The sequence below is a fragment of the Oncorhynchus kisutch genome, linkage group LG16 (genome assembly GCF_002021735.2).
Source record: "Oncorhynchus kisutch isolate 150728-3 linkage group LG16, Okis_V2, whole genome shotgun sequence".
Lineage (NCBI taxonomy): Eukaryota > Metazoa > Chordata > Actinopteri > Salmoniformes > Salmonidae > Oncorhynchus > Oncorhynchus kisutch.
Window position 1 is genome coordinate 13,293,801 of NC_034189.2, and position 72,089 is coordinate 13,365,889.

The 72,089-nt window shown below is 44.1% G+C and overlaps 1 protein-coding gene and 1 non-coding gene across 10 annotated transcripts; one reads left to right on the plus strand and one right to left on the minus strand.

The window, feature by feature from the left end:
- Window positions 1-16,260: 16,260 nt before the first annotated feature.
- LOC116353951 (serine-rich adhesin for platelets-like) lies at window positions 16,261-41,509 on the plus strand. 9 transcript variants are annotated; one of them, XM_031791826.1, is made up of 12 exons: window positions 16,261-26,520; window positions 27,667-32,688; window positions 32,870-32,985; window positions 33,089-33,150; window positions 33,298-33,428; window positions 34,704-34,775; window positions 35,222-35,387; window positions 36,354-36,509; window positions 39,477-39,595; window positions 40,026-40,144; window positions 40,364-40,501; window positions 40,700-41,509. In XM_031791826.1, exons 1-12 carry the CDS (start codon window positions 16,317-16,319, stop codon window positions 40,742-40,744), a joined length of 16,350 nt encoding a protein of 5,449 aa, XP_031647686.1. In that variant the 5' UTR covers window positions 16,261-16,316; the 3' UTR covers window positions 40,745-41,509. The 9 variants fall into 9 exon arrangements, with proteins under 9 accessions (XP_031647686.1, XP_031647685.1, XP_031647683.1 ...); XM_031791825.1 differs by having other exon boundaries at window positions 16,261-24,228; window positions 24,802-32,688; XM_031791823.1 differs by having other exon boundaries at window positions 16,262-28,239; window positions 28,813-32,688.
- Window positions 41,510-67,214: 25,705 nt separating this feature from the next.
- On the minus strand, window positions 67,215-67,296 carry trnal-aag (transfer RNA leucine (anticodon AAG)). The gene has a single exon. It is a non-coding gene; the product is annotated as a tRNA-Leu (tRNA).
- Between the last annotated feature and the right edge of the window lie 4,793 nt (window positions 67,297-72,089).

Genomic DNA, 72,089 nt, shown 5'->3' on the forward strand with positions numbered 1-72,089 from the left:
TTATCATGACAGCCTCTTTATGAAAGGCCTTTACTTATGGCTAAACAGCTTCTACACAGCTTATTAATTAATGCTGTGGGATGATGAAATTAGGTGTTTCTAGGAGGGCTTAAACAAATCTACAGTGAAACAAACATGTACCCTTTACACACATATTTATTGACATTTAAAAAGACCACAGTAACATGACAGAATTTGTGCAAATGCGCCGAAATCTGCTAGTGGATATTAAATATACAACAGTAGTATTCGGTAACAAGCAATACGTGTTAAACATGTGGCACAGGCAATCATGACAGCCTCTTTATGAAAGGCCTTTAACTATGGCTAAACAGTTTTCTACACATCTTTTTAATTAATGATGTGGGCATACCCAGGATTTACATGCAGGACGGTTGATCTACACATGGAGGGAAAACTTACGGAGTTATGATGGAGCGGGCGTCTTTGCTATGGTGAATTGGAAACGGATAATGGTCAGGGCTAACCAGCCCCTTTATCTGTAAGAAATAGTCAACATTTTGAATTATAACATGTTAAAATGTAGGTACTAAATATTTTGAATTAAATCACTGGTTTTAAAAATGTATCTCACGCTTTAACGATAGGGGAAGAGGTAATTTCATATTTCGGTTTAGGGGAAGAGGTCATTTCATATTTCGGTTTAGGGGGGTTATTAACTTTATGGAAAACAATATTCACACTATGTGAATTATAAACATGTACATACATAGAGAGCCAACTAATCAAGATCTAACAGGGATGAGGGGGGATTCATAGTACAACAGGAGTCTTCTGTAACCTGCAATACGTGTTAAATATGTTTTACATACATCCACGACTGAATGGTTTCACAAACTCCCTTTAAAGGTTTTGTAAGAAAGTTGTAACAGGCCTCATTCAACAGTCTAGAGATGAACCTAGAGACACCAAAACATCACCGCTTAGATCAGCTTGGAGATTATTACCTATGTAAGGGGAGAGCAAAGAGCTGATTTACCTCTATGGTCAAATGCATCTATAGTTTTTAATGAAGTGGTCGCTGCATTAATTTAGATTATTTCAACATAGTCTAGAACCAGTAAGAACATAGATTGAATGATCTGCTTTGTGCTATTGAGGAAGAGGCCTGACCCATTTCTATGTAAGAAGCCACACTTTTTATATTCAGCTTCTTAATTAACTAACTCATAAATATGTTTTTTAAGTCAGCTTAACGTATATACTAGTACAACATACTAGGTACATACACTTCAATCATTAGAATCATTTTCGTACACTCGAGAAAACAACATATACATCGTTTTTACACGTATTCTATAATAATTTAATGTCCATAAATATTTGATGCAAAATAATGAAAGCATAATGTAGTTCAGATAAAGCACGATCAGCAGGGCGGGCGATAGAGTACACAACTGTATCAACGGCTTGAATTTCTGACAAAATAATATTATCAATGTATACAATATATTTGTTTATTAGACCTACCAACATATAACACAGTAGTGTTCCATTCTGTGGACTGAGAATCCAAAATACTTTGCACAACACATACATTTAGATTATAAAAGAGTTGTAAAAACTATGTATATGTTGTTTTCTCGAGTGTACGAAAATTGCCTGGTTATTCTTTAAAAGTGCTTTCCTCACCATCTTAAATAAGCATGCCCATTCATAAAAAAACAAAAACAGGAACAGATATAGCCCTTGGGTCACTCCAGACCTAACTGCCCTTGACCAGCACAAAAACATCCTGTGGCGTACTGCATTAGCATCGAATAGCCCCCACGATATGCAACTTTTCAGGAAAGTTAGGAGTTAGGAAAGGAAAGTTAGGCAGTTAGGAAAGCAAAGACTAGATTTTTCAAACAGAAATTTGCATCCTGTAGCTCCAAAAAGTTCTGGGACACTGTAAAGTAAATGGAGAATGAGAGCACATCCTCCCAGCTGCCCATTGCACTGAGGTTAGGAAACACTGTCACCACCGATAAATCCGCAATAATTGATCATTTCAAAAAGCATTTTTCTACGGCTGGCCATTCTTTCCGCCTGTCTACCCCTACCCTGGTCAACAGCCCTGCAGCCCTCACTGCAATTTTCCCAGGGCTCCCCATTTCTCCTTCACTCAAATCCAGATAGCCAATGTTCTGAAAGAGCTGCAAAATCTGGTCCCCTACAAATAAGCAGGGCTAGACAATCTGGACACTCTCTTCCTAAAATTATCCGCCAAAATTGTTGCAACCCCTATTACTAGCTTGTTCAACCTCTCTTTCGTATCGTCTGAGATCCCAAAGATTGGAAAGCTGCCCCCATCATCCCCCTCTTCAAAAGGGGGAGACACTCTAGACCCAAACTGCTACAGACCTATATCTACCCTACCCTGCCTTTCTAAAGTCTATTAACAAATAGATCACCGACCATTTTGAATCCCACCGTACCTTCTCCGCTATGCAATCTGGTTTCTAAACTGGTCATGGGTGCACCTCAGCCACACTCAAGTTCCTAAGCGACATCATAACCGCCATCGATAAGAGACAATACTGTGCAGCTGTATTCATCGACGTGGCCAAGGCTTTCGACTCTGTCAATCACCACATTCTTATCGGCAGACTCGACAGCCTTGGTTTCTCAAATGACAGCCTTGCCTGGTTCACCAACTACTTCTCTGACAGAGTTCAGTGTGTCAAATCGGAGGGCCTGTTGTCCGGACCTCTGGCAGTTTCTATGGGAGTGCCACAGGGTTCAATCCTTGGGCTGACTCTTTTCTCTGTATATATATCAATGATGTCGCTCTTGCTGCTGATGATTCTCTGATCCACCTCTACGCAGACAACACCATTCTGTAAACATCAACACCATTATCCCAGAAACCCTAGACCCACTCCAATTTGCATACCACCCAAACAGATCCACAGATGATGCAATCTCTATTGCACTCCACACTGCCCTGTCCCACCTGGACAAAAGGAACACTTATGTGAGAATACTATTCATTGACTACAGCTCAGCGGTCAACACCATAGTACCCTCAAAGGTCATCACTAAGCTAAGCATCCTGTGACTAAACACCTCCTTCTGTAAATGGATCCTGGACTTCCTGACGGGCTGCCCCCAGGTGGTGAGGGTAGGTAGCAACACATCTGCCACGCTTATCCTCAACACTGGAGCTCCCCAGGGGTGCGTGCTCAGTCCCCTCCTGTACTCCCTGTTCTCCCACAACTGCATGGCCACGCACGACTCCAACACCATCATTAAGTTTGCAGACGACACAATGACGAGAAAGCCTATAGGGAGGAGGTCAGAGTCCTGGCCGGGTGGTGCCAGAATAACAACCTATCCCTCAAACGTAACCAACACTAAGGAGATGATTGTAGACTACAGGAAAAGGAGGACCGAGCACGCCCCATTCTCATCGATGGGGCTGTAGTGGAGCATGTTGAGAGCCTCAAGTTCCTTGAATGGTCCAAACACACCATGATAGTTGTGAAGAGGGCACGACAAAGCCTATTCCCCCTCAGGAAACTAAAAAGGTTTGGCATGGGTCCTGAGATCCTCAAAAGGTTCTACAGCTGCAACATCGAGAGGCCCTAAAAATTGTCAAAGACCCCAGCCACCCCAGTCATAGACTGTTCTCCTACTACCACATGGCAAGTGGTACCGGAGCGCCATGTCTAGGACAAAAAGGCTTCTCAGCAGTTTTTACCCCCAAGCCATAAGACTCCTGAATAGGTAACCTAATGGCTACCCAGACTATTTGCATTGTGTGCCACCCCCCACTCCTCTTTTTACTCTTTTTACCCTCTTTTTACGCTGCTGCTACTCCCCCCCCCAAGGTGCGGACTCCCGGCCGCACACCTAAACCCATAGGGGAGGGTCCGGGTGGGCGTCTGTCCATGGTGGCGGCTCCGGCTCCGGCTCGGGACGTGGACCCCACTCCAACCAAGTCTTAGTCCCCTTGTAACGCGTCCTTTGATTGGCGACCCTCGCCGCCGACCTTGGCCTAGTAAACCTCACCAAGGACCCCACTGGACTGAGGGGCAGCTCGGGACTGAGGGGCAGCTCGGGACTGAGGGGCAGCTCGGGACTGAGGGGTAGCTCGGGACTGAGAGGAAGCTCAGGCAGGTAGTTGGCTCTGGCAGATCCTGGCTAGTTGGTGGTTCCGGCAGTTCCTGGCTGACTGGCGGATCCTGGCTGAATGGCAGATCCTGGCTGACTGGCGGATCTGGAAGATCCTGGCTGATTGGCGGATCCTGGCTGACTGGCGCATCTGGAAGATCCTGGCTGACTGGCGGATCCTGGCTGACTGGCGGCTCTAGCTGCTCTGGCTGCTCCATGCAGACTGGCATCTCTGGCTGCTCCATGCAGACTGGCAGCTCTGGCTGCTCCATGCAGACTGGCAGCTCTGGCTGCTCCATGCAGACTGGCTGCTCCATGCAGACTGGCAGCTCTGGCTGCTCCATGCAGACTGACAGCTCTGGCTGCTCCATGCAGACTGGCAGCTCTGGCTGCTCCATGCAGACTGACAGATCTGGCTGCTCCATGCAGACTGACAGATCTGGCTGCTCCATGCAGACTGGCAGATCTGGCTGCTCCATGCAGACTAGCAGCTCTGGCTGCGCTGAACAGGCAGGAGACTCCGGCAGCGCTGGAGAGCAGGAAGGCTCTGGCAGCGCTAAACAGGCGGAAGACTCCGACAGCACTAAACAGGCGGGAGACTCCTGACAGCGCTGGAGAGGAGAAAGGCTCTGGCAGCGCTGAACAGGCGAGGCGCACTGAAGGCCTGGTGCGTGGTGCTGGCACTGGTGGTACTGGGCCGAGAACACGCACAGGAAGCCTGGTGCAGGGAGCTGCCACCGGAGGACTGGTGTGTGGAGGTGGCACAGGATGGACCGGACCGTGAAGGCGTACTGGAGAGCTTGAGAGCAGGGCTGGCACAGGACGTGCAAGGCTAGGGAGGTGCACAGGAGGCCTGGTGCGTGAGGCCGGCACAATCTTCACCATCCGACTAACACGCACCTCAGGACGAGTATGGAGCGCTGACCCAGGTGCCATCAAATCCCTGACACGCTCCGTCGGGCGAATTCCGTACCTAAAGCACTAACTCAGCAACTCCCTCATAACTCTCTCCTCCAATTTCCCCATTAACTCCTTCACAGTCTCTGCTTCGCTCACCTCCAACACCGGCTCTGGTTCGGGTCTCCTCCTTGGCTCCTCACGATAAACAGGGGGAGTTGGCTCAGGTCTGAACCCTGACTCTGCCACACTCTCCCTGAGCCCCCCCCAATACATTTTTGGGGCTGACTCTCGGGCTTCCTTCCGCGCCGCCGTGCTTGTCTCTCCAACTCCATTCTCCTATAACCCTCTTCGCACTGCTCCCGTGAATCCCAGGCGGGCTCCGGCACTCTCCGGCACTCACGCCAAACGCCATCCACGTGATCCACGTTTGGATTTCCAACACTTCTTTTAAGAGATGTACTTGCGATTCTTCACCACCAGTGACGCAGAATGCTGAAATCAAATGTCTGTAGTCAGTCCACACTGGTTTAGTGCGGTAGGCCAACCGCAGAAGATCTATCCTTTAATTCCGAACCTTACTGGCTCTATGAATTAATATTGACTGACAGAAGTAGTACCGTTTGGCCTAACAGACTAAATGTGGAATTTATCACTCATTGCTCTGACGCTAACGACCACTACCGGAGGCGCTCTGTAGCGCACACAACCAATTTGAATGTATACAAAGCAGTCTGTTTGCACAATTCTGTTTGCACAATTGATATATAGAACTCCACAGCAAAGTCTATCTTAGATTCCTTACAGGGGGCATCATAAATGTTGTGTCTTTACTATCATTAAATTGAAGTCTTAGTTTGATCAAAGATTCTCTGTAATTAGTATTACGCGATTAGACTGATTAATCATGTAACCGTAATTAACTAGGAAGTCGGGGCACCAAGGAAAATATTCAGATTACAAGGTTATAATTAACCAATATAACCTTTCAGATATTTTCATATCTGATCCATAGTTTTCTGATTAATGAATTATTTACTTTACCTCACGTTAGTCTCATTCCAAACGTCGTAAATTGATGGTTATCTGCATGAACCCAGTCTTCACTATGAGTCATCCATACATACATCAATTGTCTTAAATCATTTATTTATTACTAAGTAATTCACAGAAATGCATAAACAAAACAACACAGTAAATATGGTTACAAGAAATTATAGGAAATGTGCCCTAGTGGGATAAACCGGCATCGCGGCTTGGTGGACAAAATGGGGAGTGGGGGTCAGCTGAGAAGTCACTACAGAGTTGATAATTATAACAATTGAAAAGCTAGTCCTTTGCACATGAACGCTCACTCATTCGGGAACAATTGCAATCAATATATAAGCGTCGGCTGGAGTGGTGTAAAGCTCGCCACCATTGGACTCTGGATCAGTGGAAACGTGTTCTCTGGAGTGATAAATCACGCTTCACCATCTGGCAGTCCGATAGATGAATCTGGGTTTGGCAGATGCCAGGAGAACTCTACCTGCCCCAATGCATAGTGTGAACTGTAAAGTTTGGTGGATGATGAATAATGGTCTGGGGTTGTTTTTCATGGTTCGGCCTAGGTCCCTCAGTTCCAGAAAAGGAACATCTTAAAGCTGCAGCATACCTTGACATTCTAGACCAGGCCTGGGCAACTCCAGTCCTTGTGTGGCTGATTGGTGTCACACTTTTTTCCAGACTCCAATAATCAATTAATTATGATATTCAGTTAAAATGCAATTAGTTTAAAATAAGGTGTGTTTGCTAGGGATGGGGCAAAAGTGTGACTCCAATCAGGCCCCCGAGGACTGGAATTGCCTAGGCCTGTTCTAGATGATACTGAGCTTCCAACTTTGTGGCAAGAGCTTGAAAAAGGCCCTTTCCTTTTTCAACATGACAATGCCCCTGTGCACAAAGTGAGGTCCATACAGAAACGGTTTGTCGAGATCGGCGTGGAAGAACTTGACTGGCCTGCACACAGCCCTGACCTCAACCTCATCAAACACGACTGCGAGCCAGGCCTAATGGCCCAACATCTGTGCCCCGACATCACAAATGCTCTTGTGGCTGAATGGAGGCCAGTCCCCGCAGCAATGTTCCAACATCTAGTGGAAAGCTTTCCCAGAAGAGTGGAGGCTGTTATAGCAGCAAAGGGGAGACCAACTCCATATTAATGCCCAAGATTTTGGAATGAGATGTTCGACCAACAGGTGTACACATACATGTAGTGCAGATTATCAAGCAATTCAAACATATTATCTAGATACTTTCTGTTAGCACTTGGTGGTTTATAGCAGGCTTCAGGTGAGACAGGTGAACCTCTAGCCATACTACTTCAACAGCATTTGACAAGAGATCCTCGCTAGGTTTTACAGGAATATGACTGAACAACAATGGCAACACCTCCACCATTGGCATTCCTGTATCTTCTGATGATATTGAAAAGATGTATTGCTACCACTGTATCATCAAAGGTATTATCTAAGTGAGTTTCAGAGATAGTCAGTATATGAGTGTTGTCTGTTACTAGCAAGTTATCGATTTCATGAACCTTCTTTCTTAGGCTACATAGTGTATGTTAATGTGGGCTATTTTTAGCACTTTTCTGGGAATATTTATTGTTTTTATTGCTTTACTGGAAGGCTTATCAGAGGTAGACATGACATGATATGTTTCAGCCGATGTGGACTAGGGCAAACAGCCTCAGTCCAAAGTATAACTCAGGTTCATAGTCGGATGATTACTGCTTAATCCCCTGTTTCCGCAGGAGGTTATATGCCTTTTGGTAGGCCGCCATTGAAAATAGGAATTTGTTCTTAACTGACTTGCCTAGTTAAATAAATGTAAATAAAATACAATAGCTGTATGACTGACAGAGGCATTCAGGGGAGTTAGAGGGACATACATTAGGTTACTTACTGCCATCACCCCTGGGATAATGTACATTTGTAGCACTACTACAACAACTCTGTGACACAATGGTAGGGATTATCTGAGCAGTGCTTGGGCCACTGATAAGTCATTGTCACAACGTAGCCGTGAAATGCTCAGAACGGATCCAGAATGTTTGCAGGGCATCATGTGAAAATGTGAATACACACGTGAAAATCCACATGTGAAATATCCGCACCTGCGAAGTTGTTCCAAAACCACATAATTTCACATGTGAAAGGCTGTGATCACATGAAAATCCCCTTGTGAGATGTGAAACTTCATGTGAAATATCATCACATGTGAAGTGTTCTAAAGCCACATGGTTTCACATGTGCAATATGTGAGAATTTCACATGTAAAAACATGGTGATTTACCACAAGTGGAATCATGTGTTTGTTTTTATAAGGGGGGTTGGCCATTTTGCTATTTTTTTCAATCGCAGAATGTATCTTAAAATGTGTAAATTAAATTATTATTTCATTTTTTATTACCGTCGCAAGAGAACAGCAAACACTAGGGATTGGTCCTGATCAAACATTGCACAACATGCTCAAATGTGACCATGGCAGTTGGTTGGTTGAAGATAGTAGCTGTAATGTTCTGGGTGTAGTGGGTGAGAAGTCAGGCGCAGGAAGCAGAGAGTTCAGGGTAGTGCTAATTTAATGCACAAAACAGTGAACATAAGCCAACCCCACGAAAACACAGGGCACACAACAAAACAATTGCCCCAAACACGGGGACTTCAACTGTCCAGCAAAACCCACGAAATAGGAAAACACGTAACTCACAGACGTGCACACAAGTTACACAAAACAATCCCGCACAAAGAACAGGCGGGCCGGCTGGCTAATAAAACCCAACTAATCACCAAAACACAACAGGTGTAACCAATAAACAGACAAGGAGGGGGAGGAAAGAATCAGTGGCAGCTAGTAGGCCAGTGACGACGACCACCGAGCGCCACCCGAACGGGAAGGGGAGCCACCTTCAGTAGGAGTCGTGACAATAGTATGATGCATCTAGTTACCAGCAAAACAAATGTCATATAGCCATCAACAATCCCTCCATCATAATCACTTACTTATGCAACAGGAGTTGGAATTCTAATAGGTTATCAATCAACTCTGTGGGGTAAGAGTCTGAAATAATCATTCAATGTTCAAACCTATCCATCGATATGATATCTACAACAAGTGGATACTGAAGATAGTGTTTTTATGGGATAATGATGGTGAAATGCTATATCTTTGAATTAGCAAAATAACAAATATCTCTATCTTGTGTACTTGTACACTACAGATGGATTCCACAGTTTGTGTTGGCTTGATCCTTCTGTTGCAAGAATACATTATCATTCATTGTAAGTTGGATAAAAAAATATAATATTTATTGCAGCCCCTGGAGTGTTAAACAGCGTTGATATTTACAATCCTGTCATCTTTTTACAGTGGGAGCTCCATCACAGCTACAGATCTCTTATCTCTGACTGTGATGCCTTTGCCTACATTCCAGTGCCCTCGTGAACTTACACAACGGCTATAATAAATGTTCTAGAGCTCATAGAGAGCTGATAGTTAAGTGGCTGAACATTGAAACACGTAACAGCCTGTTTGACCCGGATAACCTCCCTGTAGTCACTTTATCATTGAATATAAAGTATCATGTGTCTCAGCTCTTGTTGAACATCATTGAAACAGTGTTTGCTCCTTAGCAATCATGGGTTTCCTGGGTGACCATGCTATGGATATACTACAGAGTTTTCTAATATTGATGGCTCTTATAGGTAAGACTCCATTCAAATGTTTAGTATTATATTTTTTCAATGGCAGATGTGATTTTAAACTGCAGTTAACGGTTGGTAACTTAATAAGTTAGTATTAGTCATCAGCAATGCACACGCAATGGATATACAACTAAGTTCTCTCTTATGGATTGCTGTCAGACCCCGTACTTAACCGATAGGCTAATTGAGTTGCATGGAATATTTTGTTATCATAGGTGTGGTTATGAAATGCATTTTACTGCAGGATAAGTTATAGTCAGCAATATAATATATATATATATATATACACTGTGTAATATATGTATACTCTATAAAATACACTGTATAATATATATACTGTACCTCTGATTATTGTAATAGGTATTTCTGATACAATTACATGTGTATGTCTTTGTAATTGATGCATTGATGTTTTGTAATTAAGTAGTAATGTATTTATCAGTTGATGCTTGTAATCAATATCTTGTGAAAACAAATGTTTTATGTTTTCCAACTTTGTGCATTTTGACAAATGGTAGGCAGGGAGTATATGGAATGGTAAGGGGTTATCCTTTATACTTGGTGATAATTTGAGAAATATTAAAGCTGTTAAATGAGTAGGGTATTGTTATAGAATCATTTGTATTATACATTTTATGTAATGATAATAGATGAATGATATGAACATATAAAAGCTAATTTGCTTGTATGGATAGCACATTTGACTCTTAAAAACCTGTTGTGACTAGGGGGCAGTATTTTCATTTTTGGGAGAATTATTTTTTTCCCGTTGTAAACAGGATATTTTGTCAGGACAAGATGCTAGAATATGCATATAATTGACGGCTTAGGATAGAAAACACTCTAAAGTTTCCAAAATTGTAAAAATATTGTCTGTGAGTATAACAGAACTGATGTTGCAGGCGAAAGCCTGAGAAAAATCAAATCCGGAAGTGCCTCATGTTTTGAAAGCGCTGCGTTCCATCCAATGTGTCCCTATTGAGCAGTGAATGGGCTATCAACCAGATTACCCTTTCTCCGTATTCCCGAAGGTGTCTACAGCATTGTGACGTAGTTTTACGCATTTATGTTGAAGAATACCCGTAAGCGGCTACATTGCGCAAGTGGTCACCTGATACTCCCAGAGAGATTCTCGTGTAAAGTACAGAGGTAGCTAATCGGTCCTACTGAAAAACGAATTGTCCCGATGGATATATTATCGAATAGATATTTGAAAAACACCTTGAGGATTGATTATAAACAACGTTTGCCATGTTTCTGTCGATATTATAGAGCTAATTTGGAATATTTTTTGCCGTTTTCGTGACTGCAATTTCCGGGCGATTTCTCAGCCAAACGTGAATAACAAACGGGGAGCTATTTCGCCTACAAAAAAAATATTTTGGGAAAAAAGGAACATTTGCTATCTAACTGGGAGTCTCGTGAGTGAAAACATCCGAAGTTCTTCAAAGGTAAATTATTTAATTTGATTGCTTTTCTTATTTTCGTGAAAATGTTGCCTGTTGCTAGCAGAGCCTAGCATAGCATTATGCCATGATAAACTTACACAAATGCTTGACTAGCGTTGGCTGTAAAGCATATTTAGAAAATCTGAGATGATCATGTGATTAACAAAAGGCTAAGCTGTGTCTCAATATATTTTTAATTTGTGATTTTCATGAATAGGAAGATTTTCTATTAATATTTATGTCTGCTGCATTATGCTAATTTTGCTAATTAGTTTGAGGCGATGATTACGCTCCGGGAGAGTCACAAGAAGTTAACCTCTAATGACTCCCCATCCTGCAAGAGGGAGCGTAATCATCACCTGACACTAATTAGCATAACACAACGGACATGAAAATCACAAATTAAATATATTGAGACACAAATCAGAAAAGCAATCAAATGAAATAGTTTACTTTTGATGAACTTCGGATGTTTTCACTCACGAGACTCCCAGGTAGACAGCCAAAGTTCATTTTTTCCCAAAAGATTATTTTTGAAGGCGAAATAGCTCCGTTTGTTCTTCACGTTTGGCTGAGAAATCGCCCGGAAATTGCGGTCACCACAACGTCGAAAAATATTCCAAATTAGCTCCATAATATTGACAGAAACATGGCAAACGTTGTTTAGAATCCATCCTCAAGGTGTTTTTCTAATATCTATTCGATAATATATCCGTCGGGACAATTCCTTTTTCTCTAGGACCGATTGGAGTAATGGCTACCTCTGCACTTTACCCGAGATTCTCTCTCAGAGCCACCAAGTGACCACTTATGCAATGTGCCCCCATACGGCTATTCTTCAACAGAAATGCGTAAAACTACGTCACAATTATGTAGACACCTTGGGGAATACGTAGAAAGTGTAAGCTCGTTGATGGTACATTCACAGCCATATAGGGATTCATTGGAACGCAGCGCTTTCAAAACCTGGGACACTTCCGGATTGGATTTTTCTCAGGCTTTCACCTGCAACATCAGTTCTGTTAAACTCACAGACAATATCTTTACAGTTTTGGAAACGTTAGAGTGTTTTCTATCCAAAGCTGTCAATTATATGCATATTCTAGCATCTTTTCCTGACAAAATATCCCGTTTAAAACGGAAACGTTTTTTTTCTCCAAAAATGAAAATACTGCCCCCTAACACCAAGAGGTTTTAAGTGCTGATCTAGGATCAGGTTTGCCTTTCAGATCATAATGAACAAGATATGGGGGATGTGATCCTAAATCAGCACCCGTACTCTGAGACACTTGGTGAATACAGGACCTGGAGTGTGTTTTACATGGCATTTAGTTTTCAGAATGTTTTTACATTGAAATAATAATACAGTTCTAATACAGTATTTTATTTAATGTAACTCATGGACACTACAAGATGTGTAAATACGTCCATTTTCAGTGCAATTGTAAGGTAAAATATAAGTTACAACATATTGCAACACTGCAAACATATTGAACTTCCGGAAAACACACTCAAATATATCCACTGTATTTGTCGCAAATGTGAAGAGTATCAGTGAGTGAACTGGCAAATTATGGGAATGTTTATGTGACCTGAGTATTTGTGAAAATCTTGCAATGTGAATAGTCAAATTAGAGAAATTTGAATTTATAGTCTAACTATAGGCAAACATATAGTAGTCATTAAAGTAAGCCTTGTCCACGTCAGAACAACCTATAGGGCAAGAACCTCTTTTTCTGAAGAGGAACAGTGGACATCAAATCAAATTTTATTTGTCACATACACATGGTTAGCAGATGTTATTAATATGAGTGTAGCGAAATGCTTGTGCTTCTAGTTCCGACCATGCAGTAATATCTAACAAGGATTCTAACAATTCCACAACAACTACCTTATACACACTAATATAAAGGAATGAATAAGAATATGTACATAAAAATATACAGTGGGGCAAAAAAGTATTTAGTCAGCCACCAAGATCTCACCCCGTGGGGTCAAAATGATCACAAGAACGGTGAGCAAAAATCCCAGAACCACACAGGGGGACCTAGTGAATGACCTGCAGAGAGCTGGGACCAAAGTAACAAAGCCTACCATCAGTAACACACTACGCCGCCAGGGACTCAAATCCTGCAGTGCCAGACATGTCCCCCTGCTTAAGCCAGTACATGTCCAGGCCCGTCTGAAGTTTGCTAGAGAGCATTTGGATGATCCAGAAGAAGATTGGGAGAATGTCATATGGTCAGATGAAACCAAAATATAACTTTTTGGTAAAAACTCAACTCGTTGTGTTTGGAGGACAAAGAATGCTGAGTTGCATCCAAAGAACACAATACCTACTGTGAAGCATGGGGTTGGAAACATCATGCTCTGGGGCTGTTTTTCTGCAAAGGGACCAGGACGACTGATCCGTGTAAAGGAAAGAATGAATGGGGCCATGTATCGTGAGATATTGAGTGAAAACCTTCCATCAGCAAGGGCATTGAAGATGAAACGTGGCTGGGTCTTTCAGCATGACAATGATCCCATACACACCGCCCGGGCAACGAAGGAATGGCTTCGTAAGAAGCATTTCAAGGTCCTGGAGTGGCCTAGCCAGTCTCCAGATTTCAACCTCATAGAAAATCTTTGGAGGGAGTTGAAAGTCCGTGTTGCCAAGCAACAGCCCCAAAACATCACTGCTCTAGAGGAGATCTGCATGGAGAAATGGGCCAAAATACCCGCAACAGTGTGTGAAAACCTTGTGAAGACTTACAGAAAACGTTTGACCTCTGTCATTGCAAACAAAGGGTATATAACAAAGTATTGAGATAAACTTTTGTTATTGACCAAATACTTATTTTCCACCATAATTTGCAAATAAATTCATAAAAAATCCTACAATGTGATTTGCTGGATTTTTTTTTCTTCTCATTTTGTCTGTCATAGTTGAAGTGTACCTATGATGAAAATAACAGGCCTCTCTCATATTTTTAAGTGGTAGAACTTGCACAATTGGTGGCTGACTAAATACTTTTTTGCCCCACTGTATATGGATGAGTGATGGCCGAACGGCATAGGCAAGATGCAGTAGATGGTATAGAGTACAGTGTATACATATGAGATGAGTAGTGTAGGGTATGTGAACATTATATAAAGTGGCATAGTTTAAAGTGACTAGTGATACATTTATTACATCCAATGTTTAATTATTAAAGTGGCTAGAGATTGAGTCAGTATGTTGGCAGCAGCCACTCAATGTTAGTGATGGATTTTTAACAGTCTGTTGGCCTTGAGATAAAAACAGTTTTTCAGTGTCTCGGTCCCAGCGTTGATGCACCTGTACTGACCTCGCCTTATGGACGATAGCGGGGTGAACAGGCAGTGGCTCGGGTGGTTGTTGTGCTTGATGATCTTTTTGGCCTTCCTGTGACGTCGGGTGGTGTAGGTGTCCTGGAGGGCAGGTAGTTTGCCACCGGTGATGCGTTGTAGAAAATCTTAAGACAGTTGTGCTACAAGACATCTAATGCTATGAGCAAATGTTAATAAGCAATTTTTATAATGACGATAAAAGTAATTCGGTAGGATTTCGCTAGTAAGAGGAAGGGAGTGGCATTTATAGGGAACTCTATACTTCTAGAGTTTCGTTTCAGCAGCTTTCATAGCCATATAAACCTGCAATAAAATGAACCAATGGAAAAATGTCAAATGAGTTCAGCTAACTGCTCAGTGCTCATGAATCTTTTGACATTATCTGAGATGGAAAATATATGTAATTATATTATCAAATCAAATGTTATTAGTCACATGCACAGAATACAACAGTCTGCCTGTGAACAATTGTTGGAAAAATTAAATGTGTAGATGCCCTAACCGACTTGCCAAAACTATAGTTTGTTAACAAGAAATTTGTGGAGTGGTTGAAAAACTAGTTTTAATGACTCCAACCTAAGTGTATGTAAACTTCCGACTTCAACTATATGTACAGCCACTGTGCGGACGACGTCATCGATGCAGTTATTTATGAAGCCAGTGACTGATGTTGTGTACTCCTCAATGCCATCGGAAGAATCACGGAACATATTCCAGTCTGTGCCATCTTATGGCCGTATACAGGTGATTGAGTGCGGTCCTAGTGCCATCATTGGTTTGTGGTGGTAAATAGACAGATACAAAGAATATAGATGAAAACTCTCTCTGTAAATAGTGTGGTCTACAGCTTATCATGAGATCCTTTACCTCAGGCGAGCAAAATCTTGAGACTTCCTTATTATTTTGTGCACCAGCTGTTGTTTACAAATATACTGTACATAGACCGTCACCCCTTATCTTACCAGAGGAGGCCGTTCTACCCTGCCGAAAAATCGTATAACCTTCCAGCCGTGTGTTATTCATGTCGTCGTTCAGCTACGACTCAGTGAAACACAAGATATTACAATTCATAATGTCACATTGGTAGAATATAGAGGCAGATTACCCACTAGCCGTCGGATCCTTACAAGGCACCCAGAGCTACGTCCCCGATATCACCGTCTCATTCTCCTACGAATGACGGGGATGAGGTCTTGTCGGGTGTCTGGAGTAAATCGTTCGTGTCCGACTCATTAAAGAAAAAAATCTTCTTCCAGTAAGAGGTAAGTAATCGCTGTCCTGATGTATAGAAGCTATTTTCGGTCATAAGAGACGGTGGCAGAAACATTATGTACAAAATAAGTTACAAATAATGCGAAAAAACACACAATAGCACAAATGGTTAGGGGACCGTAAAACCAACAACAAAGCGGCAGCCATCTCTTCCGGCGACATTATATTGGGATGTGAAGTTACAAAAACAATATATTGAAATATTTAATTCAATAAAGGATTGTATTTAACGAGCAAGGAAAATATAGACGATGTGGGAAATCAGTAATAATTATATATTTGTTTTTGTTGAAATAACTGTTAGAAAACTGTACTAATGATTAATTCTCTACCACCCAAAACAGCAAATACAGCCTCATCAACTGATTTCACTATAACATCTAAAGAGAAAATTCATCCACCAACAGATGGGATTACAACATTTAAAATGGGGGTGAAAAACCCAGACAGACTCAAAACAAATATAAATGCATCTGTGAGGAATATGGTGGCAGCAACAAGTGCCTTGCAGGAAATAAAACCCTCACAACCTTCTACGGTTACAAATGAGTCTGCCACTAATAATGAACAATCTTCAGCAGTCAAGGAAGGGAAAATATCGGCCACTACCGTTGGACTCTCATCTACCCAGGGAACTGAAAGTACAACTGCAGAGCCAACTGACTCTACAACTGCAGCGGGAACGACCCTTGAAGATCACACAACAACGTTAGAAATGTCAACAATTCCAGCTGAAACAACGACCATTGTTACACAAGAACCATCAGCTAGCCCAGAGACTATGACAAGCCCATCTTCCACAATCACTTCTGGCCACACAACAGTGTCCTCTGATGTTACAAGTGAGTCTCTAACTAGCACTGCTGGTAGCTTAACATCAAGTGAGGCATCAACAACAACTTCTGAAGCAAGCACATCTGCTGAAGAATGGACAGCGACCTCAGCTGGTTTAACAAGTGCAACTGTGGAAGCTACGTTTTCAACATCGGGAGTGACCCTGACACCAGAATCAACCAAAGACACAATGGAAACAACTACAGCTATGTCCTCAAGTGTAACAGAAACTTCAACCAGTACCTCGCCGGAAACAAATCCCTCACAACCTTCTACGATTACCAGTGAGCCTGCCACTACAAATGAACTAACTTCAATAGTCACGGATGGGCAAACATCTTCCACTACCGTTGGACTCTCATCTACCCAGGGAACTGAAAGTACAAATGCAGAGCCAACTGACTCCACAACTGCAGCGGGAACGACCCTTGAAGATCACACAACAACGTTAGAAATGTCAACAATTCCAGCTGAAACAACGACCATTGTTACACAAGAACCATCAGCTAGCTCAGAGACTGTGACAAGCCCATCGCCCACAATCACTTCTGGCCACACAACAGTGTCCTCTGATGTTACAAGTGAGTCTCTAACTAGCACTGCTGGTACCTCAACATCAAGTGAGGAATCAACAACAACTTCTGAAGCAAGCACATCTGCTGAAGCGTCAACATGGACGACAGCTGGTTTAACAAGTGCAACTGAGGAAGCTACGTTTTCAACATCGGGAGTGACCATGACACCAGAATCAACCAAAGACACAATGGAAACAACTACAGCTATGTCCTCAAGTGTAACAGAAACTTCAACCAGTACCTCGCCGGAAACAAACCCCTCACAACCTTCTACGATTACCAGTGAGCCTGCCACTACAAATGAACTAACTTCAATAGTCACGGATGGGCAAACATCTTCCACTACCGTTGGACTCTCATCTACCCAGGGAACTGAAAGTACAACTGCAGAGCCAACTGACTCCACAACTGCAGCAGGAACGACCCTTGAAGATCACACAACAACGTTAGAAATGTCAACAATTCCAGCTGAAACAACGACCATTGTTACACAAGAACCATCAGCTAGCCCAGAGACTATGACAAGGCCATCTCCCACAATCACTTCTGGCCACACAACAGTGTCCTCTGATGTTACAAGTGAGTCTCTAACTAGCACTGCTGGTAGCTTAACATCAAGTGAGGCATCAACAACAACTTCTGAAGCAAGCACATCTGCTGAAGAATGGACAGCGACCTCAGCTGGTTTAACAAGTGCAACTGTGGAAGCTACGTTTTCAACATCGGGAGTGACCCTGACACCAGAATCAACCAAAGACACAATGGAAACAACTACAGCTATGTCCTCAAGTGTAACAGAAACTTCAACCAGTACCTCACCGGAAACAAATCCCTCACAACCTTCTACGATTACCAGTGAGCCTGCCACTACAAATGAACTAACTTCAATAGTCACGGATGGGCAAACATCTTCCACTACCGTTGGACTCTCATCTACCCAGGGAACTGAAAGTACAAATGCAGAGCCAACTGACTCCACAACTGCAGCGGGAACGACCCTTGAAGATCACACAACAACGTTAGAAATGTCAACAATTCCAGCTGAAACAACGACCATTGTTACACAAGAACCATCAGCTAGCTCAGAGACTGTGACAAGCCCATCGCCCACAATCACTTCTGGCCACACAACAGTGTCCTCTGATGTTACAAGTGAGTCTCTAACTAGCACTGCTGGTACCTCAACATCAAGTGAGGAATCAACAACAACTTCTGAAGCAAGCACATCTGCTGAAGCGTCAACATGGACGACAGCTGGTTTAACAAGTGCAACTGAGGAAGCTACGTTTTCAACATCGGGAGTGACCATGACACCAGAATCAACCAAAGACACAATGGAAACAACTACAGCTATGTCCTCAAGTGTAACAGAAACTTCAACCAGTACCTCGCCGGAAACAAACCCCTCACAACCTTCTACGATTACCAGTGAGCCTGCCACTACAAATGAACTAACTTCAATAGTCACGGATGGGCAAACATCTTCCACTACCGTTGGACTCTCATCTACCCAGGGAACTGAAAGTACAACTGCAGAGCCAACTGACTCCACAACTGCAGCAGGAACGACCCTTGAAGATCACACAACAACGTTAGAAATGTCAACAATTCCAGCTGAAACAACGACCATTGTTACACAAGAACCATCAGCTAGCCCAGAGACTATGACAAGGCCATCTCCCACAATCACTTCTGGCCACACAACAGTGTCCTCTGATGTTACAAGTGAGTCTCTAACTAGCACTGCTGGTAGCTTAACATCAAGTGAGGCATCAACAACAACTTCTGAAGCAAGCACATCTGCTGAAGAATGGACAGCGACCTCAGCTGGTTTAACAAGTGCAACTGTGGAAGCTACGTTTTCAACATCGGGAGTGACCCTGACACCAGAATCAACCAAAGACACAATGGAAACAACAACAGCTATGTCCTCAAGTGTAACAGAAACTTCAACCAGTACCTCACCGGAAACAAATCCCTCACAACCTTCTACGATTACCAGTGAGCCTGCCACTACAAATGAACTAACTTCAATAGTCACGGATGGGCAAACATCTTCCACTACCGTTGGACTCTCATCTACCCAGGGAACTGAAAGTACAAATGCAGAGCCAACTGACTCCACAACTGCAGCGGGAACGACCCTTGAAGATCACACAACAACGTTAGAAATGTCAACAATTCCAGCTGAAACAACGACCATTGTTACACAAGAACCATCAGCTAGCTCAGAGACTGTGACAAGCCCATCGCCCACAATCACTTCTGGCCACACAACAGTGTCCTCTGATGTTACAAGTGAGTCTCTAACTAGCACTGCTGGTACCTCAACATCAAGTGAGGAATCAACAACAACTTCTGAAGCAAGCACATCTGCTGAAGCGTCAACATGGACGACAGCTGGTTTAACAAGTGCAACTGAGGAAGCTACGTTTTCAACATCGGGAGTGACCATGACACCAGAATCAACCAAAGACACAATGGAAACAACTACAGCTATGTCCTCAAGTGTAACAGAAACTTCAACCAGTACCTCGCCGGAAACAAATCCCTCACAACCTTCTACGATTACCAGTGAGCCTGCCACTACAAATGAACTAACTTCAATAGTCACGGATGGGCAAACATCTTCCACTACCGTTGGACTCTCATCTACCCAGGGAACTGAAAGTACAACTGCAGAGCCAACTGACTCCACAACTGCAGCAGGAACGACCCTTGAAGATCACACAACAACGTTAGAAATGTCAACAATTCCAGCTGAAACAACTACCATTGTTACACAAGAACCATCAGATAGCCCAGAGACTGTGACAAGCCCATCTCCCACAATCACTTCTGGTCACACAACAGTGCCCTCTGACGTTACAAGTGAGTCTCTAACTAGCACTCCTGGTACCTCAACATCAAGTGAGGCATCAACAACAACTTCTGAAGCAAGCACATCTGCTGAAGCGTCAACATGGACAACAGCTGGTTTAACAAGTGCAACTGAGGAAGCTACGTTTTCAACATCGGGAGTGACCATGACACCAGAATCAACCAAAGACACAATGGAAACAACTACAGCTATGTCCTCAAGTGTAACAGAAACTTCAACCAGTACCTCGCCGGAAACAAGTCCCTCACAACCTTCTACAATTACCAGTGAGCCTGCCACTACAAATGAACTAACTTCAATAGTCACGGATGGGCAAACATCTTCCACTACCGTTGGACTCTCATCTACCCAGGGAACTGAAAGTACAACTGCAGAGCCAACTGACTACACAACTGCAGCAGGAACGACCCTTGAAGATCACACAACAACGTTAGAAATGTCAACAATTCCAGCTGAAACAACGACCATTGTTACACAAGAACCATCAGCTAGCCCAGAGACCGTGACAAGCCCATCTCCCACAATCACTTCTGGTCACACAACAGTGCCCTCTGACGTTACAAGTGAGTCTCTAACTAGCACTGCTGGTACCTCAACATCAAGTGAGGCATCAACAACAACTTCTGAAGCAAGCACATCTGCTGAAGACTCGACAGCGACCTCAGCTGGTTTAACAAGTGCAACTGAGGAAGCTACGTTTTCAACATCGGGAGTGACCATGACACCAGAATCAACCAAAGACACAATGGAAACAACTACAGCTATGTCCTCAAGTGTAACAGAAACTTCAACCAGTACCTCGCCGGAAACAAGTCCCTCACAACCTTCTACGATTACCAGTGAGCCTGCCACTACAAATGAACTAACTTCAATAGTCACGGATGGGCAAACATCTTCCACTACCGTTAGACTCTCATCTACCCAGGGAACTGAAAGTACAACTGCAGAGCCAACTGACTACACAACTGCAGCAGGAACGACCCTTGAAGATCACACAACAACGTTAGAAATGTCAACAATTCCAGCTGAAACAACTACCATTGTTACACAAGAACCATCAGCTAGCCCAGAGACCGTGACAAGCCCATCTCCCACAATCACTTCTGGTCACACAACAGTGCCCTCTGACGTTACAAGTGAGTCTCTAACTAGCACTGCTGGTACCTCAACATCAAGTGAGGCATCAACAACAACTTCTGAAGCAAGCACATCTGCTGAAGCGTCAACATGGACAACAGCTGGTTTAACAAGTGCAACTGAGGAAGCTACGTTTTCAACATCGGGAGTGACCATGACACCAGAATCAACCAAAGACACAATGGAAACAACTACAGCTATGTCCTCAAGTGTAACAGAAACTTCAACCAGTACCTCGCCGGAAACAAATCCCTCACAACCTTCTACGATTACCAGTGAGCCTGCCACTACAAATGAACTAACTTCAATAGTCACGGATGGGCAAACATCTTCCACTACCGTTGGACTCTCATCTACCCAGGGAACTGAAAGTACAACTGCAGAGCCAACTGACTACACAACTGCAGCAGGAACGACCCTTGAAGATCACACAACAACGTTAGAAATGTCAACAATTCCAGCTGAAACAACGACCATTGTTACACAAGAACCATCAGCTAGCCCAGAGACCATGACAAGCCCATCTCCCACAATCACTTCTGGCCACACAACAGTGTCCTCTGATGTTACAAGTGAGTCTCTAACTAGCACTGCTGGTACCTCAACATCAAGTGAGGAATCAACAACAACTTCTGAAGCAAGCACATCTGCTGAAGACTCGACAGCGACCTCAGCTGGTTTAACAAGTGCAACTGAGGAAGCTACGTTTTCAACATCGGGAGTGACCATGACACCAGAATCAACCAAAGACACAATGGAAACAACTACAGCTATGTCCTCAAGTGTAACAGAAACTTCAACCAGTACCTCGCCGGAAACAAGTCCCTCACAACCTTCTACGATTACCAGTGAGCCTGCCACTACAAATGAACTAACTTCAATAGTCACGGATGGGCAAACATCTTCCACTACCGTTAGACTCTCATCTACCCAGGGAACTGAAAGTACAACTGCAGAGCCAACTGACTACACAACTGCAGCAGGAACGACCCTTGAAGATCACACAACAACGTTAGAAATGTCAACAATTCCAGCTGAAACAACTACCATTGTTACACAAGAACCATCAGCTAGCCCAGAGACCGTGACAAGCCCATCTCCCACAATCACTTCTGGTCACACAACAGTGCCCTCTGACGTTACAAGTGAGTCTCTAACTAGCACTGCTGGTACCTCAACATCAAGTGAGGCATCAACAACAACTTCTGAAGCAAGCACATCTGCTGAAGCGTCAACATGGACAACAGCTGGTTTAACAAGTGCAACTGAGGAAGCTACGTTTTCAACATCGGGAGTGACCATGACACCAGAATCAACCAAAGACACAATGGAAACAACTACAGCTATGTCCTCAAGTGTAACAGAAACTTCAACCAGTACCTCGCCGGAAACAAATCCCTCACAACCTTCTACGATTACCAGTGAGCCTGCCACTACAAATGAACTAACTTCAATAGTCACGGATGGGCAAACATCTTCCACTACCGTTGGACTCTCATCTACCCAGGGAACTGAAAGTACAACTGCAGAGCCAACTGACTACACAACTGCAGCAGGAACGACCCTTGAAGATCACACAACAACGTTAGAAATGTCAACAATTCCAGCTGAAACAACGACCATTGTTACACAAGAACCATCAGCTAGCCCAGAGACCATGACAAGCCCATCTCCCACAATCACTTCTGGCCACACAACAGTGTCCTCTGATGTTACAAGTGAGTCTCTAACTAGCACTGCTGGTACCTCAACATCAAGTGAGGAATCAACAACAACTTCTGAAGCAAGCACATCTGCTGAAGACTCGACAGCGACCTCAGCTGGTTTAACAAGTGCAACTGAGGAAGCTACGTTTTCAACATCGGGAGTGACCATGACACCAGAATCAACCAAAGACACAATGGAAACAACTACAGCTATGTCCTCAAGTGTAACAGAAACTTCAACCAGTACCTCGCCGGAAACAAGTCCCTCACAACCTTCTACGATTACCAGTGAGCCTGCCACTACAAATGAACTAACTTCAATAGTCACGGATGGGCAAACATCTTCCACTACCGTTAGACTCTCATCTACCCAGGGAACTGAAAGTACAACTGCAGAGCCAACTGACTACACAACTGCAGCAGGAACGACCCTTGAAGATCACACAACAACGTTAGAAATGTCAACAATTCCAGCTGAAACAACTACCATTGTTACACAAGAACCATCAGCTAGCCCAGAGACCGTGACAAGCCCATCTCCCACAATCACTTCTGGTCACACAACAGTGCCCTCTGACGTTACAAGTGAGTCTCTAACTAGCACTGCTGGTACCTCAACATCAAGTGAGGAATCAACAACAACTTCTGAAGCAAGCACATCTGCTGAAGCGTCAACATGGACAACAGCTGGTTTAACAAGTGCAACTGAGGAAGCTACGTTTTCAACATCGGTAGTGACCATGACACCAGAATCAACCAAAGACACAATGGAAACAACTACAGCTATGTCCTCAAGTGTAACAGAAACTTCAACCAGTACCTCGCCGGAAACAAATCCCTCACAACCTTCTACGATTACCAGTGAGCCTGCCACTACAAATGAACTAACTTCAATAGTCACGGATGGGCAAACATCTTCCACTACCGTTGGACTCTCATCTACCCAGGGAACTGAAAGTACAACTGCAGAGCCAACTGACTACACAACTGCAGCAGGAACGACCCTTGAAGATCACACAACAACGTTAGAAATGTCAACAATTCCAGCTGAAACAACGACCATTGTTACACAAGAACCATCAGCTAGCCCAGAGACTATGACAAGCCCATCTCCCACAATCACTTCTGGCCACACAACAGTGTCCTCTGATGTTACAAGTGAGTCTCTAACTAGCACTGCTGGTACCTCAACATCAAGTGAGGAATCAACAACAACTTCTGAAGCAAGCACATCTGCTGAAGCGTCAACATGGACGACAGCTGGTTTAACAAGTGCAACTGAGGAAGCTACGTTTTCAACATCGGGAGTGACCATGACACCAGAATCAACCAAAGACACAATGGAAACAACTACAGCTATGTCCTCAAGTGTAACAGAAACTTCAACCAGTACCTCGCCGGAAACAAATCCCTCACAACCTTCTACGATTACCAGTGAGCCTGCCACTACAAATGAACTAACTTCAATAGTCACGGATGGGCAAACATCTTCCACTACCGTTGGACTCTCATCTACCCAGGGAACTGAAAGTACAACTGCAGAGCCAACTGACTACACAACTGCAGCAGGAACGACCCTTGAAGATCACACAACAACGTTAGAAATGTCAACAATTCCAGCTGAAACAACGACCATTGTTACACAAGAACCATCAGCTAGCCCAGAGACTATGACAAGCCCATCTCCCACAATCACTTCTGGCCACACAACAGTGTCCTCTGATGTTACAAGTGAGTCTCTAACTAGCACTGCTGGTACCTCAACATCAAGTGAGGAATCAACAACAACTTCTGAAGCAAGCACATCTGCTGAAGACTCGACAGCGACCTCAGCTGGTTTAACAAGTGCAACTGAGGAAGCTACGTTTTCAACATCGGGAGTGACCATGACACCAGAATCAACCAAAGACACAATGGAAACAACTACAGCTATGTCCTCAAGTGTAACAGAAACTTCAACCAGTACCTCGCCGGAAACAAGTCCCTCACAACCTTCTACGATTACCAGTGAGCCTGCCACTACAAATGAACTAACTTCAATAGTCACGGATGGGCAAACATCTTCCACTACCGTTAGACTCTCATCTACCCAGGGAACTGAAAGTACAACTGCAGAGCCAACTGACTACACAACTGCAGCAGGAACGACCCTTGAAGATCACACAACAACGTTAGAAATGTCAACAATTCCAGCTGAAACAACGACCATTGTTACACAAGAACCATCAGCTAGCCCAGAGACCGTGACAAGCCCATCTCCCACAATCACTTCTGGTCACACAACAGTGCCCTCTGACGTTACAAGTGAGTCTCTAACTAGCACTGCTGGTACCTCAACATCAAGTGAGGCATCAACAACAACTTCTGAAGCAAGCACATCTGCTGAAGCGTCAACATGGACAACAGCTGGTTTAACAAGTGCAACTGAGGAAGCTACGTTTTCAACATCGGGAGTGACCATGACACCAGAATCAACCAAAGACACAATGGAAACAACTACAGCTATGTCCTCAAGTGTAACAGAAACTTCAACCAGTACCTCGCCGGAAACAAGTCCCTCACAACCTTCTACGATTACCAGTGAGCCTGCCACTACAAATGAACTAACTTCAATAGTCACGGATGGGCAAACATCTTCCACTACCGTTAGACTCTCATCTACCCAGGGAACTGAAAGTACAACTGCAGAGCCAACTGACTACACAACTGCAGCAGGAACGACCCTTGAAGATCACACAACAACGTTAGAAATGTCAACAATTCCAGCTGAAACAACTACCATTGTTACACAAGAACCATCAGCTAGCCCAGAGACCGTGACAAGCCCATCTCCCACAATCACTTCTGGTCACACAACAGTGCCCTCTGACGTTACAAGTGAGTCTCTAACTAGCACTGCTGGTACCTCAACATCAAGTGAGGAATCAACAACAACTTCTGAAGCAAGCACATCTGCTGAAGCGTCAACATGGACAACAGCTGGTTTAACAAGTGCAACTGAGGAAGCTACGTTTTCAACATCGGTAGTGACCATGACACCAGAATCAACCAAAGACACAATGGAAACAACTACAGCTATGTCCTCAAGTGTAACAGAAACTTCAACCAGTACCTCGCCGGAAACAAATCCCTCACAACCTTCTACGATTACCAGTGAGCCTGCCACTACAAATGAACTAACTTCAATAGTCACGGATGGGCAAACATCTTCCACTACCGTTGGACTCTCATCTACCCAGGGAACTGAAAGTACAACTGCAGAGCCAACTGACTACACAACTGCAGCAGGAACGACCCTTGAAGATCACACAACAACGTTAGAAATGTCAACAATTCCAGCTGAAACAACGACCATTGTTACACAAGAACCATCAGCTAGCCCAGAGACTATGACAAGCCCATCTCCCACAATCACTTCTGGCCACACAACAGTGTCCTCTGATGTTACAAGTGAGTCTCTAACTAGCACTGCTGGTACCTCAACATCAAGTGAGGAATCAACAACAACTTCTGAAGCAAGCACATCTGCTGAAGCGTCAACATGGACGACAGCTGGTTTAACAAGTGCAACTGAGGAAGCTACGTTTTCAACATCGGGAGTGACCATGACACCAGAATCAACCAAAGACACAATGGAAACAACTACAGCTATGTCCTCAAGTGTAACAGAAACTTCAACCAGTACCTCGCCGGAAACAAATCCCTCACAACCTTCTACGATTACCAGTGAGCCTGCCACTACAAATGAACTAACTTCAATAGTCACGGATGGGCAAACATCTTCCACTACCGTTGGACTCTCATCTACCCAGGGAACTGAAAGTACAACTGCAGAGCCAACTGACTACACAACTGCAGCAGGAACGACCCTTGAAGATCACACAACAACGTTAGAAATGTCAACAATTCCAGCTGAAACAACGACCATTGTTACACAAGAACCATCAGCTAGCCCAGAGACTATGACAAGCCCATCTCCCACAATCACTTCTGGCCACACAACAGTGTCCTCTGATGTTACAAGTGAGTCTCTAACTAGCACTGCTGGTACCTCAACATCAAGTGAGGAATCAACAACAACTTCTGAAGCAAGCACATCTGCTGAAGCGTCAACATGGACGACAGCTGGTTTAACAAGTGCAACTGAGGAAGCTACGTTTTCAACATCGGGAGTGACCATGACACCAGAATCAACCAAAGACACAATGGAAACAACTACAGCTATGTCCTCAAGTGTAACAGAAACTTCAACCAGTACCTCGCCGGAAACAAATCCCTCACAACCTTCTACGATTACCAGTGAGCCTGCCACTACAAATGAACTAACTTCAATAGTCACGGATGGGCAAACATCTTCCACTACCGTTGGACTCTCATCTACCCAGGGAACTGAAAGTACAACTGCAGAGCCAACTGACTCCACAACTGCAGCAGGAACGACCCTTGAAGATCACACAACAACGTTAGAAATGTCAACAATTCCAGCTGAAACAACTACCATTGTTACACAAGAACCATCAGATAGCCCAGAGACTGTGACAAGCCCATCTCCCACAATCACTTCTGGTCACACAACAGTGCCCTCTGACGTTACAAGTGAGTCTCTAACTAGCACTGCTGGTACCTCAACATCAAGTGAGGAATCAACAACAACTTCTGAAGCAAGCACATCTGCTGAAGACTCGACAGCGACCTCAGCTGGTTTAACAAGTGCAACTGAGGAAGCTACGTTTTCAACATCGGGAGTGACCATGACACCAGAATCAACCAAAGACACAATGGAAACAACTACAGCTATGTCCTCAAGTGTAACAGAAACTTCAACCAGTACCTCGCCGGAAACAAGTCCCTCACAACCTTCTACGATTACCAGTGAGCCTGCCACTACAAATGAACTAACTTCAATAGTCACGGATGGGCAAACATCTTCCACTACCGTTAGACTCTCATCTACCCAGGGAACTGAAAGTACAACTGCAGAGCCAACTGACTACACAACTGCAGCAGGAACGACCCTTGAAGATCACACAACAACGTTAGAAATGTCAACAATTCCAGCTGAAACAACGACCATTGTTACACAAGAACCATCAGCTAGCCCAGAGACCATGACAAGCCCATCTCCCACAATCACTTCTGGCCACACAACAGTGTCCTCTGATGTTACAAGTGAGTCTCTAACTAGCACTGCTGGTACCTCAACATCAAGTGAGGAATCAACAACAACTTCTGAAGCAAGCACATCTGCTGAAGCGTCAACATGGACGACAGCTGGTTTAACAAGTGCAACTGAGGAAGCTACGTTTTCAACATCGGGAGTGACCATGACACCAGAATCAACCAAAGACACAATGGAAACAACTACAGCTATGTCCTCAAGTGTAACAGAAACTTCAACCAGTACCTCGCCGGAAACAAATCCCTCACAACCTTCTACGATTACCAGTGAGCCTGCCACTACAAATGAACTAACTTCAATAGTCACGGATGGGCAAACATCTTCCACTTCCGTTGGACTCTCATCTACCCAGGGAACTGAAAGTACAACTGCAGAGCCAACTGACTCCACAACTGCAGCAGGAACGACCCTTGAAGATCACACAACAACGTTAGAAATGTCAACAATTCCAGCTGAAACAACTACCATTGTTACACAAGAACCATCAGATAGCCCAGAGACTGTGACAAGCCCATCTCCCACAATCACTTCTGGTCACACAACAGTGCCCTCTGACGTTACAAGTGAGTCTCTAACTAGCACTGCTGGTACCTCAACATCAAGTGAGGAATCAACAACAACTTCTGAAGCAAGCACATCTGCTGAAGACTCGACAGCGACCTCAGCTGGTTTAACAAGTGCAACTGAGGAAGCTACGTTTTCAACATCGGGAGTGACCATGACACCAGAATCAACCAAAGACACAATGGAAACAACTACAGCTATGTCCTCAAGTGTAACAGAAACTTCAACCAGTACCTCGCCGGAAACAAGTCCCTCACAACCTTCTACGATTACCAGTGAGCCTGCCACTACAAATGAACTAACTTCAATAGTCACGGATGGGCAAACATCTTCCACTACCGTTGGACTCTCATCTACCCAGGGAACTGAAAGTACAACTGCAGAGCCAACTGACTCCACAACTGCAGCGGGAACGACCCTTGAAGATCACACAACAACGTTAGAAATGTCAACAATTCCAGCTGAAACAACGACCATTGTTACACAAGAACCATCAGCTAGCCCAGAGACCATGACAAGCCCATCTCCCACAATCACTTCTGGCCACACAACAGTGTCCTCTAATGTTACAAGTGAGTCTCTAACTAGCACTGCTGGTACCTCAACATCAAGTGAGGAATCAACAACAACTTCTGAAGCAAGCACATCTGCTGAAGCGTCAACATGGACGACAGCTGGTTTAACAAGTGCAACTGAGGAAGCTACGTTTTCAACATCGGGAGTGACCATGACACCAGAATCAACCAAAGACACAATGGAAACAACTACAGCTATGTCCTCAAGTGTAACAGAAACTTCAACCAGTACCTCGCCGGAAACAAATCCCTCACAACCTTCTACGATTACCAGTGAGCCTGCCACTACAAATGAACTAACTTCAATAGTCACGGATGGGCAAACATCTTCCACTACCGTTGGACTCTCATCTACCCAGGGAACTGAAAGTACAACTGCAGAGCCAACTGACTACACAACTGCAGCAGAAACGACCCTTGAAGATCACACAACAACGTTAGAAATGTCAACAATTCCAGCTGAAACAACGACCATTGTTACACAAGAACCATCAGCTAGCCCAGAGACCGTGACAAGCCCATCTCCCACAATCACTTCTGGTCACACAACAGTGCCCTCTGACGTTACAAGTGAGTCTCTAACTAGCACTGCTGGTACCTCAACATCAAGTGAGGAATCAACAACAACTTCTGAAGCAAGCACATCTGCTGAAGCGTCAACATGGACGACAGCTGGTTTAACAAGTGCAACTGAGGAAGCTACGTTTTCAACATCGGGAGTGACCATGACACCAGAATCAACCAAAGACACAATGGAAACAACTACAGCTATGTCCTCAAGTGTAACAGAAACTTCAACCAGTACCTCGCCGGAAACAAGTCCCTCACAACCTTCTACGATTACCAGTGAGCCTGCCACTACAAATGAACTAACTTCAATAGTCACGGATGGGCAAACATCTTCCACTACCGTTAGACTCTCATCTACCCAGGGAACTGAAAGTACAACTGCAGAGCCAACTGACTACACAACTGCAGCAGGAACGACCCTTGAAGATCACACAACAACGTTAGAAATGTCAACAATTCCAGCTGAAATAACTACCATTGTTACACAAGAACCATCAGCTAGCCCAGAGACCGTGACAAGCCCATCTCCCACAATCACTTCTGGTCACACAACAGTGCCCTCTGACGTTACAAGTGAGTCTCTAACTAGCACTGCTGGTACCTCAACATCAAGTGAGGCATCAACAACAACTTCTGAAGCAAGCACATCTGCTGAAGCGTCAACATGGACGACAGCTGGTTTAACAAGTGCAACTGAGGAAGCTACGTTTTCAACATCGGGAGTGACCATGACACCAGAATCAACCAAAGACACAATGGAAACAACTACAGCTATGTCCTCAAGTGTAACAGAAACTTCAACCAGTACCTCGCCGGAAACAAGTCCCTCACAACCTTCTACGATTACCAGTGAACCTGCCACTACAAATGAACTAACTTCAATAGTCACGGATGGGCAAACATCTTCCACTACCGTTGGACTCTCATCTACCCAGGGAACTGAAAGTACAACTGCAGAGCCAACTGACTCCACAACTGCAGCGGGAACTACCCTTGAAGATCACACAACAACGTTAGAAATGTCAACAATTCCAGCTGAAACAACGACCATTGTTACACAAGAACCATCAGCTAGCCCAGAGACCGTGACAAGCCCATCTCCCACAATCACTTCTGGTCACACAACAGTGCACTCTGATGTTACAAGTGAGTCTCTAACTAGCACTGCTGGTACCTCAACATCAAGTGAGGCATCAACAACAACTTCTGAAGCAAGCACATCTGCTGAAGCGTCAACATGGACGACAGCTGGTTTAACAAGTGCAACTGAGGAAGCTACGTTTTCAACATCGGGAGTGACCATGACACCAGAATCAACCAAAGACACAATGGAAACAACTACAGCTATGTCCTCAAGTGTAACAGAAACTTCAACCAGTACCTCGCCGGAAACAAGTCCCTCACAACCTTCTACGATTACCAGTGAGCCTGCCACTACAAATGAACTAACTTCAATAGTCACGGATGGGCAAACATCTTCCACTACCGTTGGACTCTCATCTACCCAGGGAACTGAAAGTACAACTGCAGAGCCAACTGACTCCACAACTGCAGCGGGAACGACCCTTGAAGATCACACAACAACGTTAGAAATGTCAACAATTCCAGCTGAAACAACGACCATTGTTACACAAGAACCATCAGATAGCCCAGAGACCGTGACAAGGCCATCTCCCACAATCACTTCTGGTCACACAACAGTGCCCTCTGACGTTACAAGTGAGTCTCTAACTAGCACTGCTGGTACCTCAACATCAAGTGAGGAATCAACAACAACTTCTGAAGCAAGCACATCTGCTGAAGACTCGACAGCGACCTCAGCTGGTTTAACAAGTGCAACTGAGGAAGCTACGTTTTCAACATCGGGAGTGACCATGACACCAGAATCAACCAAAAACACAATGGAAACAACTACAGCTATGTCCTCAAGTGTAACAGAAACTTCAACCAGTACCTCGCCGGAAACAAATCCCTCACAACCTTCTACGATTACCAGTGAGCCTGCCACTACAAATGAACTAACTTCAATAGTCACGGATGGGCAAACATCTTCCACTACCGTTGGACTCTCATCTACCCAGGGAACTGAAAGTACAACTGCAGAGCCAACTGACTACACAACTGCAGCAGGAACGACCCTTGAAGATCACACAACAACGTTAGAAATGTCAACAATTCCAGCTGAAACAATGACCATTGTTACACAAGGTTCATCAGCTAGCCCAACGATAGAAGCAATAACCACAACACAGTCTCCAACTCCCACATCTACCACACCCTTTCTAACTACTCAAACTACATTACCTTTCACAACCACACCCAACACACCTTCAACTACATCAACTACCCCACCTACCACACCTTCTACAACCACCCTAATTACATCAACTACCGCACCTACCACACCTCCAACTACATTAACTGCATCAACTACACGTACCACACCTTCTCCAACTACCCTTACATCAACTACACATTCTACTACACCTATCCCACCTGCCCCTTCTACTACATCTATCCCAACTACCCCTTCTACTGCCCCTTCTACTACACCTAACCTAACTACAACACCTACCCCAACTACCCCTTATACTACACCAATCCCAACTACCCCTTCTAATACACCTACCCATTCTACTACACCTACCCCAACTACCCCTTCTAATACACCTATCCCAACTACCCCTTCTAATACACCTACCCCTTCTACTACACCTACTTCAACTACCCCAACTAACCCTTCTACTGCATCCAGTCCAACTTCTACAACTGCATCTGCTTCATTGACGTCAACTTCACTCTCAACAACTGAACCTCCGATAATTGTGACTGTGGGTGAGTGATCACATGACGTGACCAGGAAATACTCTGTGATACTACTAGGGCTTGGAAGTTTTTTTCAGTAAAAAACTGCCAGTCCTATGGAATATACTGTCCTGGTTTATCTAACCACTACTGGTCCATAAATGGTCTAATTGTTGTTCCTTATCGTCCTATTCATGTCAATGAACTACAGACACTATTGAAGTATCAACAGATGTCACTGTTAGACTCAACAAAACATTTAAAGAAGAATACAGTCACCCGTCAACACAGGAATACCAAGATTTTACAAAAAATTTCACCAACGATGTAAGTGCCTAATTTACATAAACTCTTTTTTAATGATACATGTATAATCTTAATGAGCTCATTAATAGTAACTAACTGAGCTATAACAACTTATGTTTTCCAGATGACCTTACTGTACAACCGCACTATTAACAATTTTATCGGCATAGTAATAATAGGACTCAGGTATGTGAACATTTGAGGAAACGTCGCAACAAAGAGGCAGTATGCATGTACATTAAACACTTACTTTAAAAGGTTAGTTGAACCTCTTTTTAGAACGTCTATTTAAAATGTGGAACCTTTTTTTGGAATCTCTTCGCTCTCTATCAGGAATGGCAGTGTCGTGGTGGAGCATGTGGTTCTACTGCGCATAGAGAATGGGAAGAACCTAAGTAATGAGATTGCTGAGTCAGAACAACAAATCAAGGACATTCTCAATGCGGCCAAAAACTGCACCACAGGTCAGTAACTGACTACAAATCAAATCAAATCCAAATCCAATCAAATGTATTTATATAGCCCTTTTTACATCAGCTGATATCTCAAAGTGCTGTACAGAAACCCAGCCTAAAACTCAAAACAGCAAGCATGCAGGTGTAGAAGCAGGGTGGCTTGGGAAAAGCCACCCTAGAAAGGCCAAAACCTAGGAAGAAACCTAGAGAGGAACCAGCCTATGAGGGGTGGCCAGTCCTCTTCTGGCTGTGCCGGGTGGAGATTATAACAGAACATGGCCAAAATGTTCAAATGTTCATAAATGATCAGCATGGTCAAATAATAATAATCACAGTAGTTGTTGAGGGTGCAACAAGTCAGCATCTCAGGAGTAAGTGTCAGCTGGCTTTTCGTAGCCGATCATTGAGAGTATCTCTACCGCTCCTGCTGTCTCTAGAGAGTTGAAAACAGCAGGTCTGGGACAGGTAGCATGTCCGGTGAACAGGTCAGGGTTCCATAGCCGCAGGCAGAACAGTTGAAACTGGAGCAGCAGCAGGGCCGGGTGGACTGGGGACAGGAAGGAGTCATCATGCCAGGTAGCCCTGAGGCATGGTCCAAGGGCTCAGGTCCTCCTCCGCCGAGAGAGAAAGAAAGAAAAAATTTGAGAGAGCATACTTAAATTCACACAGGACACCGGATAAGTCAGGAGAAGTACTCCAGATATAACAGACTGACCCTAGCCCCCCGACACATAAACTACTGCAGCATAAATACTGGAGGCTGAGACAGGAGGGGTCAGGAGACACTGTGGCCCCATCCTATGATACCCCCGGACAGGGCCAAACAGGCAGGATATAACCCCACCCACTTTGCCAAAGCACAGCCCCCACACCACTAGAGGGATATCTTCAACCACCAACTTACCATCCTGAGACAAGGCCGAGTATAGCTAGTCAGACTACAGACACTTACGATATTAGAAACCGGTTAAGTAGGCCAGAGCGAAACACTCTGAATTTATGAATGGACAATCTGTCAATGTTCTGAATTTCCAAACACCCCGAGAGCACACTCTGGCACTCCAGATTTGAATTAACGATCACACCCAACGTTGTTAAAATCACATATTAGACCTGGGTTAGCTGACCAATGTGTATGAAATTAAAGAAAAGTAAGAAAAATTACCGCTTGTAAACTTTACATTGACAAAAAAATTCTACTGCGTTATTAAAAGATGGTATTATTGACAAATCACGTGTCAAATGATTTGTTTTGTATAACAAACCTTTCTGTTGCATTCACAGGCCAAGTAGGCTGTATTGGGGTGGACATAATTGGAGATGTCATAGTAAAAAATTCCACATTTGATAAAGAATGTAAGTACACTAAAGCCTATATTTGTGAGTCCACACCAGGGTATATATGGAAATCCTTTCAACACATTTTAGTGAATGAGGTTATACTGTAAAGCTGTTCCTACCAGGGTTGGGGTCGGTTACTGTAATTCAGAACACCAAGAGTGTCCAAAACTGTCACCAAGGCAAAAGGTGGCGACTTTCAAGAATTTAAAATATAACATATTTTGATTTGTTTAACACTTTTGGTTTCTACATTATTCCAAATGTGTTATTTCATAGTTTTGATGTCGTCACTATTATTCAACAATGTAGAAAATAGTACAAATAAAGAAAGACCCTTGAATGAGTAGGTTTGTCCAAACTTTTGAAAGATTCCAATTCATCTCCTGCATTGACTTTTAACATAACATACTTTTGAACTTTGAACTTAATATTATTTTTAACTTACCATCATCTTTGTGTAGCGGTATGCGACACGGCCAAACTAGATAAGGACTTGAGGATATACTACCATGCAGCACAAATAGATGGGCGACTGGTCTGTGTCTCTCCCTGTGCCCCCGGACACAACAGGGAAAAGAACTGCAACACGGGCACATGTAGTATGTCAAGGGACGGTCCGGTCTGCAGGTAAGAGTATTACCTCTTATGACTTCTTATAACATAGCATAGCATAACATACAACATATAGACAACATACAACATATATACAACATACAACATATAGACAACATACAACATATATACAACATACAACATATAGACAACATACAACATATAGACAACATACAACATATAGACAACATACAACATATAGACAACATATAGACAACATACAACATATAGACAACATACAACATATATACAACATACAACATATAGACAACATATAGACAACATACAACATATAGACAACATACAACATATAGACAACATATAGACAACATACAACATATAGACAACATACAACATATAGACAACATATAGACAACATACAACATATAGACAACATACAACATATAGACAACATACAACATATAGACAACATACAACATATAGACAACATATAGACAACATACAACATATAGACAACATATATACAACATACAACATATAGACAACATATAGACGACATACAACATATAGACAACATACAACATACAACATATAGACAACATACAACATATAGACAACATACAACATATAGACAACATACAACATATAGCCAACATATAACATATAGCCAACATACAACATATAGCCAACATACAACATATAGCCAACATACAACATATAGCCAACATACAACATATAGCCAACATACAACATATAGCCAACATACAACATATAGCCAACATACAACATATAGCCAACACACTAAATATAGCCAACACACTAAATATAGCCAACATAATAAATATAGCCAACATACTACATATAGCCAACATACTTCATATACAACATATAGCCAACATACAACACATACAACATATAGCCAAGATCCAACATACTAGCCAACATATAGCCAACATAAAACCAGCACAATGACTCCACTTAATCCTCCATCCTTCTGTGTCCCATCCACCACCCACACAGATGTAACCAGGACTACTGGTACCTAGACTCTGATTGCTTCGGTCCTATCCTGAAGAGGGACCTCTTTGCCGCACTACTGACCCTGGCAGGACTGGCGATAGCAGCCGTGGGGGTCATGGTGGTCTATGTGCCCTGGCATAGACGACAATTACATAGGTGAGACTAACTACACATCAACACAGCAGCTAAAAATATCAGGGACAACACAAAGAGTGACATAAATGTTTACGTGCAGTAAGTGAAGCCTTCACCATCTAGTCATGAGAGAAGCCTTCACCATCTATTCATGAGAGATCCCTTCACCACCTAGTCACGAGACAAGCCTTCACCACCTAGTCACGAGATAAGCCTTCACCATCTAGTCACGAGACAAGCCTTCACCACCTAGTCACGAGACAAGCCTCCACCATCTAGTCACGAGACAAGCCTTCACCATCTAGTCACGAGACAAGCCTTCACCACCTAGTCACAAGACAAGCCTTCACCACCTAGTCACGAAAGAAGCCTTCACCATCTAGTCACAAGACAAGCCTTCACCACCTAGTCACGAGATAAGCCTTCACCATCTAGTCACGAGACAAGCCTTCACCATCTAGTCACGAGACAAGCCTTCACCACCTAGTCACGAGACAAGCCTTCACCACCTAGTCACAAGAGAAGACTTCACCATCTCGTCACGAGAGAACCCTTCACCATCTAGTCACGAGACAAGCCTTCACCATCTAGTCACGAGACAAGCCTTCACCATCTCGTCACGAGAGAACCCTTCACCATCTAGTCACGAGACAAGCCTTCACCATCTAGTCACGAGACAAGCCTTCACCATCTCGTCACCAGAGAAGCCTTCACCATCTAGTCACGAGACAAGCCTTCACCATCTAGTCACGAGACAAGCCTTCACCATCTAGTCACGAGACAAGCCTTCACCATCTCGTCACGAGAGAAGCCTTCACCATCTAGTCATGAGAGAAACCTTCACCATCTAGTCACGAGAGAAGCCTTCACCATCTAGTCATGAGAGAAACCTTCACCACCTAGTCACGAGACAAGCCTTCACCATCTAGTCACGAGAGAAGCCTTCACCATCTCGTCACGAGAGAAGCTAATGTGTAGATTTGTAAAGCTAAAACAACAGGAGTAAGATGTTGACACAGACAACAAGCCTTCACCATCTCGTCACGAGAGAAGCTAATGTGTAGATTTGTAAAGCTAAAACAACAGGAGTAAGATGTTGGCACAGACAACAAGCCTTCACCATCTCGTCACGAGAGAAGCTAATGTGTAGATTTGTAAAGCTAAAACAACAGGACTAAGATGTTGACACAGACAAGCAGCCGTGGGGGTCATGGTGTTCTATGTGCCCTGGCATAGACGACAATTACATAGGTGAGACTAACTACACATCAACACAGCAGCTAAAAATATCAGTGACAACACAAAGAGTGACATAAATGTTTACGTGCAGTAAGTGAAGCCTTCACCATCTAGTCATGAGAGAAGCCTTCACCATCTATTCATGAGAGATCCCTTCACCACCTAGTCACGAGACAAGCCTTCACCACCTAGTCACGAGATAAGCCTTCACCATCTAGTCACGAGACAAGCCTTCACCACCTAGTCACGAGACAAGCCTTCACCATCTAGTCACGAGACAAGCCTTCACCACCTAGTCACGAGACAAGCCTTCACCACCTAGTCACGAGAGAAGCCTTCACCATCTAGTCACAAGACAAGCCTTCACCATCTAGTCACGAGACAAGCCTTCACCATCTAGTCACGAGACAAGCCTTCACCACCTAGTCACGAGACAAGCCTTCACCACCTAGTCACGAGATAAGCCTTCACCACCTAGTCACGAGACAAGCCTTCACCATCTAGTCACGAGACAAGCCTTCACCACCTAGTCACGAGACAAGCCTTCACCATCTCGTCACGAGAGAACCCTTCACCATCTAGTCACGAGACAAGCCTTCACCATCTAGTCACGAGACAAGCCTTCACCATCTCGTCACCAGAGAATCCTTCACCATCTAGTCACGAGACAAGCCTTCACCATCTAGTCACGAGACAAGCCTTCACCATCTCGTCACGAGAGAAGCCTTCACCATCTAGTCATGAGAGAAACCTTCACCACCTAGTCACGAGAGAAGCCTTCACCATCTAGTCATGAGAGAAACCTTCACCATCTAGTCACGAGACAAGCCTTCACCACCTAGTCACGAGACAAGCCTTCACCATCTCGTCACGAGAGAACCCTTCACCATCTAGTCACGAGACAAGCCTTCACCATCTAGTCATGAGAGAAACCTTCACCACCTAGTCACGAGATAAGCCTTCACCACCTAGTCACGAGACAAGCCTTCACCATCTAGTCACGAGACAAGCCTTCACCACCTAGTCACGAGACAAGCCTTCACCATCTCGTCACGAGAGAACCCTTCACCATCTAGTCACGAGACAAGCCTTCACCATCTAGTCACGAGACAAGCCTTCACCATCTCGTCACCAGAGAAGCCTTCACCATCTAGTCACGAGACAAGCCTTCACCATCTAGTCACGAGACAAGCCTTCACCACCTAGTCACGAGACAAGCCTTCACCATCTAGTCACGAGACAAGCCTTCACCACCTAGTCACGAGAGAAGCCTTCACCATCTAGTCACGAGAGAAACCTTCACCACCTAGTCACGAGACAAGCCTTCACCATCTAGTCACGAGACAAGCCTTCACCACCTAGTCACGAGACAAGCCTTCACCATCTAGTCACGAGAGAAGCCTTCACCATCTCGTCACGAGAGAAGCTGTGTAGATTTGTAAAGCTAAAACAACAGGAGTAAGATGTTGACACAGACAACAAGCCTTCACCATCTCGTCACGAGAGAAGCTAATGTGTAGATTTGTAAAGCTAAAACAACAGGAGTAAGATGTTGACACAGACAACAAGCCTGTAGGTGAAACACAAAATATGTATTACAAAGCTATGCATTTGTTTAGAATTTGGACATGATGATATATAAGCAATCAATGACACCAACCAATAATTCTTCTCAAAACAATGATCATACTACGATGATCAGCAATGTAAGGTCATAAAGTGAGTTTCTTCTCTCCCCCTTTCCTTCAGGGTGAAAGATATCCATACTGGACAAGTTAACCAGTGGCTGGAGGAAGACTTTGAATGGCCCAACAGGCCAAATATAGGTGGCCACTTGGTTGGTTCAAGTAGTTCCACCGTCCTAACAGGTACACTGTCTAAAGCCTATTCTACGTCACCTGTCATAGGTTATTGCTCGAATTGGGTTTTAAGGGGTACATTTATAATATGCCATTCTTATACATTCTTTTGCTTTTATCAGACCTAGTTTTGATTCTGTGCTCTTTTATGATCCTATTCTGGATGTTCTATTTCTTACTGTTTGAAATTGAACACTGTATTGCTGAAGAATAACTTGTCAGTGAGCATTTCTCTGTATTGTTTCCACCTGCTGTTTCCTGTTGACGTAACACGTAAACTTTGATTTCATTTTACTTTAAAAAGTGTGGCTTAATGCTGCCCCCTTCCAGAAAATGTATTTTAAAATATTCTTATCTGTAGAGTACCTTGGCATGTTTTAAAACATGAGTATCTTCAGTGGACCGTTTGTAAATATCCTTTTTGTCTCCTTTTATACAGAGAATGAGCCTAACCCACCTTATGGGGGCCGAGTGGGCTTGCAGTACGACACAGAGGGAGATTCCCTGTCATCCTCCAGTACAAGGCTGCCGTCTCCCTACCATGGAACACAGGCACAGGTGGGGATCTATTTTAGGTATCCTAGATGCCATCTCCTGCTGTGGTGCCTTTGAGCAAGGCACTTGACTTAACCCATGGCTCACCCTTGTTTCCGACCCCTCCGTGTGTGTGGGGGATGAGTGCATGTTACTTAAAGGGTTTAAAGGCAACATTTAAAAAAAAATCCATGTTCTGAAAATGACAATGGACAATCAAGTCTTCTATTTCTTCTTCAAAAGGTGTCCAGGAGGCCTGAGATCATCTGCCATGACTACAGTTCCTGGGGTGCTGATAGGGACACCATTCAAGTCATACAGACTACTGCCACCTCGTCAGGGCAGCATTTTACATTGAGTGACCCTGGCAGCCAATCAGAGGTGGGAACGGAATGTTCATTATAATGCTGTCAAATATGTATGTAATAGGTATGGTTGGCCCTCGTGAACTCTTTCAGCCTTCTGGGTGTGCTCTTTCCAAGTAAATTACTACATGATTGAGGACACACAGAGGAGCTAGTGATCACTTTAGAAACCTATTTCATACTCAAATACCTGTTTTTAAATATTCCCTGACAGCTTAGGATCAGCATACCGGAGATAAGGACTTACTCTGAGATCTAGTGGGACATCCTCAACTCTTAAAAACAGAACTGGACAAAGAACAGGATAATACATTTAACGAAGTGTTTCTCATCGACCAACGGAATAAAGCAGAAAGAAAAAGGATCTCTTAACGGACAGTCTCCTCTTTGGGAGCGAAGCCTGAATAACGGTTGTGGGACAATGCTTTATTAACACTACACAGGATTGTCCAAAGAAGTATGGACTCACTGATACAGGAGGATGTGAAACCCAACCTAAGCTTCATTAATGGAATAATCTGCTCTCAAATCAATCAACCTATCAGGATATCTAAGGAAACAACCTGTTTTAAATGCTGTACTTCAGTGACGCATGTTTACAATAAATCTGCACAATGATATATGTTGCTTGTACCAGTTTACCAATTAGCATGGCTTCTTTTGCACTTTGGTACCACAACAAATTAATGTAAATAATGTTGTAATATCACATGTATATAACAATCTGTTTTTATATAGAACAGACATTTCACTGTGGTAGTTCTTATAAAATCAAAACATATTTAAAATGTGTACCAAAAACTAAGTTATTTCCCAACTCATTTTTGTAAACTGCATAATGTCAAACCAATAATACAATATTGTATCACACATAAATAGAACAATAAACGCATCTGATGAAATTGGCAGTCAAATGAACAATGAATGAAGGCCAAAGTGAGCCATTTCTAATCAGTGCCGCATTCTCTTGATCTTGTTTGGCTGCATGTTCAACGTTCTTTGGCTGTGCGCTCATCTCATCTTTTCCTGTGCTCAAGCTCTAATTTATGTTACTCCTACTTTGCCTTTAGTTCTAACTCCCTCGGTTGAACATCTACAGGACTCACCCCACTACCCGTAGCACCCTTATCATCAGTGCTCCACCAATCAGCACTTTGACTACTGCTTTTGGATTGCCTGATGCCACTTTGATGTCACAATTCTTAGCGATGATGAGCAGATTCACCTTCGTACATGTAGGGTTTTCCACAAATGCTTCCAACGAGCCTGTGTGATTTTGCCACTTATAAAATGATTCCACTAGTCTTATAACCCATTAGGGTGGATGTCAGTAACAACAACTCTACCACAAAAGTGTATTTTAAACACTCAAATATCTGAGCACATCAGAGCCTCACAGTCTGAGATTAGAGCAACTATCACAGGAAACAAAATCCCGGACGAGCCCCCTTTCTGTTACGTTCCCCAACAAGAACCAAAACATTTCACTCAAACAGAAGGAGGAACTAACAAAGAGTCACTAACAACCAAAACAAAAGGGAAGCGGGGATGATCATCTAAAAGATTGTTTTTAGGACTATCTAATAGTGAGTGCCAACTGACGGTGTTAATCCTTCACATCTCTCAAGACAACTGGAGCACTGGGCCAGCACAGGTGAAACACATGCTGACTAAAGAGATGGACAAGCCAGCACAGGTGAAACACCTTCCGACTAAAGAGATTGACAAGCCAGCACAGGTGAAACACCTTCCGACTAAAGAGATGGACAAGCCTGCACAGGTGAAACACCTTCCGACTAAAGAGATGGACAAGCCAGCACAGGTGAAACACCTTCCGACTAAAGAGATGGACAAGCCTGCACAGGTGAAACACCTTCAGACTAAATAGATGGACAAGCCAGCACAGGTGAAACACCTTCTGACTAAAGAGATTGACAAGCCAGCACAGGTGAAACACATACTGACTAAAGAGATGAACAAGCCAGCACAGGTGAAACACCTTCCGACTAAAGAGATTGACAAGCCAGCACAGGTGAAACACATACACACTAAAGAGATGGACAAGCCAGCACAGGTGTAACACCTTCTGACTAAAGAGATGGACAAGCCAGCACAGGTGAAACACATACTGACTAAAGAGATGGACAAGCCAGCACAGGTGAAACACATACTGACTAAAGAGATGGACAAGCCAGCACAGGTGAAACACCTTCAGACTAAAGAGATGGACAAGCCTGCACAGGTGAAACACCTTCAGACTAAAGAGATGGACAAGCCAGCACAGGTGAAACACCTTCTGACTAAAGAGATTGACAAGCCAGCACAGGTGAAACACATACTGACTAAAGAGATGGACAAGCCAGCACAGGTGTAACACCTTCTGACTAAAGAGATGGACAAGCCAGCACAGGTGAAACACATACTGACTAAAGAGATGGACAAGCCAGCACAGGTGTAACACATACTGACTAAAGAGATGGTCAAGTCAGCACAGGTGAAACACCTTCCGACTAAAGAGATGGACAAGCCAGCACAGGTGAAACACCTTCCGACTAAAGAGATGGACAAGCCACAGCACAGGTGAAACACATACTGACTAAAGAGATGGACAAGCCAGCACAGGTGAAACACCTTCCAACTAAAGAGATGGACAAGCCAGCACAGGTGAAACACATACTAACTAAAGAGATGGACAAGCCAGCACAGGTGAAACACATACTGATGAAAGAGATGGACAAGCCAGCACAGGTGTAACACCTTCTGACTAAAGAGATGGACAAGCCAGCACAGGTGAAACACATGCTGACTAAAGAGATGGACAAGACAGCACAGGTGAAACACCTTCCGACTAAAGAGATGGACAAGCCAGCACAGGTGAAACACCTTCCAACTAAAGAGATGGACAAGACAGCACAGGTGAAACACCTTCTGACTAAAGAGATGGACAAGCCAGCACAGGTGAAACACATACTGATGAAAGAGATGGACAAGCCAGCACAGGTGAAACACATACTGACTAAAGAGATGGGCAAGCCTGCACAGGTGAAACACATGCTGACTAAAGAGATGGACAAGCCAGCACAGGTGAAACACCTTCCGACTAAAGAGATGGACAAGCCAGCACAGGTGAAACACATGCTGACTAAAGAGATGGACAAGCCAACACAGGTGAAACACCTTCTGACTAAAGAGATTGACAAGCCAGCACAGGTGAAACACATACTGACTAAAGAGATGGACAAGCCAGCACAGGTGAAACACATACTGACTAAAGAAATGGACAAGTCAGCACAGGTGTAACATATTGACTAACGATGAGACACCAACCGGTGCGCCTCACGTGCTGACTTATTGCATTATTGTCATGCTCTTCGGGACGTGCTGACCCACTCATGCAGTACATGTAAGCATTATTGCATTATTGTCATGCTCTTCGGGATGTGCTGACCCGTTAACGTCCACCCTCTCATGCAGTACATGTAAGCATTATTGCATTATTGTCATGCTCTTCGGGATGTGCTGACCCGTTAACGTCCACCCTCTAAATATAAATAGAAAAACCAAAGCCTGTAACAGGTCAGTTATGGATGGATGTGTAGGTTCAGAATTTGTTGTTGGCATGTCATGCCTAAGTTCACTAATCATGTCAATAAAAAAATAATTAAATTAGTTGGCAATTTCAGTTGGTTTTGTCATAAATGAGCCATCTGATTCAATGAATGATGGAGGCAAGTTTGCCTTTTTGGCAAAAAATGTAATTTAAGGTGCTCCAAAGCTTTTGACTATCATTCTTTATATAATTCATGTTTGTTTCATAGTATAGTTTATTGTTATTTTTATTCAGTTTAGTCAGATGGATTTCTCAGTTTGCAGTAAGTTTGCCAATCGGCAGTGCAGCCAGACTGATCTTCCATTCTTTTTGCTTCATCGCTCTCAACCATACCATTTTTTACAGTAAATTTCTCGTTGGGTGCATGCTTATAAGTAACTGGAATAAGCAATTTCATAAATGTGTCAAGTGCAGCATCTGGTTGCTCCTCATTACACATCCCAGACCAGCAAATATTCTTTGCATCTTTAACATAGGAATAACTACAAAACGTATTATATTACCTCTTATACACTATACTAGGCCTAGCCTTTGGAACGTTGCTTTTCCCAGATATGGCTACTATATTATGATGACTACATCTGATGAATTTGGACACTGCATTAGAATGCCCATCTGCTAGCCTGCTAGCCGCAGCCCGCTAGCTGTCTAGAGCATATTGGACTGTTTGCTGAAGAGATCCATCAGCCAATTTCTTGGGCCACTATACCTATTTTGCCAATTGGACTGAACCACTTTGCTACACGGAACCCTACTACTCCATCACGACTGGTCTATTCGACGTAACCGCACGAGGAGGCTATAACAGACTTCCTCTGTCGCGACGTCCCTCTAAGGCCCTTCTGCTAGCTTGCTAGCCCCGGCCTGCTAGCTGTTTGAATCGCCATGTCTCCAGCCAGCCTAACTGTTCACTGGACTCCTATGATAACTCGGCCAGCCCCTGAACAGGCAGTTAACCCACTGTTCCTAGGCCGTCATTGAAAATAAGAATTTGTTCTTAACTGACTTGCCTAATAAAATAAAGGTAAAATAAATAAATAAATAAAAATAAATATGCATGCCTCTCCCTAATATCAATATGCCTTGTCCATTGCTTTTCTGGTTAGTGATTATTGTCTTATTTCAGTGCAGCGCCTCTAGCCCTGCTCAATATGCCTTAGCCAACCCTTTAGTTCCACCTCCCACACATGCGGTGACATCAGCTGGTTTAAATATTTCTAGAGACAATATCTCTGTCATCATCACACAATGCCTAGGTTTACCTCCACTGTGTCCACATCCTACCATACCTTTGTCTGTACATTATGCCTTATCTAGTCTATCGCGCCCAGAAACCTGCTCCTTTTACTCTCTGTTCCCGAACGTACTAGACGACCAGTTCATATAGCCTTCAGCCGTACCCTTATCCTACACCTCCGGTGATGTAGAGGTTAATCCAGGCCCTGCAGTGCCTAGTTCCACTCCTGTTCCCCAGGTGCTCTCATGTTAACATTAGAAGCCTCCTCCCTAAGTTTGTTTTATTCACTGCCCTAGCATACTCTGCCAACCCGGATGTCCTAGCCGTGTCTGAATCCTGGCTTAGGAAGCCCACCAAAATGTCTGAAATTTCCATCCCTAACTATAACATTTTCCGTACAAGATAGAATTGCCGAAGGGGGCGGAGTTGCAATCTACTGCAGAGATAGTCTGCAGAGTTCTGTCTTACTATCCAGGTCTGTACCCAAACAATTCGAGCTTCTACTTTTAAAAATGCACCTTTCCAGAAACAAGTCTCTCACCGTTGCTGCTTGCTATAGATCACCCTCTGCCTCCAGCTGTGTGCTGGACACCATATGTGAATTGATTGCCGCCATCTATCTTCAGAGCTCATGCTGCTAACACCCCAGTCATCCTATAATCTAAGTTTGATGCCCTCAATCTCACACAAATGATCAATGAACCTACCAGGTACAACCCCGAATCCGTAAACACAGGCACCCTCATAGATATCAACCTAACCAACTTGCCCTCCAAATACACCTCTGCTGTTTTCAACCAAGATCCCAGCGACCACTGCCTCGTTGCCTGCATCCGTAATGGGTCTGCGGTCAAACGACCACCCCTCATCACTGTTAAACACTCCCTAAAACACTTCAGCTAGCAGGCCTGTCTAATTGACCTGGCCCGGGTATCCTGGAATGATATTGACCTCATTCCATCAGTAGAGGATGCCTGGTTATTCTTTAAGAGTGCTTTCCTCACCATCTTAAATAAGCATGCCCCCTTCATAAAAAAACAAAAACAGGAACAGATATAGCCCTTGGTTCACTCCAGACCTAACTGCCCTTGACCAGCACAAAAACATCCTATGGCGTACTGCATTAGCATCGAATAGCCCCCACGATATGCAACTTTTCAGGAAAGTTAGGCAGTTAGGAAAGCAAAGACTAGATTTTTCAAACAGAACTTTGCATCCTGTAGCACTAACTCCAAAAAGTTCTGGGACACTGTAAAGTAAATGGAGAATGAGAGCACATCCTCCCAGCTGCCCATTGCACTGAGGTTAGGAAACACTGTCACCACCGATAAATCCGCGATAATTGATCATTTCAATAAGCATTTTTCTACGGCTGGCCATTCTTTCCACCTATCTACCCCTACCCTGGTCAACAGCCCTGCAGCCCTCACTGCAACTTGCCCAAGCCTCCCCCATTTCTCCTTCACTCAAATCCAGATGGCTGATGTTCTGAAAGAGCTGCAAAATCTGGACCCTACAAATAAGCAGGGCTAGACAATCTGGACCCTAAAATTATACGCCAAAATTGTTGCAACCCCTATTACTAGCTTGTTCAACCTCTCTTTCGTATCGTCTGAGATACCAAAGATTGGAAAGCTGCTGACATCATCCCCCCCTTCAAAAGGGAGACACTCTAGACCCAAGCTGCTACAGACCCATATCTAGCCTACCCTGCCTTTCTAAAGTCAAGTTAACAAATAGATCACCGACCATTTTGAATCCCACTGTACCTTCTCCGCTACGCAATCTGGTTTCTGAGCTGGTCATGGGTGCACCTCAGCCACGCTCAAGGTCCTTAACAACATCATAACCACCATCGATAAGAGACAATATTGTGCAGCTGTATTCATCGACCTGGTCAAGGCTTTCGACTTTGTCAATCACCACATTCTTATCGGCAGACTCGACAGCCTTGGTTTATCAAATGACTGCCTCGCCTGGTTCACCAACTACTTCTCTGACAGAGTTCAGTGTGTCAAATCGGAGGGCCTGTTGTCCGGACCTCTGGCAGTTTCTACAGGGTTCAATTGAAAGGCTGACTCTTTTCTCTCTATATATCAATGATGTCGCTCTTGCTGCTGATGATTCTCTAATCCACCTCTACACAGACGACACCATTCTGTATAGATCAACACGATTATCCCAGAAACCCTAGACCCACTCCAATTTGCATACTGCCCAAACAGATCCACAGATGATGCAATCTCTATTGCACTCCACACTGCCCTTCCCACCTGGACAAAAGGAACACTTATGTGAGAATGCTATTCATTGACTACAGCCCAGCGTTCAACACCATAGTACCCTCAAAGGCCATCACTAAGCTAAGGCTCCTGCGACTAAACACCTCCTTCTGCAAATGGATCCTGGACTTCCTGATGGGCTGCCCCCAGGTGGTGAGGGTAGGTAGCAACACATCTGCCACGCTTATCCTCAACACAGGAGCTCCCCAGGGGTGCGTGCTCAGTCCCCTCCTGTACTCCCTGTTCCCCCACGACTGCATGGCCATGCACAACTCCAGCACCATCATTAAGTTTGCAGACAACACAACAGTTGTAGGCCTGATCACAGACAATGACGAGACAGCCTATAGGGAGGAGGTCAGAGACCTGGCCAGGTGGTGCCAGAATAACAACCTATCCCTCAATGTAACCAACACTAAGGAGATGACTGTGGACTACAGGAAAAGGAGGACCGAGCACGCCCCCATTCTAATCGTTGGGGCTGTAGTGGAGCAGGTTGAGAGCTTCAAGTTCCTTGAATGGTCCAAACACACCAATATAGTTGTGAAGAGGGCACGACAAAGCCTATTCCCCCTCAGGAAACTAAAAAGGTTTGGCATGGGTCCTGAGATCCTCAAAAGGTTCTACAGCTGCAACATCGAGAGCTCTGATTGCATCACTGCCTGGTACGGCAATTGCTCGGCCTCTGACCGCAAGGCACTGCAGAGGGTAGTGCGTACGGCCCAGTACATCACTGGGGCTAAGCTGCCTGCCATCCAGGACCTCTACCCTACCCAAGGCTTCTCAACAGTTTTTACCCCCAAGCCATAAGACTCCTGAACAGGTAACCAAATGGCCACCCCCCACCCCTCTTTTTACGCTGCTGCTACTCTGTTTATCATATATGCACAGTCACTTTAACTATACATTCATGTACATACTACTTCAATTGGGCAGACCAACCAGTGATTCCGCACATTGGCTAACCGGGCTATCAGCATTGTGTCCAACCAACCAACCCCTCTTTTACGCTACTGCTACTCTCTGTTCATCATATATGCATTGTCACTTTAACCATATCTACATGTACATACTACCTCAATCAGCCGGACTAACCGGTGTCTAGCCTTGCAACTTTTATAGCCTCGCTACTGTATATAGGCTGTCTTTTTACTGGTGTTTTATTTCTTTACCTAGCTATTGTTCAAATAATACCTTTTTTGCACTATTGGTTAGAGCCTGTAAGTAAGCACTTCACTGTATTTCACCTGTTGTATTCGGCGCACGTGACAAATAAACTTTGATTTGATTCTGGCCCTCTTTGGACACTGTGTTAACTAACCTCCAGAAGAGCTTCAATGCCATACAACTCTCCTTCCGTGACTTCCAACTGCTCTTAAATGCAAGTAAAACTAAATGCATGTTCTTCAACCGATCGCTGCCCGCACCTGCCCGCCCGTCCAGCATCACAACTCTGGACGGTTTAAACGTAGAATATATGGACAACTACAGATACCTAGTTGTCTGGTTAGACTATAAACTCTCCTTCCAGACTCACATTAAGCATCTCCAATCCAAAATTAAATCTAGAATCGGCTTCCTATTTCGCAACAAAGCATCCTTCACTCATGCTGCCAAACATACCCTCGTAAAACTGACCATCCTACCAATCCTCGACTTCGGCGATGTCATCTACAAAATAGCCTCCAACACTCTACTCAACAAATTGGATGCAGTCTATCACAGTGCCATCCGTTTTGTCACCAAAGCCCCATATACTACCCACCACTGCGACCTGTACAGTCTCGTTGGCTGGCCCTCGCTTCATACTCATCGCCAATCCCACTGGCTCCAGGTCATCTACAAGTCTTTGCTAGGTAAAACCCTGCCTTATCTCAGCTCAATGGTTACCATAGCAGCACCCACCCGTAGCACACGCTCCAGCAGATATATCTCACTGGTCACCCCCAAATCCAATTCCTCCTTTGGCCACCTTTCCTTCCAGTTCTCTGCTGCCAATGACTGGAATGAACTGCAAAAATCACTGAAGCTGGAGCTATTTCCCTCACTAGCTTTAAGCCCCGGCTGTCAGAGCAGCTCACAGATCACTGCCCCTGTACATAGCCCATCTGTAAATAGCCCATCCAACTACCTCATCCCCATACTGTATTTATTTATTTATCTTGCTCCTTTGCACCCCAGTATCTCTACTTGCACATTCATCTACTGCACACCTATCACTCCAGTGCTTAATTGGTATATTGTAATTACTTCGCCACTATGGCCTATTTAAATAAAGGTGAAATAAAAAAATAAAAAATAAAAGAGCAGATGTCTACAGCAATAGTATAGATGTGATCAATACATGTGGATGATTTCATTCTTGTGCGGTTTGTTAATACCCTGGTAGTTTGACGGATATCCTGAACCAGGTTTGAGGCATTGGTTACAGTTTGTAGCTTTTTCTTGAGCTTGATGAATACCAGTCAATATTTAGATCACCCAGAAAATATACCTCTGTTGATGTCACATACACTATATTTACAAAAGAATGTTGGAACCCTTTCAAATTAGTGTATTCGGCTATTTCAGCCACACGCGTTTCTTACGGGTGTATAAAATCAAGCACACAGCCATGCAATCTCCATAGACAAATATTGGCAGTAGAATGGCCTTACTGAAGAGTTTAGGGACTTTAAATGTGGCACTGTCATAGGATGCCACCTTCCCAACAAGTCAGTTTGACAAATTTCTGCCCTGCTAGAGCTGCCCCGGTCAACTGAAACGTCTAGGAGCAACAATGGCTCAGCCGCGGAGTGGTAGTTAGCCCAACGTCACAGAACGGGACCACTAAGTGCTGAAGCGTGTAAATATTGTCTGTCCTTTGTTGCAACACTCACTATTGAGTTCCAAACTGCCTCTGGAAGCAAGGTCAGCACAAGAACTGTTAGTTGAGAGCTTCATGAAATGGTTTTCCATTGCCGAGCAGCCGCACACAAGCCTATGATCACCATGCGCAATGCCAAGCGTCGGCTGGAGTGGTGTTAAGTTCGCCACCATTGGAATCTGGATCAGTGGAAACGCGTTCTCTGGAGTGATAAATCATGCTTCACCATCTGGCAGTCCGATGGATGAATCTGGATTTTGCAGATGCCAGGAGAACTCTAAGTGCATAGTGTCAACTGTAAAGTTTGGTGGAGGAGGAATAATGGTTTGGGGTTGTTTTTCATGGTTCGGCCTAGGTCCCTCAGTTCCAGTGAAGGGAAATCTTAAAGCTGCAGCATACCTTGACATTCTAGACCAGGCCTGGGCAACTCCAGTCCTTGTGGGCCTGATTGGTGTTACACTTTTTTCCCGACTCCAATAATCAATGAATTATGATCTTCAGTTAAAAATGCAATTAGTTTAAAATAAGGTGTGTTTGCTAGGGATGGGGCAAAAGTGTGACTCCAATCAGGTCCCCGAGGACTGGAATTGCCCAGGCCTGTTCTAGATGATACTGTGCTTCCAACTTTGTGGCAAGAGCTTGAAGAAGGCCCTTTCCTGTTTCAGCATGACAATGCCCCTGTGCACAAAGCGAGGTCCATACAGAAAAGGTTTGTCGAGATCGGTGTGGAATAACTTGACTGGCCTGCACACAGCCCTGACCTCAACCTCTTCAAACACCCTTTGGGATGAATTGGAACACAGACTGCGAGCCAGACCTAATGGACCAACATCAGTGCCCCGACATCACAAATGCTCTTGTGGCTGAATGGAAGCCAGTCCATTCATGTGGAATCATGTGTTTGTTTTTGTAAGGGGGGATTGCCAATTTTCATTTTTTAAATCACAGAATGTATCTTCAAATGTGTACATGAAATTATTTTGTTTTTATTACCATCCCCAGCGTCACAAGAGAGCAGCAAACACTAGGGATGGGTCCTGATCAAACAATGCAGAACATGCTCAAATGTGACCATGTGTTACAGTTTTCTTCCGGTGAAAGAGAGGAGGACCAAAAGGCAGCGTGGTTATTTATACACATCTTTAATAAAGATGAAAATACGAACAATATACAAAAACAATAAACGTGAAAAACCAAAACAGCCCTATCTTTTTAATAAAAATAATTTATTATCTTCAATACCATTCATTCTTTACAACTCATAATTTTCATACATACTCAAATAATGGTATTTAAATTTAACTAATTTAACTAAACAAAAACCCCAAACAAAACCTCAGGGGAGCATCTTCCCTCCCCGTCACCCTACAAACTAAACCCCCCTTCCACCTCTCCCGAGCAGCATGCTGCCCCCACTTCCTCTCCTCCCTCTTCATCCTCCCCCTCAAATCTCCTTCCACCCTCCTCACTATCCCTTCCACCCCCCAATCTCTCCCTGTCTTCACCATGTTCTGCCTGGCTTCCCACAGCCCCCGTTTAAAGAGACTCATGAGAAGCCAGAGCAGAAACCTGTCCCTATCAGTCCCTCTCGCTCTCCCTACACCTCTCTCTAACCTGGCCCACGTCAATACAAAATCCCCCCTTACCAAACCTAACAACACCCGTGCCCTAGCCCATACTACTCCGGCAAAGGCACAGTCCCAAAAGGCATGGCGCACAGTCTCCTCCCTGCCACAAGAGGATCTTGGACAGGTGGGGGATTGCACCAAACTATACCGGTACATGATGGAAAGCACTTATGGAGGCTCAACCAATTCAGGTCCTTGAGCCTGTCCAGACCCCGTGCCTGCACTCCCTCCCAGACCACTTCCGAGATGCCCACTACAGGCGCCGGACTCCCTGCCTTTCTGACCTCCTCGTACAGGTGCTTGTGATCTAAACCTACTCGGGCAACTTCAACCTCAGGGTGCGCACGCAGCCACTTGGCCGCATGACCAAAGTGCCACGGCAGCTGTTCCGCCTGAGGACCACTGTTAGACCACACCATTACGCTTCTCGCCTGATACGAGAAGAACACCCACAGGAGGTAACCGGACGGGTGTATCACTGGATGAGCAAGCTCCGTTAACAAGAAAGAAACAAGAATTGTGTCCAGCTTGAGGGGGAAATGTGGTACCCCCCTACCTCCCTCCCCGATGGGACAGATAATGCATGCCCTGGCGACCCACTCGCACCTGCCACTCCACATGAACTGAAACACAAGCCTCACTAGAGGCCTCCTCAGACAAGCCGGCAATGGGTAGATGTACGCCAAATACAAAAGAGATGGCAACACATCCACCTTTAGGACCAGGACTTTGCCCATAAAAGACAAATACCTAGCCTTCCACATTGCTAGCTTCCTCTGTACCACTGCGATACGCATGTTCCAGTTTAGCGTCGCTGAGCCGGAGGTCTCAAAATGGACCCCGAGAATCCTCAGGGCCCCCTCACAGAGAGATAACCCCCCAGGCACATCCGTTCTAGCGCGCCATCTTCCGAAAAACTTGACGGAAGACTCTGCATGGTTCAGAACCGCTCCAGACGCTCGGGTGAAATCCCCAAAGATGGCAAGGGACCTTGTCAGGCACGAGTCCTTGCACAGCAGCAAGGAAGTGTCGTCGGCGTACTGCGTCATCTTAACACGCAGCCCACCACTTCCAGGGATCAACAAGCCTTCCACCCCTGTGTCTGCCCTAATGGCAGCCCCCAGAGGCTCCATGTACAGAACGAAGAGGAGAGCCGAGAGTGGGCACCCCTGCCTGACCCCAGACGAGAGGTCAAAAACGTCACCCGGCACCCCGCTCCGACATATAATGTACGAATCCATCCTATGAACTTCTCCCCAAATCCTAATCGACCTAACACTCTGAATAAAAAGGATCTATTCACGCGATCAAAGGCTTTCGCCTGATCTAGCGCTGCTACCATTAAAGGCAGTCCTCTATCTTCAACCCAAGCGATGGAGTCCCTATTTAACTGTAGGTTCCATCTAATAGAGCGGCCCTCTACCCCGCACGTCTGATCCTCATGGACGACGTAGGGAAGGGCTGTGCGCAACCGGTCTGCTAAAACCTTTGCAAGTAGCTTGTAATCTACACACAGCATGGTCAACGGCCGCCAGTTGCCAAGGTCTGTTACTTCCCCCTTCTTATATAAAAGTGACAGCACACCAACAGCCATTGATCCCCCCGGGACCCCCGTCTCAAGGATGGCCTTCAAGACTTCGAGGACCACTGGTCCGAGTATACCCCAAAACTTGAGATAAAACTCAGCCGGCAGCCCATCCATCCCAGGCACCTTCCCTTTTCCCATCCTCCTAAGAGCGCTCTCAACCTCTTCTAGTGAAATCTGGGCCTCCATCACTTCTCTAATGTCCTCCGGCAACCGCCTGGACAAGTGTTCTAAAAACACATTTCCCTGCTCTACATCTATTTCCCTTTCCTTAAATAAACCTTGGAAATGATCAGTTGTCACCCTGACCATATCCTCTGGTTCTCTAACTATACTACCATTTTCTTCCCTAACGCCATGCATTACCTTCCTACTCTGTCTGGCCCTAACCGACTTAAAGAACATAGCGGAACAAGTCTCATTGTGTTCTAGAAAGCCACTATGCGCACGCTCCAGGAAAGCTCGAGCCTTCCGCTCCTGCAACTCCCTGAGCTGCGCCTTTAGGGTAGCGGATCTCTCCCAGTCAAACGACCCGCCGAGGTTGCCTGCCTCGTACTCGAGTTCAATTAACCTTTGGATACGATCCACCTCCCTCCTCTCTTTTTTTCCTCTTGCAATACCCTATTATAAAAGCCCTAATCCTCACCTTAACTAATGCCCACCACTCTAACACCCCCTCGCACATGGACCGGAGGCCTTCAAGCCTCCAAAAGAAACCATAAAACCCGTCAACAAAAGCCTGCTCCTCCAGCACATCCCGATCTAACTTCCAGTACCCCCTACCAAAGAGGCAGACTGGCGACCCCACCTGCAAGAGCACCCCGTCGTAATCCGAAAAGAAAACAGGCAACAGCCGCCCAGACAACTTACCCAAAGACCTGGGTACAAAAATATAGTCGAGCCTCCGCTCAACCCCCCTGGAGTTGCGCCATGTAGGACCGGCCATTTTCGGAGTAGTGTGCAGACCACCATCCACCAGACCATGGCAAGTCATTAGCCCGGTAATGGCGCCTGCACTGCTATCCCCCCCTATTCCTAAATCTGTATTAAAATCCCCCCTATCACTAATTTCCTATTTGTGACACACAGGGGCGTCAGACAGTCCACCATCTCCCTCCTGTCTGCCACCACCTGTGGCCCATACACCACCACTAATCTAAATTTACAATCCCTTATCGTGAATCCACCCCTATAACCCGCCCCTGCATTACCACAAAAGAATCCTCCACTTTTACCTCCCTGTGCCCACACAAAATCCCTAACCCCGATGAGTGCACCCCCCCCCAATACCCCAAACCGACTCCCCCTTGTCCCACTCCCTCTTAAACCTACTAACATCCCCTCCATCCCTCAGGTGAACCTCCTGTAAAAAACAGAAATCAAACACCACACCTTCCAAATAATTAAAAACCGCCCTCCTCTTAACAAAATCCCTTAAACCCCTTACATTTAAACTAACAAAAGTAAAATTAGACCCCATGAAAGAATAAAATAAAAACATGTAATACACTCAAATTCTAAACCCAGACAGAAAAAAACAAAAACAGGAGACTCACCCGATGCTCCCCTGCTCCATATCTACCGGTGAGAACACCATCCGTACTCCCGACATCCCCCCCACTTCCTCCATCTCACCAACCCAGGATGCAGGAATAGTGTTTGGCTCCGGGGTGCCCTGCACCCTGGGTCTACCCCCACACTCCTCCCCCTCCCCAGTGCTGCAGCTGGTTTGGAAAAAAATCGGGGAGGCTGAATCCCCAAACAAAAAACTCCCCACCTCCTCCTGTACCCAGTCCTGAGTCTTGTTAGGTGTGTCCCCACCCAACAGAAGTTGAGGGCCTGGGGAAACCAGCAGCAACCCAGAGGTTTCTCCCACCCCCATCACTCTCTTGACCATCCCCTCCCTCTCACTGTCGGCCAATCGCACCCTCCTCTTCATTCTCTTCTTTGGTGATGCCGGCAGTGGAGAGATACCACCCTCCCCCCCGCCAGCTCCTCCACCATACCCCTCATCTCTTCCACCAGGGCACTTTCCCCCCCACTCCACTTGCTCTTCCACTGTCTCCTTCTCCACCACTCCTCCTTCGCTTTCTTCTCTCTCATGCTCCTCCACTCGGTTGCCTTCTTCCGCCACTTTTCCTGGTTCTCCCACTCCCGTGCCTTCCGTTTCCTTCTCTCTTCCATCCGCCTCTTCTTGCTCCTCCTCCTTCCTTGCGGCCTTCCCCTCTGGACCTGTACTCTGGTCATGAGGCGTGCTTCCTTCCCCTCCTCTTCTTCCCCCATCCCCCGCTCCTGCTCCCCCCCAGCCGCAGACGCATATGACCTCTGACGAGCCGGGCACCCCCGCCACAGGTGTGCTGACGATCCACACCCGTGGCACGCCTTAGGCTTGTCACAATCCCTCGCCTCGTGTTCCTCAGATCCACAAAATCTGCATTTTCTTGTGCTGCACGAGGCGAAAATGTGGCCGTAGGCCATACAGCGCCTGCAAAATGGGGGCTGACGTGCATAAAACAATGTCCCCCTGTCAGCCCCTAGGGAGAACATAGCAGGAGGATGGAGGTAGCCACCATGTCCCTTTGGGTCCTCCCTGAGGAGGGCCTGGAAGCCTCTCCTCCCATTCCAAAACCCAAGGGAGTCTTTGAGGTGTCTTGCTGAGGAGACGTTATCCAGGTATCTCCCCAGAAAGGCCCTCACCTCTTCGTCCTTAACGTATGGGTTGTAAATGTTGACAGTTACAACCCTAAAGTTGTTCTTCGCCAGGCTTGTTATTTCATAGTGGCTCATCGGCCTCTCACCTCCCACTGCTCTTGCCCTTCTCAGGATATCATTGTGTTTCTCCTCTGTATATAGTGCCACGTCGTATGCTCCCTCCAACGAGTTGCCTTGGAAACAAAACACGTCCTTCACCGTCAGCTTTAGAATCCCCATCAATATTATCCTTCCAAAAGTTTCCCGTCCTAAAGGCTCCAACTCCTTTTCCTTCCAAGCGAACCGAATCGTATTGGCCAGCCCAATCCCAGGGACCGACCGTGTTGATGTATTTAGCACCATCTCCGCAAGGAGAATGGCGCTCGTTCTCTTCTCTTCCTAAACAAGGAAAAAAGAAAAACCAAAGTGACTGAGCCTATCTGGTGCAACAAACACAGAGACACGAATAATCACCCACGAAATACCTAAAGAATATGGCTGCCTAAATATGGTTCCCAATCAGAGACAACAATAACCACCTGCCTCTGATTGAGAACCACTCTAGGCAACCATATACTTACCTAGACTACTATACTAAACACAACCCCATCAATCTACAAAAACCCCTAGACAAGACAAACACATAATTCACCCATGTCACACCCTGGCCTGACCAAAATAATAAAGAAAACACAAAATACTAAGGCCAGGGCGTGACACCATGGCAGTTGGTTGGTTGAAGATAGTAGCATGATGCATGTAGTTACCAGCAAAAACAAATAATAATGCCTCCATCATAATCACTTACTTACTTACTTAATTCTAATAGGTTATCAATCAACTCTGTGGGGTAAGAGTCTGAATAATCATTCAATGCTCAAACCTATCCATCGATATGATATCTACAACAAGTGGATACTGAAGATAGTGTTTTTATGGGATAATGATGGTGTCACACCCTGACCATAGTTTGCTTTGTATGTTTCTATGTTTTGGTTGGTCAGGGTGTGAGCTGGGTGGACATTCTGTTACATGTCTAGTTTGTCTAGTTCTATGTTTGGCCTGATATGGTTCTCAATCAGAGGCAGGTGTTCGTCATTGTCTCTGATTGGGAACCATATTTAGGTAGCCTGTTTGGTGTTGGGTTTTGTGGGTGATTGTCCTTAGTGTCTTGATGTCCTTGTTCTGTGTGTATGTGCACCAGTATTAGGCTGTTTTGGTTTCCGTTACGTTTATTGTTTTGTAGTGTTTGTATTTAGATTCGTGTTGCTTCAGTTTAATAAACATGGATCGCAATCTACACGCCGCATTTTGGTCCGACTCTCTTTCCCATACAGAAAACCGTTACAGAATCACCCACCACAACAGGACCAAGCGGCGTGGTAACGGGCAACGGCAAAAGCAGCAGCAGGAGAAGCAACAGATGCAGCAGCAACAGGAGGAGCAGCAGCAGCAGTGGGAGAGGCTGCACTACTTGGAAGAATGGACATGGGAGGACGAATTGGATGGTAAAGGACCCTGGGCTCAGCCAGGAGAATATCGCCGCCCCAAAGAAGAACTGGAGGCGGGGAAAGCGGTGAGGCGCTGGTATGAGGAGGCAGCGCGGCGTCGTGGATGGAAGCCTGAGAGTCAGCCCCAAAAATGTATTGGGGGGGGGGGGCTCACAGGGAGTATGGCTATGCCAGGTAGGAGACCTGAGCCAACTTCCTGTGGTTACCGGGGGGCGAGAGAGACCGGGCAGGCACTGTGTTCAGCTGTGAAGCGCACGGTGTCCCCAGTGCGGGTGCATAGCCCGGTGCGGTACATTCCAGCTCCGCGTATCGGCCGGGCTAGAGTGGGCATCGAGCCAAGTGCCATGAAGCTGGCTCTACGCATCTGGTCTCCAGTGAGTCTCCCTGGGCTAGCTTACATGGCACCAACCTTGCGCACGGTGTCCCCGGTTCGCCTGCATAGCCCAGTGCGGGCTATTCCACCTCGCCGCACTGGCAGGGCGACCGGGACCACTCAACCGGGTAAGGTTGGGCAGGCTCGGTGCTCAAGAGCTCCAGTGCGCCTGCACGGCCCGGTCTATCCGTCACCACCTCCACGCACCAGCCCTCCGGTGGCAGCCCTCCGTACCAGGCTGTCTCTCCGGTCCATCCTTACAGGGGCTCCCTCCTCTCCAGTGCTGCCGGAGTCTCCCACCTCTCCGGCGCTACCAGAGCCTTCCATTATGTGTCTCAGCTCTTGTTGAACATAATTTAACCCCTTACCATTCCCTATACACCCTGCCTACCATATGCCTAAATGCACAAAGTTGGAAAACATTTAAAACATGTTTACACAAGATATTGATTACAAACATCAACTGATAAATACATTACAATACATAAATGCATCAATTACAAAGACATACATTTTTTATTATCATAAATACCTATTACAATAATCAGAAGTACATATATTATACATATACATAATATAATATATACATATATTATACAGTATTTTATAGAGTATACATATATTACACAGTGTGTATATATATATATATATATATTATATTATATTATATTATATTGCTGACTTTAACTTCTCCTGCAGTCAAATGCATTTCATAACCACACCTATGATAACAAAATATTCCATGCAACTCAATTAGCCTATCGGTTAAGTACGGGGTCTGACAGCAATCCATAAGAGAGAACTTAGTTGTATATCCATTGCGTGTGCATTGCTGATGACTAATACTAACTTATTAAGTTACCAACCGTTAACTGCAGTTTAAAATCACATCTGCCATTGAAAAAATATAATACTAAACATTTGAATGGGGTCTTACCTATAAGAGCCATCAATATTAGAAAACTCTGTAGTATATCCATAGCATGGTCACCCAGGAAACCCATGATTGCTAAGGAGCAACCACTGTTTAACATTTAAACTTGGTGATAATTTGAGAAATATTAAAGCTGTTAAATGAGTAGGGTATTGTTATAGAATAATTGTATTATACATTTTCTGTAATGATAATAGATGAATGATATGAACATATAAAAGCCCATTTGCTGGTATGGATAGCACATTTGACTCTTAAAACTGAAAAGAAAATCTTGAATAATCTTTGAAATATCTCACCTGGAATTTAGGTTTGGTTTAGTGCTGATCTAGGATCAGGTTTGCCTTTCAGATCATAATGAACAAGACATGGGGGACCTGATCCTAGATCAGCACCCGTACTCTGAGACACTTGGTGAATACAGGACCTGGAGTGTGTTTTACATGGCATTTAGTTTTCAGAATGTTTTTACATTGAAATAATAATACAGTTCTAATAAAGTATTTTATTTAATGTAACTCATGGACACTACAAGATGTGTAAATACGTCCATTTGTAAGGTCAAATATAAGTTACAACATATTGCAAAACTGCAATGATGCTCAAAACCAAACGTTTTTAACTTAAAACCACGTCAGAACAACCCATAGGGCAAGAACCTCTCTGTAGTAGGACAGTGGACATGTAGAAAATCTTATGACAGTTGTGCTACTAGTAATCCAATGCTATGAGCAAATTTTAAGTCATTTTTAAAATGATGTTAAAAGTAATTCCGTTCTATCAGAGGAAGTCTACCGAATTACTTTCAATTACTGTTAATAAGTCATTTTTGAAATGACGGCAAAAGTAATTCGGTAGGCTTTCGCTGTTAGGAGGACGGGAGTGGTATTTACATGGAACTCTAGACTTCTAGAGTTTCGTTTCAGCAGCTTTCATAGCCATATAACCTTGTACGTTGCAACATACTTTGAAACTGTAATAAAATGATCCACTGGAAAAATGTCAAAGAAGTTCAACTACCTGCTCAGTAGTCATTCATCTTTTGACACTATCTGAGATGGAAAAAGTATGTAATTATATGATCACGTCAAATGTTATTTGTCACATGCCCTTAACCAACAATGCAGTTGAAGTCGGAAGTTTACATACACCTTAGCCAAATCCATTTAAACTCAGTTTTTTCACAATTCCTGACATTCAATCCTAGTAAAAAATTCCATGTCTTAGGTCAGTTAGGATCACCACTTTATTTTAGGAATGTGAAATGCCAGAATAATAGTAGAGAGAATGGTTTATTTCAGCTTGTACTGTATTTCTTTCATCACATTCCCTGTGGGCCAGAAGTTTACATACACTCAATTAGTATTGGGTAGCATTGCCTTTAAATTGTTTAACTTGGGTCAAATGTTTCGGGTTGCCTTCCACAAGCTTCCCACAATAAGTTGGGTGAATTTTTGCCCATTCCTCCTAACAAAGCTGATGTAACTGAGTCAGGTTTGTAGGCCTCCTTGCTCGCACACACTTTTTCAGTTCTGCCCAAAACAATTCTATAGGATTGAGGTCAGGGCTTTGTGATGTCCACTCCAATACCGTGAATGTGTTGTCCTTAAGCCATTTTGCCACAACTTTGGAAGTAGGCTTGGGGTCATTGTCCATTTGGAAGATCTATTTGCAACCAAGCTTTAACTTCCTGACTGATGTCTTGAGATGTTGCTTCAATATATCCACATAATTTTCCTCCCTCATGATGCCATCTATTTTGTGAAGTGCACCAGTCCCTCCTGCAGCAAAACACCCCACAACATGATGCTGCGACCCCCGTGCTTCATGGATGGGATGGTGTTCTTCGGCTTGCAAGCCTCCCTCTTTTTCCTCCAAACATAACAATGGTCATTATGGCCAAACAGTTCTATTTCTGTTTCATCAGACCAGAGGACATTTCTCCAAAAAGTACGATCTTTGTCCCCATGTGCAGTTACAAACCGTAGCCTGGCTTTTTTATGGCGGTTTTGGAACAGTGGCTTCTTCCTTGCTGAGTGGCCTTTCAGGTTATGTCGATATAGGACTCGTTTTACTGTGGATATAGATACTTTTGTACCCGTTTCCTCCAGCACCTTCACAAGGTCCTTTGCTGTTGATCTGGGATTGATTTGCACTTTTCCCACCAAAGTACGTTCATCTCTAGGAGACAGAACGCGTCTCCTTCCTGAGCGGTATGACGGCTGCATGGTCCCATGGTGTTTATACTTGCGTACTATTGTTTGTACAGATGAAAGTGGTAGCTTCAGGCGTTTGGAAATTGCTCCCAATGATGAACCAGACTTGTCAAGGTCTTCAATTCTTTTCTAAGGTCTTGGCTGATTTGTTTTGATTTCCCCATGATATCAAGCAAAGAGGCACTGAGTTTGAAGGTAGGCCTTTAAATACATCCACAGGTACACCTCCAATTGACTCAAATGATGTCAATTAGCCTATCAGAAGCTTCTAAAGCCATTACATAATTTTCAGGATTTTTTCAAGCTGTTTAAAAAGGCACATCAACTTAGTGTATGTAAACTTCTGACCCACTGGAATTGTGATACAGTGAATTATAAGTGAAATAAGCAATTGTTGGAGAAATTACTTGTGTCATGCACAATGTAGATGTCCTAACCTGACTTGCCAAAACTATAGTTTGTTAACAAGAAATGTATGGAGTGGTTGAAAAACGAGTTTTAATGACTTAAGGACTACATAAGTGTATGAAAACTTCCGACTTCAACTGTATTAAGTGAACACAGTAGGACTGCCCTCACACTCTGTTTTAAGAACATGTTTTTTCACTGTGAGATTTATTTTTCCATCTAAAGTTAAACAATGTCTTAAGTAATTGGTATAAAATAGATTTGGGACTGTCAAGACAGGAGAACAGATAATACCATGCAGGCCAAATTTGAATCGCTTTGCTAAAATGGAGGCTTGTACCGTCTAATCATTATTCAGAAGTGTGAAAGACCATGCTTTGGGGAAGAGGGTAATTCATCATAGATTCATCATAAACTACCAGAATACATTTAGTAATGTCATCTATAGAGGCTTTGTAAAACTTTGCCATTAACCCATAATTGCCCAGGGATTTATTGTTTTTTAAACTTTTATTTTTATTTCATCTATAGTTAGGATTTTGGAACATTGAGTTTTGAATTCCTAATTTACATTACTGGATTCATAATTGGCTGAAATACACTGAACAAAAAATATAAAGCCAAGAAATGTTCCATATGGACAATAAGCTTATTTCTCTCAAATGTTGTGCACAAATTTGTTTACACCCCTGTTAGTGAGCATTTCTCCTTTGCCAAGATACTCCACCTGACAGCTGTGGCATATCAAGAAGCTGATTAAACAGCATGATCATTACACAGGTGCACCTTGTGCTGGGGGGAGGGGCAATAAAAGGCCACTCTAAAATGTGCAGTTTTGTCACACAACACATTGCCACAGATGTCTCAAGCTTTGAGGGAGTGTGCAATTAGCATGCTGACTGCAGGAATGTCCGCCAGAGCTGTTGCCAAATACTTTCATGTTAATTTCTCTCCCATAATGTCACGTTCTGACCTTTATTTCCTTTGTTTTGTCTTTATTTAGTATGGTCAGGGCATAAGTTGGGGTGGGCAGTCTATGTGTGTTTTTCTATGTTTTGTGTTTTGAGTTCAGCCTAGTATGGTTCTCAATCGGAGGCAGGTGTTGTTAGTTGTCTCTGATTGAGAATCATACTTAGGTAGCCTGTGTTTCACTTTTGAGTGGTGGGTGTTTGTTTTCCGTGTGTGTGTTTGTTGCCACACGGTACTGTTTCCTCATGTTCACGTTTATTGATTTGTATTTTCATAGTGTTCAGTTTATATCTTAAAATAAACGTTATGGACACTTACCACGCCGCACATTGGTCCTCCGATCCTTCTCCTCCTCAGAGGAGGAGGAATGCCGTTACACATAAACTACCTCCAACATAATTTTGGAAAATTTGGCACTACGTCCAACCATAAGCTACAGACAACAAACACAATTGCATTTTATCGATGGCAATTTGAATGCACAGAGATACCGTAATGAGATCCTGGGGCCCTTTGTCGTGCCATTCATCTGCTGCCACCCATGTCGCAAGGATCTATACACAATGCCTGGAAGCTGAAAATGCCCTGGTTCTTCCATGGCCTGCATACTCACCAGATATGTAAACCATTGAGCATGTTTGGGATGCTCTGGAGCGACTTGTAGGACGGCGTGTTCCAGTTCCTGCCAATATCCAGCAACTGCACAGCGATTGAAGAGTAGTGGGACAACATTCCACAGGCCACAATCAACAGCCTGATCAACTCTATAGTATGTGAAGGAGATGTGTCGCTCTGCATGAGGCAAATGGTGGTCACACCAGATACTGACTGGTTTTCTGATGGACGCCCCTATCTTTTTTTAAAGGTATCTGTGACCAACAGATGCATATCTGTATTCCTAGTCATGTGAAAACCATAGATTAGGGCCTAATGAATTTATTTCAATAGACTGATTTCCTTTTATGAACTGTAACGCAGTAAAATCGTTGAAATTGTTGCATTTATATTTTTGTTCAGTATATTTCTGAACTTCCTTGGTGAAGAGTCAGTTTGTAAAGATTACTGTAAAAACTAGCCACAAAATGTAGAAATTTTACTATCTTCACAAAGCTCCATCAATTGGTAATTTCCTTAACATTAATTTCTGAATTATTTTCACCTTCCTCCATACATTACCTTCTTGATGTAACAAAAGCCCCTCTAGCCTTCTCTTTGTAAATGTAATCTCATTCATTGAGCAGTTTATGTAACTGAATATCATTCAACCCTGTACCTTCGTTTTGACTTTCAGATGGGGAAGTAATTTCACTGACAATGCTTTTTTTGATGCATGTTCCTTGCCATGCCTCATTGCCAATCTTCTAATCTTAAACATGAATAATTCACACTATTTCTCATTTCTCATCATCATCAATGGATAATGTCCAGTGTTAAATAAGATAATTGCCATTTGCTGTGAAGTTTGTCTAAGTCTTAGTTGTTAATACTTCTCTTTGAGAATAGCGACCTCTGCAGAATAATTTATACCATGTGATAACCACAGCTCATTGATAGTCCCCACTGGTTTTTCCAAAATTGCACATCCTCTGAGTATGAATGGCATTTTTTTTTAAAGAAAATTAAATCTTCCTTTTGCCTCTTTACAAAATAGGAAAAAATGCTTTTCTTTTTACAATATCCTGTAAACCCATTGTGTTAAAGGATATAAAAAGTAACAACAACAAAAGTCATTAACTACTTAACTGAAATGTTGTTGTCTCGCCTGCCCAGCCTGTGTGCGATGTCGACAGTCTCGCTGACTCACACCAAGACCGGGCGCTAGCTTCTGACAAATGTCACTTACTTTTTGTTTTACGACCACAACGTTGTATTCAGTCTGATCGTACAGGCAACATCTTATATTGGACCGTTCAGCATTGGAGATGCTCTCCTCCAGCTGAGTGGTTGTTTTAGCCATGGTTTTGCACTTTTCGTGAGGGTGCACTGTAGTTCTCTATCTTTTTTCCATTGATCCAAATCGAGATGGCAACCGGAGTATGGGCGATTGGGTGTGTTGAAAGGAAAACGAGTCAGCTGGTTTGTCATATTTGTGCACTGGTGCACTGGTGTTGTATGGACATGCCTTCCAACCTGAGATCTGACCGCGATAATTAAGCTTCCGACTGCCTTTTCTTTCCCTCCCATTATTGTATATCAAGTAAGACAGCAGCCTACATAAGAAACAACAAATATTAATTGCTCAATGGGGAGGGAATGAACGGCAACAACACCAGGAGCTCCCGAGTGTTGCACCGGTCTAAGGCACTGCATCTCAGAGCGAAAGGCGTCACTTACATACTCTGGTTTGATTCCAGGCTGTATCACAACTGGCCGTGATTGGGAGTTTGCAAAGGCTATTTTCTTGCCGAAATCCCCCCCTCGCCCCAATTCTATCTTGGGACTGCAAGGCCTGGCACACTTCATAATCATTTTGGTAGCTCATGTTGACCAGTAGTGTGTGCCACAGAAAGCAAAATTAGAGTATAAAGAAACATAAACATTTATTTTAGAAACATTTTGTCATGTTTAAGAAAAATAATGATAATAGACAAATATTATCACTCAGTAACAGAAAAACATCACAGAAAGTTACATTTATTAAGAAATATTAAATAAGAAATATATAAATTTTGATCTTTGCAAAATAAGATGTAAAATGACAATACATCAAATATAAAAAGACAAATAACGAACAAATATTGGATAGCTGCATCAGCTCGACTGAACGTTTAGTCCAATTTTTATGGAAAGTTTTCCAGGTGATATCGCATGGAACTCAAGCCTAACCTAGTCCTGATAGGCAGATAGAAAAAAGATAGGGGGAAAAAAAGATAGAAAATAGCCTTGCCGAAATCATTCCCCTTCTTTCTTTGGCACACATCAGAGTCAAGTACTTTCTATTGAACAAACTTCACGTCAGGGTTGACAACCGATATTAATAATGATATATTTGTCAAAGAGGTGTATTTATAGACAAAAACACTTGAAACAAATAGCCAAACCGAAAACTGCAGACATTAATAGTGCCTCCCCCGATATCAAACCGACATTAAAAAAAATCTTATGAAAGGCAGCCCAACGTAATCAGAAATCTCAACTAGCAAGCAAGTCGCAGCAATGAATAATTGAGTACATGCGTGTTCAAGCAAGTCGGGGGTGGGGGAGAATTCTGGCAGCGGGAGCTTTTCGGCACAACACCGGCAACGGTTAGGAAAGTAGCTAAAGTACCTAGTATCAGGGTCACAGTAAGCACACTCATACAACGCATGAAGAAACAGTACACCCATCAGTACTTTTATTGATTTTTGTATCATATTTTTCATAAGTGAAAATGTCAAATTATTTGTGAAATACGACTCATTCTCTGGCTTCAAAACACAAGTGCCAACTCTCGCAGTATAATGTACGGTAGTTGTAGCTGCGTGGTAAGAAACACAGCTCAATCAAAACCGTCTAACCACAGACAGAAGGGGAAACCCATCACAGGGGCTATACACGCCAGTTCAGAAAGTTTCCTCACTAGGAGGAGTGCAAGGGCGAATGGAGTTTGTGCAGAAGCGTTCTTCAGCAGGGGCGTTCCCTAAGATAAATATGCAAATACATGGTACAACGCGCCAATAGTATCGCGCTATCTCTTGCTTGGCTTTGCCCACCTGCTTCCAGGTTCTGCCTAGTATGCTTCACGTTCTCCTACTGTATACAACATAGATGAACTATCTTGGGTTAGTTCTTAATATATTTTGTCTAACCTATAGTGGAGCGCTTTCGACACACCCACTCGCCATAGCTGTAGCTGCCCTTCTCAGAAAAGTGACCAAAGCTCCTTTTCCTATTTTGGAAAAATGACACCCTTCACACACATATACAAATTATCCAGCACTCTAGGCACATCGTTACTTCGGCGAGTTAGCTACTAAAGTATATCCTCTATGAAATGATACATGGAATAACGATAGAGTGCAGAGGCAACTCGTTGTCTGTAGCACGAAAGACCAGAGCTAGTTAACGTTACTAGCTTTGAAACTATTTGTCCCTCCCTTTATAGCTAGTTATCTACGTGCCAACGTACAAATAACGTGTCTCACATAGCTATAGCTAGCTAATATGTTTCGTAGATATCTTTAAATGTCTAAATGTTGCACTTTCTCTGGGCAGAAGTGAATTATGTTTCTGTGCCTAGCGTTGACAACACATTTAAATGTACTGCTCAAGAATCAATACACCACGGAGTACCGAAGGTTTAAACAGTCTGGACAATGCACCACTGGAGAAACAAGTTCTACATTTTGTATTGAAGTGCGTGACGTATGCACATGAAATAAAAATGATTGCAGTAGTAACTATATAAATATTTTTTCAAAATGTCAAACAAAAAGTAACTGGCAGCGGCGGGATTCGAACCCGCGCCTCCGAAGAGACTGGAGCCTTAATCCAGCGCCTTAGACCGCTCGGCCACGCTACCGGTGAGATATGTGTGTTGGGTTTGGGTATTTAACTCAGCAAAAATAGGGAATATATTTCTACTCAATACTTTATTTGATGGGACAGTTTTACTTTGTCTGACTATCACTTAAAAATCAGTAGACCTATCCCACTACTTTTCTCCCAATGGTACTGAAAACGTGTGTAGAAACGCAGAAACACCAACCTTGTACACTACCGCCATCTACTGGTTGAAGAGGCAGTGTAATAACTATCACGCACCAGTCGGGCAAGGTCAACTTTTTATGTTGTACTTATTTTTATTTAACCTTTATTTAACAAGGCTAGTCAGTTAAGAACAAATCATTATTTACAATGACGGCCTATCAAAAGGCCTCCTTCTGGGACGGGGGCTGGGATCAAAAATAAAATAAGAAACAAAGCCACATCATGAAAAGAGAGACACCACAACACTAAAAGAGAGACCTAAAGACAACAACATAGCATGGCAGCAACACATGAAAACACAGCATGGTAGCAAAACAGTATTACAACAACATGGTAGTAACACAACATGGCAGAAGCACAACATTGTAGCAGATCAAAACATGGTACAAACATTATTGGGCACAGACAACAGCACTAAGGGCAAGAAGGTAGAGACAGCAATAAATCACGTGAAGCAGCCACAATTGTCAATAAGAGTGTCCATGATTGAGTTTTTGAATGATGAGATTGAGATAAAATTGTCCAGTTTGAGTGTTTGTTGCAGCTCGTTCCAGTCACTAGCTGCAGAGAACTGAAAAGAGGAGCAACCCAGGGATGTGTGTGCTTTGGGGACCTTCAACAGAATGTGACTGGCAGAATGGGTGTTGTATGTGGAGGATGAGGGCTGCAGTAGGTATCTCAGATAGGGGGGAGTGAGGCCTAAGAGGGTTTTATAAATAAGCATCAACCAGTGGGTCTTGTGACGGGTATACAGAGATGACCAGTTCACAGAGGAGTATAGAGTGCAGTGATGTGTCCTACAAGGAGCATTGGTGGCAAATCTGATGGCCAGAATGGTAAAGAATATCTAGCCGCTCGACAGAACCTTTACCTGATGATCTATAAATCATGATGAAACTTGATGATGTCTAAGTGTATTTTATGAAAGTTACCTCGTTGTGCTTAAACGACACAACGGTGAACAAACAACACAACAACCTTACATTAAGAAAACTAGATATTTCTGCAGCCAGAAAAGCTTGCTAATATGATACATACTGATGCAGTAGTTATTAGTAATCAAGTAGTCACATAACATTATTTGTGACTCAATAACCTTGGAGGATAAACATAATGCTTTATCCTCAGCTTGAGCATAAAATAGTGCACAATGACGTAGCCTAGTTGTGATTTGTGTCATAGTGACTCGTGACTGTCTCAATTCCTCGTGGTGCTGCTGTATGTTGAGAGGTAGCGACCCTTTAGTCCTGAAGCCATTGCTAGCCTGAAGTCTAATAGACTGATTGTTATGATAATCACCGTTCTATTTGCGTAGCTATTCTTCTTTTCCTCCTCACTACCACCTCTCTTTCTCTTTCACATTCTGTTTAACTCTCTCTTTCTCTTTCACATTCTGTTTAACTCTCTCTTTCTCTTTCACATTCTGTGTAACTCTCTATTTCACATTCTGTGTAACTCTCTCTTTCTCTTTCACATTCTGTTTAACTCTCTCTTTCTGTCTCACATTCTGTTTAACTCTCTCTTTCTGTCTCACATTCTGTTTAACTCTCTCTTTCTGTCTCACATTCTGTTTAACTCTCTCTTTCTGTCTCACATTCTGTTTAACTCTCTCTTTCTGTCTCACATTCTGTTTAACTCTCTCTTTCTGTCTCACATTCTGTTTAACTCTCTCTTTCTGTCTCACATTCTGGTTAACTCTCTCTTTCTGTCTCACATTCTGTTTAACTCTCTCTTTCTGTCTCACATGCTGTTTAACTCTCTCTTTCTGTCTCACATTCTGTTTAACTCTCTTTCTGTCTCACATTCTGTTTAACTCTCTCTTTCTGTCTCACATTCTGTGTAACTCTCTCTTTCTGTCTCACATTCTGTTTAACTCTCTCTTTCTGTCTCACATTCTGTGTAACTCTCTCAAAGACACAGCGGTTGGAGCCAAAAATCTCACATTTGGATTCATCAGACCAAAATCCAGATTTCCACGGCTCTAATGTCCATTACTTTTGTTTCTTGGCCCAAGCAAGTCCATTCTTATTCTTGGTGTCCCTTAGCAGTACACTGCTCAAAAAATAAAGGGAACACTAAAATAACACATCCTAGATCTGAATGAATGAAATATTCTTATTAAATACTTTTTTCTTTACATAGTTGAATGTGCTGACAACAAAATCACACAAAAATTATCAATGGAAATCAAATTTATCAACCCATGGAGGTCTGGATTGGGAGTCACACTCAAAATTAAAGTGGAAAACCACACTACAGGCTGATCCAACTTTTATGTAATGTCCTTAAAACAAGTCCAAATGAGGCTCAGTAGTGTGTGTGGCCTCCACATGCCTGTATGACCTCCCTACAACACCTGGGTATGCTCCTGATGAGGTGGCTGATGGTCTTCTGAGGGATCTCCTCCCAGACCTGGACTAAAGCATCCTCCAACTCCTGGACAGTCTGTGGTGCAACGTGGCGTTGGTGGATGGAGCGAGACATGATGTCCCAGATGTGCTCAATTGGATTCAGGTCTGGGGAACGGGCGGGCCAGTCCATAGCATCAATGCCTTCCTCTTGCAGGAACTGCTGACACACTCCAGCCACATGAGGTCTAGCATTGTCTTGCATTAGGAGGAACCCAGGGCCAACCGCACCAGCATATGGTCTCACAAGGGGTCTGAGGATCTCATCTCGGTACCTAATGGCAGTCAGACTACCTCTGGTGAGCACATGGAGGGCTGTGCGGCTCCCCAAAGAAATGCCACCCCACACCATGACTGACCCACCGCCAAACCGGTCATGCTGGAGGATGTTGCAGGCAGCTGAACGTTCTCCACGGCGTCTCCAGACTCTGTCACGTCTGTCACATGTGCTCAGTGTAAACCTGCTTTCATCTGTGAAGAGCACAGGGCGCCAGTGGCGAATTTGCCAATCTTGGTGTTCTCTGGCAAATGCCAAACGTCCTGCACGGTGTTGGGCTGTAAGCACAACCCCCACTTGAAATGTTTCATATTGACTGATCTTCGCGTCTTAAAGTAATGAGAACTTGGCCATCTAAATTCTATCAGCACATTGACTGTAGCACCCGCACAGGCAATACACTGGACCACTGCTACTCTAACTTCCGGGATGCATACAAGGCCCTCCCCTCGCCCTCCCTTCGGCAAATCTGACCACCTTGCTCCTACCGTCCTACAGGCAGAAACTCAAACAGGATGTACCCGTGACTAGGCCCATTCAACGCTGGTCTGACCAATCGGAATCCACGCTTCAAGATTGTTTTGATCACGCGGATTGGGAAATGTTCCAGGAAGCCTCCGAGAATAACATCGATTTATACGCTTACTTGGTGAGGGAGTTTATAAGGAAGTACGTAGGAGATGTTGTACCCACTGTGACTATTAAAACCTACCCTAACCAGAAACCGTGGATAGATTGCGGCATTCGCGCAAAACTGAAAGCGCAAACCACTGCATTCAACCATGGAAAGATGACTAGTAATATGGCCGAATATAAATAGTGTAGTTAATCCCTCAGCAAGGCAATCAAACAAGCAAAATGTCGGTATACGAACAAAGTGGAGTCGCAATTCAACGGCTCAGACACGAGACATATGTGGCAGGGTCTACAGGCAATTACGGACTACAAAAAGAAAACCAGCCACGTCACGAACGCCGATGTCTTCCAGACAAACTAAACACCTTCTTTGCCCGCTTTGAGGATAATACAGTGCCACCGACGCGGCCCACTACCAAGGACTGTGGGCCCACCTTTCCTTCTCCATGGCTGACGTGAGTAAGGCATTTAAATGTGTTAACCCTCGCAAGGCTGCTGGACCAGACGGCATCCCTAGCCGCGTCCTCAGAGCATGCGCAGACCAGCTGGCTGGTGTGTTTATTCACATATTCAATCACTCCCTATCCCAATCTGCTGTCGCCACATGCTTCAAGATGACCACATTGTTCCTGTACCCAAGAGGGCAAAGATAACTGAACTAAATGACTATCGCCCAGTAGCACTCACTTCTGTCATCATGAAGTGCTTTGAGAGACTAGTCAAGGATCATATCACCTCCACCTTACCTGCCACCCTAGACCCACTTCTGTTTGCATACTGCCCTAACAGGTACACAGACGATGCAATCTCCATCACACTGCACACCATAGTACCCTCCAAGCTCATCATTAAGCTTGAGGCTTTGGGTTTCAACCCTGCCCTGTGTAATTGGGTCCTGGACATCCTGAAGGGCCGCCCCCAGGTGGTGAAGGTAGGAAACAACATCTTCACTTCGCTGATCCTCAACACTGGGGCCCCACAAGGGTTCTCAGCCCTCTCCTGTACTCCCTGTTCACCCATGACTGCGCGATCATGCATGCCTCCAACTCAATTGTCAAGTTTGCAGACGACACAACAGTAGTGGGCTTGATTACCAACAATGACGAGACAGCCTACAAGGAGGAGGCGAGGGCCCTCGGAGTGTGGTGTCAGGAAAACAACCTCTCACTCAACGCCAACAAAACAAAGGAGATCAAATAAAATAAAATTAATTATAAAGCCCTTTTTACATCAGCTGATATCTCAAAGTGCTGTACAGAAACCCAGTCTAAAACCCCAAACAGC

Excerpts from the sequence above, each read along its gene's own strand:
- LOC116353951 (XM_031791820.1), top strand. The coding sequence starts at position 16,317 with ATGGTGGCAGCAACAAGTGCCTTGCAGGAAATAAAACCCTCACAACCT. Across the intron at positions 32,689-32,869 it reads TCCGATAATTGTGACTGTGG|ACACTATTGAAGTATCAACA; the intron begins GTGAGTGATCAC and ends AATGAACTACAG. Across the intron at positions 35,388-36,353 it reads AGGGACGGTCCGGTCTGCAG|ATGTAACCAGGACTACTGGT; the intron begins GTAAGAGTATTA and ends CCACCCACACAG.